The 71,811-nt window shown below is 43.2% G+C and overlaps 3 protein-coding genes across 9 annotated transcripts in view; 2 read left to right on the forward strand and 1 right to left on the reverse strand.

Annotated features, from left to right (window-relative positions):
* The first annotated feature begins 13,565 nt into the window (after positions 1–13,565).
* On the forward strand, positions 13,566–23,783 carry LOC308609286 (uncharacterized protein). Its single transcript, XM_081222985.1, has 7 exons — positions 13,566–13,743; positions 15,311–15,685; positions 16,588–16,651; positions 17,374–17,410; positions 20,447–20,624; positions 22,192–22,566; positions 23,439–23,783. The coding sequence occupies exons 1-7, from the start codon at positions 13,569–13,571 to the stop codon at positions 23,534–23,536; spliced, it is 1,302 nt and encodes a 433-aa protein (XP_081079111.1). The 5' UTR covers positions 13,566–13,568; the 3' UTR covers positions 23,537–23,783.
* Positions 23,784–27,304: 3,521 nt separating this feature from the next.
* Positions 27,305–29,531, forward strand: LOC308609287 (integrator complex subunit 6-like; the record flags this gene model as incomplete). Its single annotated transcript, XM_081222986.1, has 2 exons — positions 27,305–27,503; positions 29,074–29,531. 2 exons carry the CDS (start codon positions 27,305–27,307, stop codon positions 29,454–29,456), a joined length of 582 nt encoding a protein of 193 aa, XP_081079112.1. The 3' UTR covers positions 29,457–29,531.
* A 41,597-nt stretch (positions 29,532–71,128) lies between these two features.
* Positions 71,129–71,811, reverse strand: part of LOC308608751 (integrator complex subunit 6-like) — a 50,297-nt gene continuing 49,614 nt past the window's right edge. For all 7 annotated transcript variants that reach the window (XM_081222049.1, XM_081222051.1, XM_081222053.1 and 4 more), the window contains one exon: positions 71,129–71,811. This exon is cut by the window's right edge and continues 296 nt beyond it. The gene's annotated coding sequence lies outside the window, so the exon portion shown is untranslated.

Genomic DNA, 71,811 nt, shown 5'->3' on the forward strand with positions numbered 1-71,811 from the left:
GCGGCAGAGGCCGGCGTGACGTTGCAGCAGCCCGTGGCGCTCCGTGCGCTTTCCCGGGAAAGCCGTCCCCGGGACCCCGGCAGTGGCGGGGTGCACAGGCCCCCCGGAAGGCGGGGCGGACAGTGACCTGCGCTCGCACACAGGCCCCGCGGCGGCGGCGGCGGCGGCGGCGGCGGCGGCCCCAGCGTCCCACGCCCGTCTCCGAGGTCCGCGCCTTACCCGCGGCTCGCGCCTGTCTCCGGCGCTTCCCCAAGCAGCCCTCTTAATGCTCTCTCCTCGCCCACCAGGAAACAAAAGGGAAAAAAGTCTCTTGCCTCTTCGGCAGCTCCAGACCCTTTCCCCGGACTCCCTCCGGGCTAGCCGTGGTGAACTAACCCCTTCAGGCTCTCTTCCTGCCGCCAGCCCCAGTCCTCTCCCTGCGCTCCGACTGAAAGCCGATACCCGAGCCTCAGCTCCCAGCCCCGCCCGCCCCGGCGGCCGAGCAGAGAAGCCTCTCGGGCTGGTGTGCCTGAGGGCACCGGTCCTCTGTGCCAGAATCTCTCCACTTTGCCCTCCGCACCCCTGTTGCTGTGCTCTCCTCCGCTACTCCGAAGCTTTCCCCCTCCGCCACCTGCAGTCTCCGCCCGCGAAGGTGCTTGTAGTGTGTAGAAACCTTCCCTCCTTCACGGCTCCCTCCCACTGGTGCAGGTCCCGTCCCTATCCTATTGTCTCTGTTTATTCTTTTTTTCTTTTGCCCTACCCAGGTATGTGGGGAGTTTCTTGCCTTTTGGGGGGTCTGAGGTCTTCTGTCAGCGTTCAGTAGGTGTTCTGTAGGAGTTGTTCCACGTGTAGATGAATTTCTGATGTATCTGTGGGGAGGAAGGTGATCTCCGCGTCTTACTCTTCCTCCATCTTCCTCCGGGCTCCTGGGTGTTGAATTTTGTCGAAAGCTTTCTCTGCATCTACTGAGATGATCATATGGTTTTTCTCCTTCAATTTGTTAATATGGTGTATCACGTTGATTGATTTGCGTATATTGAAGAATCCTTGCATTCCTGGAATAAATCCCACTTGATCATGGTGTATGATCCTTTTAATGTGCTGTTGGATTCTGTTTGCTAGTATTTTGTTGAGGATTTTTGCATCTATGTTCATCAGTGATATTGGCCTGTAGTTTTCTTTCTTTGTGACATCCTTGTCTGGGTTTGGTATCAAGCTGATGGTAGCCTCGTAGAATGAGTTTGGGAGTGTTCCTCCCTTGCTATATTTTGGAAGAGTGAGAAGGATAGGTGTTAGCTCTTCTCTAAATGTTTGATAGAATTCGCCTGTGAAGCCATCTGGTCCTGGGCTTTTGTTTGTTGGAAGATTTTTTATCACAGTTTCAATTTCAGTGCTTGTGATTGGTCTGTTCATATTTTCTATTTCTTCCTGATTCAGTCTCGGCAGGTTGTGCATTTCTAAGAATTTGTCCATTTCTTCCAGGTTGTCCATCTTATTGGCATAGAGTTGCTTGTAGTAATCTCTCATGATCTTTTGTATTTCTGCAGTGTCATTTGTTACTTCTCCTTTTTCATTTCTAATTCTATTGATTTGAGTCTTCTCCCTTTTTTTCTTGATGAGTCTGGCTAATGGTTTATCAATTTTGTTTTCTTCTCAAAGAACCAGCTTTTAGTTTTATTGATCTTTGCTATCGTTCCCTTCATTTCTTTTTCATTTATTTCTGATCTGATTTTTACAATTTCTTTCCTTCTGCTAACTTTGGGGTGTTTTTGTTCTTCTTTCTATAATTGCTTTAGGTGTAAGGTTAGGTTGTTTATTCGAGATGTTTCCTGTTTTTTAAGGAGGGATTGTATAAACTTCCCTCTTAGAACTGCTTTTGCTGCATCCCATAGGTTTTGGGTCGTCGTGTCTCCATTGTCATTTGTTTCTAGGTATTTTTTAATTTCCTCTTTGATTTCTTCAGTGATCACTTCGTTATTGAGTAGTGTATTGTTTAGCCTCCATGTGTTTGTATTTTTTACAGATCTTTTCCTGTAATTGGTATCTAGTCTCATTACGTTGTGGTCGGAAAAGATACTTGATACAATTTCAATTTTCTTAAATTTACCAAGGCTTGATTTGTGACCCAAGATATGATCTATCCTGGAGAATGTTCCATGAGCACTTGAGAAAAGTGTGTATTCTGTTGTTTTTGGATGGAATGTCCTATAGATATCAATTAAGTCCATCTTGTTTAATGTTTCATTTAAAGCTTGTGTTTCCTTATTTATTTTCATTTTGGGTGATCTGTCCATTGGTGAAGGTGGGGTGTTAAAGTCCCCTACTATGAATGTGTTACTGTCGATTTCCCCTTTTATGGCTGTTAGTATTTGCCTTATGTATTGAGGTGCTCCTATGTTGGGTGCATAAATATTTACAATTGTTATATCTTCTTCTTGGATCGATCCCTTTATCGTTATGTAGTGTCCTTCTTTGTCTCTTCTAATAGTCTTTATTTTAGTCTATTTTGTCTGATATGAGAATTGCTACTCCAGCTTTCTTTTGATTTCCATTTGCATGGAATATCTTTTTCCATCCCCTTACTTTCAATCTGTATGTGTCTCTAGGTCTGAAGTGGGTCTCTTGTAGACAGCATATATATGGGTCTTGCTTTTGTATCCATTCAGCCACTCTGTGTCTTTTGGTGGGAGCATTTAGTCCATTTACATTTAAGGTAATTATTGATATGTATGTTCCTATTCCCATTTCCTTAATTGCTTTGGGTTCGTTATTGTAGGTATATTCCTTCTGTTGTGTTTCTTGCCTAGAGAAGTTCCTTTAGCATTTGTTGTAAAGCTGGTTTGGTGGTGCTGAACTCTCTCAGCTTTTGCTTGTCTGTAAAGGTTTCAATTTCTCCATCAAATCTGAATGAGATCCTTGCTGGGTAGAGTCATCTTGGTTGCAGGTTTCTCTCCTTCATCACTTTAATTATGTCCTGCCACTCCCTTCTGGCTTGTAGAGTTTCTGCTGAGAGATCAGCTGTTAACCTGATGGGGATTCCCTTGTGTGTTATTTGTTGTTTTTCCCTTGCTGCTTTTAATATGATTTCTTTGTGTTTAATTTTTGACAATTGGATTAATATGTGTCTTGGCATATTTCTCCTTGGATTTATTCTGTATGGGACTCTCTGTGCCTCCTGGACTTGATTAACTATTTCCTTTCCCATATTAGGGAAGTTTTCAACTATAATCTCTTCAAATATTTTCTCAGTCCCTTTCTTTTTCTCTTCTTCTTCTGGAACCCCTATAATTCGAATGTTGGTGTGTTTAATGTTGTCCCAGAGGTCTCTGAGACTGTCCTCTGTTCTTTTCATTCTTTTTTCTTTATTTTGCACTGCATCTGTTATTTCCACTATTTTATCTTCCACCTCACTTATCCGTTCTTCTGCCTCAGTTATTCTGCTATTGATCCCATCTAGAGTATTTTTCATTTCATTTATTGTGTTTTTAATCGATGCTTGATTCATCTTTAGTTCTTCTAGGTCCTTGTTAACTGTTTCTTGCATTTTGTCTATTCTATTTCCAAGATTATGGATCTTGGAAATAGAATCTTGGATCAGCTTTACTATCATTATTCTGAATTCTTTTTCAGGAAGACTCCCTATTTCCTCTTCATTTGTTAGGTCTGGTGGGTTTTTATCTTGCTCCTTCACCTGCTGTGTGTTTTTCTGTCTTCTCATTTTGCTTATCTTACTGTGTTTGGGTTCTCCTTTTAGCAGGCTGCAGGTTCGTAGTTCCCGTTGTTTTTGGTGTCTGTCCCCAGTGGCTAAGGTTGGCTCAGTGGGTTGTGTAGGCTTCCTGGTGGAGGGGACTAGTGCCTGTGTTCTGGTGGATGAGGCTGGATCTTGTCTTTCTGGTGGGCAGGTCCACGTCTGGTGGTGTGTTTTGGGGTGTCTGCAGACTTTTTATGATTTTAGGCCACCTCTCTGCTAATGGGTGGCGTTGGGTTCCTGTCTTGCTAGTTGTTTGGCATAGGGTGTCCAGCACTGTAGCTTGCTGGTCGTTGAGTGAAGCTGGGTGCTGGTGTTGAGATGGAGATCTCTGGAAGATTTTTGCCGTTTGATATTATGTGGAGCTCGGAGGTCTCTTGTGGACCAGTGTCCTGAAGTTGGCTCTCTCACTTCAGAGGCACAGCACTGACTCTGGGCTCCTCAATTTGGGATGATGTGTTGTCTATTCATGTATTCCACAGATGCAGGGTACATCAAGTTGATTGTGGAGCTTTAATCTGCTGCTTCTGAGGCTGCTGGGAGAGATTTCCCTTTCTCTTCTTTGTTCTCACAGCTCCCGGGTCTCAGCTTTGCATTTGGCCCCGCATCTGCGTGTAGGTCGCTGGAGGGCGTCTGTTCTTCGCACAGACAGGACAGGGTTAAAGGAGCAGCTGCTTCGGGGGCTCTGGCTCACTCAGGCGGGGGAGGGCGGGGAGGGAGGGGCACGGAGGCGGGGCGAGCCTGCTGCGGCAGAGGCCGGTGTGATGTTGCACCAGCCCGAGGCGCGCCTTGCGCTCTCCCCTGGAAGCCTCCCTGGATCCCGGGACTCCGGCAGTGACGGGCTGCACAGGCTCCTGGAAGGGGTCGTGGACAGTGACCTGCACTCGTACACAGGCCTCTTGGTGGCGGCAGCAGCAGCCCCAGCATCCCACGCCCGTCTCTGGGGTCCACGCTTTCAACCGCAGCTCGCGCACGTCTCTGGAGCTCCTTTAAGCAGCGCTCTTAATCCCTTCTCCTTGAGCACCAGGAAACAAAGAGGGAAGAAAATGTCTCTTGCCTCTTCGGCAGATCCAGACATTTTCCCGGACTCCCTCCCGGCTAGCTGTGGCGAATTAACCCCTTCAGGCTGTGTTCACACCGCCAGCCCCAGTCCTCTCCCTGCACTCTGACTGATGCCCGAGCCTCAGCGCCGGGCATGCCTACAGCCTCTCGGGCTGATGAGTGCCGGTCGGCACGGATCCTCTGTGTGCAAATCTCTCCGCTTTGCCCTCCGCACCCCTGTTGCTGTGTTCTCCTCCGCGACTCGGAAGCTTTCCCCCTCCGCCCGTGAAGGGGCTTCCTAGTATGTGGAAACCTTTCCTCCTTCACGGCTCCCTTCCACTGGTGCAGGTCCCGTCCCTATTCTTTTGTCTCTGTTATTTCTTTTTTCTTTTGCCCTACCCAGGTACGTGGGGAGTTTCTTGCCTTCTGGGAGGTCTGAGGTCTTCTACCAGCGTTCAGTAGGTGTTCTGTGCTTTGATTTTAAATTGAATACTTCTGTTTCTCCCCTAGGAATAAAGTGGGTTGTAGATTTCCGGTAGACACCTGTCTTAACAAATACTTTTAATTTATCCTCATGAATATCTGTTGCGTTTTTGATGATATAACTTTCCTCTTTTTCTGTACTGTAGTGTGCCAGTTTTGGATTTTTTACCTCTCAGTCATCCTTTTGGCCTGATCTGTGAAAGTGGTTCTGGTTCCTTTAATTTTTTTCTTCTTGCTGAAGTGAACACAGAAGTCAGCCTGTGGAGGGAGCCAGAGGCAACGCTGGGGGAAGCTGGCTCTGGGCTGTGGGCGGCAACCCCTCTAGGCGGCAGCATCCCCAGTGCCTAGTGGTGTGGGGCTGGTGCCAGCAGCAACCGTCACCAGCGGCTTCCCTTGAACCCCCTTAGGCAATAACACATCGGCTTCTGGTGAGACACTTCCTCGTGTACTTCACACCCAGGGACCCTAGAGGGTGTATGTCCAGCAACTGCCTCAGGGCACATTCCAGAAAGTTGCACCTGTGAGGCTCCACCCGTTTACCGGCATTCTGTGAGTTGCTTCCAGACTCCTCCGTTAAGGTCAGGATTGACAGTGGGAGTGTGGACTCTTTTCCCCGGGGGCTTTCTCTCTGCCCCAGAGGGTGTCAGTCCCTGGGTATTTAACGTCCAGTGTGGGACCCCCTCAGCTCTGGGGAGACGCTGCGTTGGCGGCTGCCCTCAGCCCCGGGGAGGCCATTGCTCGTGTGCCTTAGCTCAGTCTTGTCAGGGACAGGCCACTCCTGGCACTCCTGCTCAGGTCCGGGAGGGTTTATCTGGTGTGATTCTCCCCACGCGGGTGAGGGGGCACTCCCGCTGGGGCCCATGGCAGGCCTGGGGGCCGAGCGCTTCTTGGTGTCTATCCCAGCCCTGAGAGGGGAGGTTTCCTTGGTGGGTCACCCCAGGGCTGCGGCTCCCTCTCCCTTGGCTCTCCCTTATTTTTGAGAGCCTCTCCTCAGGTGCCCAGGTCAGCATGGGGGGCACTTGTCCTTCGACCCTCTGTGTCCACTCTGATCGGGTGGCTTTTGCTTGTGATCTGCTCGTGGCCCGTGGGGACTGTTAGTGGGAGCTCTGTTCTCCATTCTGAGAGGACTTAGCATTGGTGCTGTCACAGCCGACGGGGTGTCGTTCCAAGGATGCTCTGAGACTAGGGTGGACCTCTCCCTTGGGGGCTGTGGCTCAGCCATCGCGGGAGAGAACTTTCCCTTGAGCACTTTCTCAGCACTGGGGGTTTGAGTTCTTTCTTGCGGCTCCCTGTGGGATCCGAGGCAACTGAGACTGTTCCTTGGAAGGTTGGCCCCTTCCCAGGACGGGGACTCTGTCTTGAGTGCCGTTTCCTAGACCGAGGTGAGGATGTTTTCTTGGGCACTTTATCTCGCTTATGTAGGGGTGGCTTCTGGTTCTGGGGGCCTCTGTTTCAGCCATGGCTGAGGATTCTTCTTTGGGCTCTTGTGTCCGCCTCATGGGGTGGATTCAGCTTGATGTGGTCTCTCAGCCTTTGGGGGGCCATCTTAGTTGGGTGCTCTAACGCTGTCACTTGGATGCTGTGTCTCAGCCCTGGGGTGGTGAGGTACTTCTAGATTTCTGGGGCTTTGTGTGTTTTTTTCTTTTCTTTTAGTTGCATACTTTTATGCTGATTTTAAAAACAAAACTTCTATTGGGAGAAAATAAAATTGTATAATTACAAACAGAAAACAGTAAAACATTTGTTATCTTTCCTTCTAGCCATTTGTTTGTTACCTCTGCTTCTTTTTTTCCTTTTTTAAAATTGAAGTGTAGTCGATGTACAGTAATATATAAATTACAGGTGTACAATATAGAGATCTGCAGTTTTTAAAGGTTATACTCCATTTATAGTTACAGAATATTGGCTATATTCCCTGTGTTGTATAATACAGTATATCCTTGTAGCTTATTTTATAGGTTATAGTTTGTACTTCTTAGTCCCCTACCCCTATATTGCCCATCCCCCTTCCCTCTTCCTGCTGGTAACCACTGATTTGTTCTCTGTTATCAGTGAATCTCTTTTTTTTGTTACATTCACTTATTTGTTGTATGTTTTAGGTTCCACATATAAGTGATATCATACACTATTTGTCTTTTCTCTGTGTGGCTGAGTTCTCTTAGTGTAATATCCTCCAAGTCCATCCATGTTGCTGCAAATGGCAAAATGTCATCCTTTTTTATGGCTGAGCAGTATTCCATTGTATGTATATATATATATATATATATATATATATATATATATATATATATATATATATATATACCACATCTCCTTTATTCATTCATCAGTTGATGGACACGTGGATTGCTTTTTATATCTTGGCAATTGTAAATAACGGTGCTATGAACATAGGGGTGCATGTATCTTTTGTTTCTGCTTTTTTCGGATATATATCCAGGGGTGGGATTGCTGGGCTTTTAGCAGTTTTTTAATGTACAAATATTTGTGCTTTTTACCCCAGGTCGAGATCATACTACGTATCTTAGAATTTGCAACATTTTTTTCTAACTTATGTCAGAAGCCTTTTCTCTAGATCATAAATGTTATTCTGAAACTTATGTTTTAATGGTTACAAAGTATTTAATCATATAACTATATAATGATTTTTATTTACTTCTGCATTGTTAAGCATCCAATTTATTGGTGATTTTTAAATTTTATAAATCTTTATGTATAATACAATATTTATATGTAAGCATTTATAAAATTCATCTCTATAAATTAGTGGAAGTAGTATCTCATGGGAAGAAATCATGAAAGATGCACCTCCAGAAAAATTGCAGCAATTTAGAAGCTTCTGTGAAGGCATATTTTCTTATCAACTTGACCATAATAACTCCCGGTTATTATTTAATTTTAACATTTGTAGGGAAAGTTGTGTTGTCTTGCCTTCCTTTTAACTTCTTTCCTTATTTTCTGTATTAGATTTATTTCATTCCAAATATCTTAAACAGCAAAAAATTTTTAAAGAAAAGAATACTGCATAGCTTGCAACGAGCTAGGGGAAAAATTTACAATGAATATGAGAGATATGGGGTATATGTTCTCAACATATAAAAAGATGTAACTCAGTATGAAAAGGGCAAACATAATAGCTGGGAAAGTCAAGAGCATTTCAAGAAGAAGCAATTCACTAAAGGAGAAGTAACAATAGCCAACATATGGGGATACGCTTTTTCTTCACTAGCAAGGTTGATGTCTGTTGTTTTGGTCTATTTTTTTCCTTTGAGGGGAATATGCCTCCTTCCTCTCACAGGGTCTTATTAAAACTGTTCTTCTCCTGAAACAGACTAGGGCACTGCACACGTTTTGCAGAGAGAACTCAAGGCTGAGTTGTTCACACAGCAACACCTTAAAGAAACTCTCCATTAGTTCATGCTTTCTATTGCTCCAAAAATTACCTTGCTGCAACTCAAAGCAGATTGCTCAATAGTATTTTCTTGATTTCTTTATCTCAGCCTTAAGAGAGTTCTTGCTAACCTTTCAACTATGTCCTTGAGCTTCTAGGTGGAAATCTGGGTTCAGCAAACAATGTATGAGAGTTCCAGTTGGACCACATACTCACAAACACTTGCTCTACAGGCAGTCTTTCATTTCACTCTGGTGGGTGTGCACTGACTTCTCATTATGTCTAAACTTGCATTCCTCTGCTGATTAACGAAGTTGAACACCTTTTAGATATGGATTGGCCATTTGAGTATGTCTTGTTTTTTTTTTTTTTTTTTGCGGTAGGCGGGCCTCTCACTGTTGTGGCCTCTCCCCTTGCAGAGCACAGGCTCCGGACGCGCAGGCTCAGCAGCCATGGCTCACGGGCCTAGCCGCTCTGCGGCATGTGGGATCTTCCCAGACCGGGGCACGAACCCGTGTCCCCTGCATTGGCAGGCGGACTCTCAACCACTGCGCCACCAGGGAAGCCCTTGAGTATGTCTTATACGAAGTGCCTTTTCAGGTCTTTTGCCCATATTTTATTAGGATGTTTGTAAGTTTTAAATTGATTTACAGTTCTGCATATATTCTGGATTTCACTGATTTTTTGGAGAGAGGGATATATCCAATTATATATACATACATAAATATGCACAAGTATTTATATACATTGTTTAAATTGACTATATAATACATAGATATATATGAATATATGAATAATTAAATGTATAAATGTTTATCCAATTTATATATCTACAAAATTTTGAGTATCTTCTATATACATGTTTTGCTTTTTCATTCTCTTAATCATGTCTTTTTGGTAAACAGAAGTTTCAAATTTAATTATGTCTAATTAGACAATCTATTATTTTTGGTTAGTCCTTTTTTATCCTCAAAAATAAATTTTTGCCTACCTTAAAGCCATGAAGATAATATTCTAAATTTTCCACCAGGTCTCCTATTCATCTCTAATAAATTTTTGTGGAATGGGATGACGTAAGAAGCAAGCTTTATTTTTTCCCATGTACATAACTGGACATATTAGAAACACTATCTTATCCACAGTGGTTGGCAGGGGACCTTGTGTCATAAATTCAGCTTTTTAGCCTATTTCCAGATCTGTGTCTAGATTCTCTGTCCTCTTCCATTCGTGTATTGGCCTATCCTTGCTCCATTACCAGACTGTTTTAATTACAGTACTTTTGTATTAAGTCTTCAAATCCAGTAGTGCGTGTCCTCCAACTTTGTTGTTTTTCTTAAAGATTGTCTTGGCTATTCTAAGCCCTTTAATTTCCATACACTTTTTACTATCAGCTTGTCAATTTTCACCAAAATGCAACATGGTGGGATTTTATTTTCTGTTTCCTTCTTTTTCTTCTTAATCTTTATTGGAGTATATTTGCTTTACAATGTTGTATTAGTTTCTGCTGTAGAACAAAGTGAATCAGCTATACGTATACGTATATCCTCATATCTCCTCCCTCTTGAGGCTCCCTCCCACCCTCCCTATCCCACCCCTCTAGGTGGTCACAAAGCATGGAGCTGATCTCCCAGTGCTATGCAGCAGCTTCCCACTAGCCATCCATTTTACATTTGGTAGTGTATGTATGTCAGTGCTACTCTCTCACTTTGCCCCAGCCTCCCCTTCTCCCCTGTGCCCTCAAGTCCGTTATCAACATCTGCATCTTTACTCCTGCCCTACCACTAGGTTAATCAGTACCATTTTTCTAGATTCCATATATATGCATATGGTATTTGCTTTCCTCTTTCTGACTTACTTCACTCTGTATGACAGACTCCAGGTCCATCCACCTCACTACAAATAACTCAATTTTGTTCCTTTTTATGGCTGAGTAATATTCCATTGTATATGTATGCCCCATCTTCTTTATCCATTCATCTTTCAGTGGACATTTAGCTTGCTTCCACATCCTGGCTGTTGTAAATACTGCTTCAGTGAACATTGTGGTACATGTATCTATTTGAATTATGGTTTTCTCAGGGTATATGCCCAATAGTGGGATTGCTGGGTCATATGGTAGTTCTATTTTTAGTTTTTTAAGGAACCTCCATACTGTTCTCCATAGTGGCTGAATCAATTTACATTCCCACCAACAGTGCAAGAGGGTTCCCTTTTCTCCACACCCTCTCCAGCATTTATTGTTTGTAGATTTTTTGATGATGGCCATTCTGACTGGTGTGAGGTGATATCTCATTGTAGCTTTGATTTGCCTTTCTCTAATGATTAGTGATGTTGAGCATCCTTTCCTGTGTTTGTTGGCAATCTGTATATCTTCTTTGGAGAAATGTCTATTTAGGTCTTCTGCCCAGTTTTGGATTGGGTTTTGGTTTTTTTGATATTGAGCTGCATGAGCTGCTTGTATATTTGGGAGATTAATCCTTTGCCAGTTTGCAAATATTTTCTCCCATTCTGGGGGTTGTCTTTTTGTCTTTTCGTCTTTTTTATGGTTTCCTTTGCTGTGAAAGAGCTTTTAAGTTTCATTAGGTCCCATTTGTTTATTTTTGCTTTTGTTTCCATTTCTCTAGGAGGTGGGTCAAAAAGGATCTTGCTGTGATTTATGTCACAGAGGGTTGTGCCTATGTTTTCCTCTAAGAGTTTGATAGTGTCTGGCCTTACATTTAGGTCTTTAATCCATTTTGAGTTTATTTTTGTGTATGGTGTTAGGGAGTGTTCTAATTTCATTCTTTTACATGTAGCTGTCCAGTTTTCCCAGCACCACTTATTGAAGAGGCCGTCTTTTCTCATGGTGGGATTTTAAATAGGATTAGTAGAGATCATTTTGGAGAGAATTGACAGTAACGACTCAATAATGAATCTTGCAGTCCATGCAAAAAGTATTTCTTTCTGTTTCCTGAGGTCTTTACTTTCTCTCAGTGATGTTTTATACTTTTTGTGTTGTGCTCTAGCACTATTTACTCAGATATTTGATGTTCTTGATACTATTATCAATGGCATTTAAAATTTCATATTCCAATTACTTGTTGCTATTATATGGGAATAGAAACTGGTAATAATAATAACCACAAAGTGGTTTTTATTATAACTAATAAGTTGATTAAGTTCACTTATTAACTCTAATGATTTTATATTCTTTTGCATATTCTATGTAATGCCATCTGTGAATAATGACAGTTTTACTTTTTCCTTTCCAAACTTTACAACTATTATAATTTTCTGGTAATACTTCACTTTTTAGAACCATCAGTAAATTGTTGAGTGGATAGTGAACACCCTATTTTCCAAACGCAGGGAGAAATGTTTGATATTTCATCATTAAGTGTGACATTTGCTATAGATTTTTAGGGGGTGGATACACTTTATCAGACTAAGGAAGTTGCCTTCTATTCTAGATTGTGGATAGTTTTTATCATGAATAGGTGCTGAAATTTAACCCATCTATAGAAGTGATCATAAGGTTTTCCCTTGGTTTGTTGTTGTTGTTAAGTATTGTTAAGCATTACACTGATTTTTGAATTTTAAACCAATCTTACCTCCCTGCAGTCTACCCTCATCAAGACAGGATGTATATCCTTTTTATATATTATTGTATTTTATTATTCTTTGGTTTAGGATTATTGGGTTTAAGTTCAGGAGAGGTATTAGTATAAAGACCTATAGTTTTCTTTCCTTCAAATGTCCTTGTGAGATGTTGTTATTGGTTTATATTGGCCTTCTAAAATGAGGACAAAGAGGCACAGTGGATGAGAATCCACCTGCCAGTGCAGGGGACACGGGTTTGATCCGTGGTCTGGGAAGATCTCACATGCTGTGGAGCAATTAAGCCCTTGCACCACAACTACTGAGCCTGTGCTCTAGAGGCTGCAAGCCACAACTACTGAGCCCGTGTGCTGCAGCTACTGAAGCCCACATGCCTAGGAGCCCATGCTCTGCAACAAGAGAAGCCCTCGCTCGTCACAACTAGAGAAAGCCCGCACGCAGCAGCGAAGACGCAACACAGCCAATAAATAAATAAATAAATAAATAAATAAATAAATAAATAAAAAGGAAAAACTAAAAAGAGTAAACTGATTTGAAAAATAAATAAAATAAAATGAGGACAAAGAAAGGGAATTATTTCCACTTCGAAAAGTAATGCCCATTTTTGTTGAGAGTTGCCCATTCCCCAAGCATCCTGATTACTCATGGTTACACCATGTTTGGCTTTGGACAGCACCTTGTGTATTAGCTTCATCCTTTGAAAATTTTTATTTATTTATATATTTTTAAAATATTTATTTATTTACTTCTTCATTCATTCATTTTTGGCGGCGTTGGGTCTTAGCTGTGGGACGTGGGATCTTTTGTTGTGGAGCATGGGCTCTTCATTGCGGCGCTCGGGCTTCTCCCTAGTTGAGGTGCGTGGGCTTCAGGTCGCCCAGGCTCAGTAGTTGTGGCATGCAGGCTTTCTAGGTGTGGCACATGTGCTCCAGAGCGCATGGGCTCTGTAGGTGCACGTGGGCTGCCAGGTTGTGGTGCGTGGGGCTCAGTAGATGCGGTGCATGGGCTAAGTTGCCCCAAAACATGTGGCATCTTAGTCCCTGACGAGGGATCGAACCTGCACCCCCTGCTTTGGAAGGCGGGTTCTTAACCACGGGACCACCAGGGAAGTCCCAGCTTCCTCCTTTTTTAAACTATAGACTGGATTAATATTCAGGTGCATTTTCTGAAAAGAGTATTTGTTGAGGTATGGTACATATTGGACCATGGTGAAAACTCAAATTAATGATTCAACTTTGTGGTTATATATACATATGCAAACTGTTTGCAGTTTTCTGATTGTTGGAGTCTTGTTGCAAATGGAACATGTGCATTGATGTTTTTTAGGAAATGATGAGTGTTGAAGCAGAGTTTACTGTAGGGCCTGAAAACCAAATGGAACTTTGTGGAGAACCCGAGAATCCTTCTTCATCTAAGGAAAAGCTGAGTATGGACCTGCTGTCCGTGAAACAGGAAGAAGAGGGAGGATCCTCTGTTTGGGCCTCATCCATGTCCATGGAAGGTGGTAAGAATGACTCTTCTCACCTCCTCTTCACGGTCTTACCCAGTAGAGTCTGGAGTCTGCCTCCTACACTTTACTGGAGCTGTTCTCATCAATCTCACTAGTTTTGGCTGAGATTGCCATTAATTTCTCAGCCATATTTGATGCAGTTGTTCACTCTCTCCTTCATGGAAACTTCCTTGTATTCCTATACCCTGTGACCTACTGGTTTTCCTCTCATATTCATAAACCCCTTTCATTCATTTTTTCTGCTTACCTTTGTCGTTTTCCCTGTAAACATTATTGTAAAGATTCCTGAATCCCACCATTTTTTCTCTGTCTACTCCCCTCTGACATGATCTTTCAACAAGATACTACAATAGCTTCTTATCTGATCTGATTCCTATTCTTGCTAGAGTCTGACCCTCACTGTCTAACACTGTAGCCGGAGTGATCATGTCAACACAGAAATGAGATCACGCCACTTGCATCCTGAAGACCCATCATCTTTCCCAGGCACTCAGAACACAATCTGAACTCCCGACTCTGGTCTACCAGCTGTGCACGACCTGGCCCCCCCATCCTCTCCTAATACGTGGCCTGTCTTCTCCTCCATGCTCTCTCTGCCTCTGTCTTTTGCTCTGTGCACCCTGGCCAGTCCCCTTCCCAGGGCTATGCACGTGCCCTGGCCACAGCCTGGGGCTCTTCCTCTGCATGTGCACAGGCCGGCTCTCTCTCCTTCTCCAGGCTCTGCCCAAAGGACGCCTCCTCAGGAAGGCCTTCCCGAACACGTGGTGAACTGGGGCTCCCCCTCCTGCTCTCTGTCCCATCCCTGCTTACTTCTTCCCTAACACGAATTCAAACTGTAATAATTTTGTTGGATCATTGTACACTTACTGCCTGGCCTCCCCATGAGCATGGAAGCTCCATAAGTGTGGGGCTTGTTGGCGTCTGTCCTGTTGGCTGCCGCTCCCCAGCTCCTGGCACGGCCCCCAGCACAGAGCAGGACGAGTCAATGGAGAAGAGGTGTCAGACCTGGAGTAAAAAGAAACTCATGCTTCCGAGAGAGAAAAGATGGATGAGGAGGATCATATACTGACAGGGATTTGGGGTGGGGTGATGGAGGCCATACAGAACCTTCAGATCTAATGGCCACCCCCTGTGTTTCCTCAGAACTTTTGAGGGAGAGAGGCGGGAGTTTGGCGGGGGGGCCATATAATCTGATGTCAAGCTCGGTAGAGCATGGCATTTCATAGGTAAAGGACAGAAATCATGACACCAAGTGAGACGTGCTGCTTTTCAGCTTGTAAAGCACAAGCTGCAGCTAAACCCTCAGCACCAGGGACCTGAGCCTCTTTATTAGTTGTACTGTCTTACTTGGTTTCCATGTGTATTCATGGTGCCATGAAGAGAAGAAAGTGTGTTTGTCTTATTACCATCCTGAGCTCAATTTGAGGGGTCTCAGGCTCCATCTGGTACATCCTCTTGCTTTATGAAACAATTTCCTCAAAACTGAGGAGCACTGAGATGTCCCTGAGGGGTTGCCATAATGCACTTACGTCACAGCTCCAATTGTTAATTTGGTTTCCAGATGTTACTGTCACTCACGATGTTGATGAGGTGAAGACGGAATATGGTCCAATCCAACCCGATGGCTTCTGGTCAAAGTCTGCTGCCCCAGAGCTTGTGAACATGACAGGAGATAGTATCCGGCCGAACCAGGTGGATTCTCTGTCTGATGATTTCACTAGTCTCAGGAAAGATGACCTGATGCACAATCCTGGTAGTAATGCACTCGTAGGAGGAACCAAGATCTGCAATGTCTCTGTAGATGATCAAAAAGTCTCGGCAACATCTGCTTTGGAAACTGGGCCAAATACATCGCAAATAAGTCCTGCTATGGCACAAAGAATCAATGATGATATAAAATACCAGTTAAGGAAGGAAGTTCGAAAATTTGGGCGAAGTAAGTAGTGAAAGAACATCTGTTAATAATATAATGGCGGTCCCTTTCCTGTTAGGATTCAGAATAGATTCAAGGTATCTCTTGAGGTGCATTTTTGGGAAGTATTGGGTTTTCACATAATTTAAAATGATTCCTCCTGCCTTACCTAAAAAAGGACCCAAATACACCTTTCTCTTTTTCCCCTTACTTGCTGTAATAGTTTCCTTTTGCTGCTGTAACCAGTTATCGCAAACCTCGTGGCTCAAAACTGTATTATCTTAGAGTTGTGGAAGTCAGGTCTGAAATTATTTTCATTGGGCTAGCATGAAGGTGCTGGCAGGCCAGGGTTCCTTCTGCAGGCTCTAGGGAGAATCTGTTTCCTTGCCTCTTCCAGCTTCTACAGGCTGCCTGTGTTCCTTCGCTCGTGGGCCCTTCCTCCATCTTCAAGCCAGCAACTTAGCCCCTTCTCTCCTCTCTAACCTCTGCTCCCACCCTTACATCTTTTCTTTCTGACCAGCTCTACTGCCTCCCTTTTATAAAGTTATTTGTGGTTACGTTGGGCAACATGTATAAAGATGGATAATCTCCCCATCTCAAGAGCCATAACTTAATCACATCTGCAAAGTAAAGTCTCTTTTGCCATATAAGGTAACATGTTCACAGGTTCTCAGAATTAGGATATGGACAACTTGTGGGGCCGTTATTCAGCAGACCACATTTAATTAGCATTTAGAGTTTCCCTGGCAGATAGGTGCAGATGTCTTGATTTGAGTGTTTCAAATAAAACTATACCTAACTTTCCACACACAAGGAATGATTACTGATGATGTGTAAAGATTGAATTTTATGTTTCATCCATATTTTAAAAAATACTTTTAAAAAAATATCTGCAGAGTATGAAAGAATTTTCGTTCTGCTTAAAGAAGTGCAAGGACCTCTTGCAGTGAGGAAACAATTTATTGAGTTTACCATCAAGGAAGCTGCAAGGTAGGTGTAAAGAGGAAATCTTCATAGTGTTTTATTTTAAGAAGGCGGGCCCAATGCAAGACAGGCGGAGGGACTGGTGCTGCCTTGCTTTTCTTTTCTTTTTTTTTTAAATAAATAATTTAATTTTGGATATGCTGGGTCTTTCTTGCTGTGCACGGGCTTTCCCTAGTTGCAGCGAGAGGGAGCTACTCTTCATGGCAGTGCGTGGGCTTCTCATTGCGGTGGCTTCTCCTGTTGTGGAGCACAGGCTCTAGGTGCACAGGCTTCAGTAGTTGTGGCACGTGGGCCCAGTAGTTGTGGCTCGCGGGCTTAGTTGCTCCGCAGCATGTGGGATCTTCCCGGACCAGAGCTCGAACCCATGTCCCCTGCATTGGCAGTCAGATTCTTAACCACTGTGCCACGAGGGAAGTCCTGCCTTGCTTTCCTGAGCCCTGGCCCTCAGTCATAATTAAAGGGTGTTTGCAGAGGCGTCCAGATTAATACTACCTGAGGCCAACTCATTCATCCAGGTCTGTGGAGCCTTCTGGACTCCTCACAGTCTGAGGTGGGCTTGGGCTCTCAGGTGCTAATCACGGTATTAGCTAAGCCCTATCTTTACATGAACATACATTTTCTATTTCCCATGTGAATGGCCAGTCCCACTTTGTACGCTGCACGGTGCCTCGTGCATCATAAATGCTTTAAGGACCTTTTGGATAATACAATTTCTTTTTCTTCTTTAGGTTCAAAAGACAACACTTAATTCAGTACCTTGAGAAGGTACTAGAAAAAACAGAATCCCATCACCTTCTCAAGAACGTTAATCACATCAACAGGAGATTATGATGTTAACGCAAAGACCAAGGAGGAAAAAAGAATAAGTGTTCTGTGTTGTAGGATGGAATGGGATATTGTTGACTATCCTACGATGTTTTAGTCAAGGGAACTGCCTTCCAGAGGCTAAGAAGTAGCAGTGAGGCTTTTTGTTTTCAGATTCTCTGGTGGGAAAAGCTGGCTTTTGCCCTATGAGTTTTCTTTGAAAGTATTAGTTGGTTGTTTTGTTGTTACTTTTCCCAATTGAGGAAGGTGATGTTATTAAGCCAGCAGGTTAAAATCAGTCAACCCTGTCGCCCCTACCACATGTGATAAGGGTTCACTCTTGAACTTGGCCGTCCTGGGCATTTCCAGAGTGACTAGGGGCCACGTGCAGGTGGGGCACTACTTGGTGCTCTTACTATGTCCTTTAGAAAGAATAGGTGTTCAGAGGCCAACTGGTAATCTTGTGTGTGCTGAACAAAGTTTTCAACCATTCCTAGCTGTGCCTTTAAAACCATGCAATATTCAGGACAGTTGGGATCAAAGAGTAAGAAAGCTGCTATTTGGGTAGCTTATTTCTCCGTGGGAGGGTCAGGGGGAGTCACCAAACAATGTACGTCCAACTCTCTTCAGTTGTGTCTAGAGGCATTCCAAAGTGCACCTGAGGCTGCCTCAACCCCTGACATTTGTTCTGGCATGTGATGACAGAACGTCTTCAGGTGGACTTGTGCATTCTGTGCTTCAGAAGCACTAAAAGGAAAAATAATGTATGTATTTCCTTTAATGTTTAAACGAAGGTTTATATGGAGCAGTATTGTTATGTTTGTATTAGATTGCAAAAATTTAAGTGTGCAAAGGGATTTTGACGTTGCATATATAAACTAAAACATTTTATTGATTTTTCACAAGGTCCATGATGCTAGAGAAATTTCTACTTTTCTGATTTGTTATTCCTCTCAGAAAAAAGTGTGCACTGTTGTTGTTTTTTTCAATGAATTTATTTTATTTCTTTATTTTTTGGCTGCGTTGGGTCCTCCGTTGCTGTGAGCGGGCTTTCTCTAGTTGCTGCAAACAGGGGCTACTCTTCGTTGCGGTGTGAGGGCTTATCATTGTGGTGGCTTCTCTTGTTGCGGAGCACAGGCTCCAGGCGTGCAGGCTTCAGCACTTGTGGCACACGGGCTTCAGTAGTTGTGGCACATGGGCCTAGTCGCTCCGTGCCATGTGGGATCTTCCCGGGCCAGGGCTCGAACCCGTGTCCCCTGCTTTGGCAGGCAGGTTCCCAAACACGGTGCCACCAGGGAAGCCACCACACTGTTAAATTTAGATGTTAGCAGAAGAATCTAAACTTCAAATTGTCACTCATGGAACTGAGTGATATTGGTGAACATGGCAGAGTAGGGTACTCTGGGTAGGGTACTCCAGAAACACTGGGAATAAAATGATCAGAATCAAGTTTATTGGAACTCTGGAAGATCATCAGAGGTTTACAGCAACCATGCGAATGTTAAGTCTGAAGAAGAGCCATGAAATGTGACAGGAGAATTTGCTGGCATTTTAAGTTATTCTTGCCCCAGCCCTTCCCTAGTAGAGCAGCGGTCTTGAAGATGTCAGCCTGCATTCCAAGAGAGGGTTCGTGGCTCAGGAGGGAGGAGAGTAGACCTTACTCCCAAGGAACTGTGTTTGTTTAAAGCTGTCTAGAAGGCTCCCTGAAGGACTGACGCAAGGGGATTTTTGCTTTTCTGTTGTCTTAACTCTAAGCTCTTTTAGAGTGGAGAAGCAGCTATGTGGAGGATGTTCCTCAGAAACATTGAAAGGCAAGTGAGTAAGCTGCTGAAGCTTATGGCAAACAACAGACATGCCTGAATCCTGGAAAGAAAAACTGAGGAGTGAGATACTTTGGAGAAGAAGGGCTTTGAAATGCTCCCATGTATATTTGGGTGTGCATGCCCAGGGCAGGACTCAGGCAGAAAAGACCGGAGAAGACCATAAGATTTCACCTCTGGCTAACCATTAGGGTCAGGAAAATAAATGACAAGAACAACTAGTTAGAAGATCAGTAAGGAGGGACTTCCCTGGTGGCACAGTGGTTCAGTATCCACTGACAATGCAAGGACATGGGTTTGACCCCTAGTCCGGGAAGATCCCACAGGCTGCGGAGCAACTAAGCCTGTGAGCCACAACTAATGAGCCCGTGTGCCATAACTACTGAAGCCCGTGTGCCTAGAACCCATGCTCCGCAACAAGAGAAGCCATCGCAAGGAGACACCCATACACCACAACGAAAGAGCAGCCACCACTCGCTGCAAATAGAGAAACCCCACTCACAGTAACGAAGACCCAACACAGCCAAAAAAAATAGATAAATAAATAAATAAAAGTAAAAAGTAAAAAGAGTAAACTGATTTAAAAAATAAATAAAATAAAATGAGGACAAAGAAAGGGAATTATTTCCCCTAAGGAAAGGAATGCCCTTTTTTGTTGAGAGTTGCCCTTTCCCCAGGCATTCTGATTACTCATGGTTACCCCATGTTTGGCTTTGGACAGCAGCTTGTATATTAGCTTCATCCTTTTTAAAGTTTTATTATCTAAAAAAATTATTTATTTATTCATGGGCTCTCTACTTGTAGCACGCGGGCTCTCAAGCTGTGACGTGTGGGGCTCAGTAGCTGTGGTGCGTGGGCTTAGTTGCCCCAAAGCCTGTGGCATCTTAGTCCCTGACCAGGGATCGAACCTGCACCCCCTGCTTTGGAAGGCAGGTTCTTAACCAGGGGGCCACCAGGGAAGTCCCAGCTTCCTCCTTTTTTAAACTATAGACTGGATTAAAATTCAGGTGCATTTTCTGAAAAGAGTATTTGTTGAGGTATGGTACATATTGGACTGTGGTGAAAACTCAAATTAATGATTCAACTTTGTGGTTATATATACATATGCACACTGTTTGCAATTTTCTGATTGTTGGAGTTTTGTTGCAAATGGAACATGTGCAATGATGTTTTTCAGGAAATGATGCGTGTTGAAGCGGAGTTTACTGTAGGGCCTGAAAAACAAATGGAACTTTGTGGAGAACCCGAGAATCCTTCTTCATCTAAGGAAAAGCTGAGTAAGGACCTGCTGTCCGTGAAACAGGAAGAAGAGGGAGGATCCTCTGTTTGGGCCTCATCCATGTCCATGGAAGGTGGTAAGAATGACTCTTCTCACCTCCTCTTCACGGTCTTACCCAGTAGAGTCTGGAGTCTGCCTCCTACACTTTACTGGAGCTGTTCTCATCAATCTCACTAGTTTTGGCTGAGATTGCCATTAATTTCTCAGCCATATTTGATGCAGTTGTTCACTCTCTCCTTCATGGAAACTTCCTTGTATTCCTATACCCTGTGACCTACTGGTTTTCCTCTCATATTCGTAACCCCCTTTCATTCATTTTTTCTGCTTACCTTTGTCGTTTTCCCTGTAAACATTATTGTAAAGATTCCTGAATCCCACCATTTTTTCTCTGTCTACTCCCCTCTGACATGATCTTTCAACAAGATACTACAATAGCTTCTTATCTGATCTGATTCCTATTCTTGCTAGAGTCTGACCCTCACTGTCTAACACTGTAGCCGGAGTGATCATGTCAACACAGAAATGAGATCACGCCACTTGCATCCTGAAGACCCATCATCTTTCCCAGGCACTCAGAACACAATCTGAACTCCCGACTCTGGTCTACCAGCTGTGCACGACCTGGCCCCCCCATCCTCTCCTAACACGTGGCCTGTCTTCTCCTCCATGCTCTCTCTGCCTCTGTCTTTTGCTCTGTGCACCCTGGCCAGTCCCCTTCCCAGGGCTATGCACGTGCCCTGGCCACAGCCTGGGGCTCTTCCTCTGCATGTGCACAGGCCGGCTCTCTCTCCTTCTCCAGGCTCTGCCCAAAGGACGCCTCCTCAGGAAGGCTTTCCCGAACACGTGGTGAACTGGGGCTCCCCCTCCTGCTCTCTGTCCCATCCCTGCTTACTTCTTCCCTAACACGAATTCAAACTGTAATAATTTTGTTGGATCATTGTACACTTACTGCCTGGCCTCCCCATGAGCATGGAAGCTCCATAAGTGTGGGGCTTGTTGGCGTCTGTCCTGTTGGCTGCCGCTCCCCAGCTCCTGGCACGGCCCCCAGCACAGAGCAGGACGAGTCAATGGAGAAGAGGTGTCAGACCTGGAGTAAAAAGAAACTCATGCTTCCGAGAGAGAAAAGATGGATGAGGAGGATCATATACTGACAGGGATTTGGGGTGGGGTGATGGAGGCCATACAGAACCTTCAGATCTAATGGCCACCCCCTGTGTTTCCTCAGAACTTTTGAGGGAGAGAGGCGGGAGTTTGGCGGGGGGGCCATATAATCTGATGTCAAGCTCGGTAGAGCATGGCATTTCATAGGTAAAGGACAGAAATCATGACACCAAGTGAGACGTGCTGCTTTTCAGCTTGTAAAGCACAAGCTGCAGCTAAACCCTCAGCACCAGGGACCTGAGCCTCTTTATTAGTTGTACTGTCTTACTTGGTTTCCATGTGTATTCATGGTGCCATGAAGAGAAGAAAGTGTGTTTGTCTTATTACCATCCTGAGCTCAATTTGAGGGGTCTCAGGCTCCATCTGGTACATCCTCTTGCTTTATGAAACAATTTCCTCAAAACTGAGGAGCACTGAGATGTCCCTGAGGGGTTGCCATAATGCACTTACGTCACAGCTCCAATTGTTAATTTGGTTTCCAGATGTTACTGTCACTCACGATGTTGATGAGGTGAAGACGGAATATGGTCCAATCCAACCCGATGGCTTCTGGTCAAAGTCTGCTGCCCCAGAGCTTGTGAACATGACAGGAGATAGTATCCGGCCGAACCAGGTGGATTCTCTGTCTGATGATTTCACTAGTCTCAGGAAAGATGACCTGATGCACAATCCTGGTAGTAATGCACTCGTAGGAGGAACCAAGATCTGCAATGTCTCTGTAGATGATCAAAAAGTCTCGGCAACATCTGCTTTGGAAACTGGGCCAAATACATCGCAAATAAGTCCTGCTATGGCACAAAGAATCAATGATGATATAAAATACCAGTTAAGGAAGGAAGTTCGAAAATTTGGGCGAAGTAAGTAGTGAAAGAACATCTGTTAATAATATAATGGCGGTCCCTTTCCTGTTAGGATTCAGAATAGATTCAAGGTATCTCTTGAGGTGCATTTTTGGGAAGTATTGGGTTTTCACATAATTTAAAATGATTCCTCCTGCCTTACCTAAAAAAAGACCCAAATACACCTTTCTCTTTTTCCCCTTACTTGCTGTAATAGTTTCCTTTTGCTGCTGTAACCAGTTATCGCAAACCTCGTGGCTCAAAACTGTATTATCTTAGAGTTGTGGAAGTCAGGTCTGAAATTATTTTCATTGGGCTAGCATGAAGGTGCTGGCAGGCCAGGGTTCCTTCTGCAGGCTCTAGGGAGAATCTGTTTCCTTGCCTCTTCCAGCTTCTACAGGCTGCCTGTGTTCCTTCGCTCGTGGGCCCTTCCTCCATCTTCAAGCCAGCAACTTAGCCCCTTCTCTCCTCTCTAACCTCTGCTCCCACCCTTACATCTTTTCTTTCTGACCAGCTCTACTGCCTCCCTTTTATAAAGTTATTTGTGGTTACGTTGGGCAACATGTATAAAGATGGATAATCTCCCCATCTCAAGAGCCATAACTTAATCACATCTGCAAAGTAAAGTCTCTTTTGCCATATAAGGTAACATGTTCACAGGTTCTCAAAATTAGGATATGGACAACTTGTGGGGCCGTTATTCAGCAGACCACATTTAATTAGCATTTAGAGTTTCCCTAGCAGATAGGTGCAGATGTCTTGATTTGAGTGTTTCAAATAAAACTATACCTAACTTTCCACACACAAGGAATGATTACTGATGATGTGTAAAGATTGAATTTTATGTTTCATCCATATTTTAAAAAATACTTTTAAAAAAATATCTGCAGAGTATGAAAGAATTTTCGTTCTGCTTAAAGAAGTGCAAGGACCTCTTGCAGTGAGGAAACAATTTATTGAGTTTACCATCAAGGAAGCTGCAAGGTAGGTGTAAAGAGGAAATCTTCATAGTGTTTTATTTTAAGAAGGCGGGCCCAATGCAAGACAGGCGGAGGGACCGGTGCTGCCTTGCTTTTCTTTTCTTTTTTTTTAAATAAATAATTTAATTTTGGATATGCTGGGTCTTTCTTGCTGTGCACGGGCTTTCCCTAGTTGCAGCGAGAGGGAGCTACTCTTCATGGCAGTGCGTGGGCTTCTCATTGCGGTGGCTTCTCCTGTTGTGGAGCACAGGCTCTAGGTGCACAGGCTTCAGTAGTTGTGGCACGCGGGCTCAGTAGTTGTGCCTCGCTGGCTTAATTGCTCAGTGGCATGTGGGATCTTCCCGGACCAGGCTCGAACCCGCTTTCCCTGCAGTGGCAGGCGGATTCTTAACCACTGTGCCACGAGGGAAGTCCTGCCTTGCTTTCCTAAGCCCTGGCCCTCAGTCATAATTAAAGGGTGTTTGCAGAGGCGTCCAGATTAATACTACCTGAGGCCAACTCATTCATCCAGGTCTGTGGAGCCTTCTGGACTCCTCACAGTCTGAGGTGGGCTTGGGCTCTCAGGTGCTAATCACGGTATTAGCTAAGCCCTATCTTTACATGAACATACATTTTCTATTTCCCATGTGAATGGCCAGTCCCACTTTGTACGCTGCACGGTGCCTCGTGCATCATAAATGCTTTAAGGACCTTTTGGATAATACAATTTCTTTTTCTTCTTTAGGTTCAAAAGACAACACTTAATTCAGTACCTTGAGAAGGTACTAGAAAAAACAGAATCCCATCACCTTCTCAAGAACGTTAATCACATCAACAGGAGATTATGATGTTAACGCAAAGACCAAGGAGGAAAAAAGAATAAGTGTTCTGTGTTGTAGGATGGAATGGGATATTGTTGACTATCCTACGATGTTTTAGTCAAGGGAACTGCCTTCCAGAGGCTAAGAAGTAGCAGTGAGGCTTTTTGTTTTCAGATTCTCTGGTGGGAAAAGCTGGCTTTTGCCCTATGAGTTTTCTTTGAAAGTATTAGTTGGTTGTTTTGTTGTTACTTTTCCCAATTGAGGAAGGTGATGTTATTAAGCCAGCAGGTTAAAATCAGTCAACCCTGTCGCCCCTACCACATGTGATAAGGGTTCACTCTTGAACTTGGCCGTCCTGGGCATTTCCAGAGTGACTAGGGGCCACGTGCAGGTGGGGCACTACTTGGTGCTCTTACTATGTCCTTTAGAAAGAATAGGTGTTCAGAGGCCAACTGGTAATCTTGTGTGTGCTGAACAAAGTTTTCAACCATTCCTAGCTGTGCCTTTAAAACCATGCAATATTCAGGACAGTTGGGATCAAAGAGTAAGAAAGCTGCTATTTGGGTAGCTTATTTCTCCGTGGGAGGGTCAGGGGGAGTCACCAAACAATGTACGTCCAACTCTCTTCAGTTGTGTCTAGAGGCATTCCAAAGTGCACCTGAGGCTGCCTCAACCCCTGACATTTGTTCTGGCATGTGATGACAGAACGTCTTCAGGTGGACTTGTGCATTCTGTGCTTCAGAAGCACTAAAAGGAAAAATAATGTATGTATTTCCTTTAATGTTTAAACGAAGGTTTATATGGAGCAGTATTGTTATGTTTGTATTAGATTGCAAAAATTTAAGTGTGCAAAGGGATTTTGACGTTGCATATATAAACTAAAACATTTTATTGATTTTTCACAAGGTCCATGATGCTAGAGAAATTTCTACTTTTCTGATTTGTTATTCCTCTCAGAAAAAAGTGTGCACTGTTGTTGTTTTTTTCAATGAATTTATTTTATTTCTTTGTTTTTTGGCTGCGTTGGGTCCTCCATTGCTGTGAGCGGGCTTTCTCTAGTTGCTGCAAACAGGGGCTACTCTTCGTTGCGGTGTGAGGGCTTATCATTGTGGTGGCTTCTCTTGTTGCGGAGCACAGGCTCCAGGCGTGCAGGCTTCAGCACTTGTGGCACACGGGCTTCAGTAGTTGTGGCACATGGGCCTAGTCGCTCCGTGCCATGTGGGATCTTCCCGGGCCAGGGCTCGAACCCGTGTCCCCTGCTTTGGCAGGCAGGTTCCCAAACACGGTGCCACCAGGGAAGCCACCACACTGTTAAATTTAGATGTTAGCAGAAGAATCTAAACTTCAAATTGTCACTCATGGAACTGAGTGATATTGGTGAACATGGCAGAGTAGGGTACTCTGGGTAGGGTACTCCAGAAACACTGGGAATAAAATGATCAGAATCAAGTTTATTGGAACTCTGGAAGATCATCAGAGGTTTACAGCAACCATGCGAATGTTAAGTCTGAAGAAGAGCCATGAAATGTGACAGGAGAATTTGCTGGCATTTTAAGTTATTCTTGCCCCAGCCCTTCCCTAGTAGAGCAGCGGTCTTGAAGATGTCAGCCTGCATTCCAAGAGAGGGTTCGTGGCTCAGGAGGGAGGAGAGTAGACCTTACTCCCAAGGAACTGTGTTTGTTTAAAGCTGTCTAGAAGGCTCCCTGAAGGACTGACGCAAGGGGATTTTTGCTTTTCTGTTGTCTTAACTCTAAGCTCTTTTAGAGTGGAGAAGCAGCTATGTGGAGGATGTTCCTCAGAAACATTGAAAGGCAAGTGAGTAAGCTGCTGAAGCTTATGGCAAACAACAGACATGCCTGAATCCTGGAAAGAAAAACTGAGGAGTGAGATACTTTGGAGAAGAAGGGCTTTGAAATGCTCCCATGTATATTTGGGTGCGCATGCCCAGGGCAGGACTCAGGCAGAAAAGACCGGAGAAGACCATAAGATTTCACCTCTGGCTAACCATTAGGGTCAGGAAAATAAATGACAAGAACAACTAGTTAGAAGATCAGTAAGGAGGGACTTCCCTGGTGGCACAGTGGTTCAGTATCCACTGACAATGCAAGGACATGGGTTTGACCCCTAGTCCGGGAAGATCCCACAGGCTGCGGAGCAACTAAGCCTGTGAGCCACAACTAATGAGCCCGTGTGCCATAACTACTGAAGCCCGTGTGCCTAGAACCCATGCTCCGCAACAAGAGAAGCCATCGCAAGGAGACACCCATACACCACAACGAAAGAGCAGCCACCACTCGCTGCAAATAGAGAAACCCCACTCACAGTAACGAAGACCCAACACAGCCAAAAAAAATAGATAAATAAATAAATAAAAGTAAAAAGTAAAAAGAGTAAACTGATTCAAAAAATAAATAAAATAAAATGAGGACAAAGAAAGGGAATTATTTCCCCTAAGGAAAGGAATGCCCTTTTTTGTTGAGAGTTGCCCTTTCCCCAGGCATTCTGATTACTCATGGTTACCCCATGTTTGGCTTTGGACAGCAGCTTGTATATTAGCTTCATCCTTTTTAAAGTTTTATTATCTAAAAAAATTATTTATTTATTCATGGGCTCTCTACTTGTAGCACGCGGGCTCTCAAGCTGTGACGTGTGGGGCTCAGTAGCTGTGGTGCGTGGGCTTAGTTGCCCCAAAGCCTGTGGCATCTTAGTCCCTGACCAGGGATCGAACCTGCACCCCCTGCTTTGGAAGGCAGGTTCTTAACCAGGGGGCCACCAGGGAAGTCCCAGCTTCCTCCTTTTTTAAACTATAGACTGGATTAAAATTCAGGTGCATTTTCTGAAAAGAGTATTTGTTGAGGTATGGTACATATTGGACTGTGGTGAAAACTCAAATTAATGATTCAACTTTGTGGTTATATATACATATGCACACTGTTTGCAATTTTCTGATTGTTGGAGTTTTGTTGCAAATGGAACATGTGCAATGATGTTTTTCAGGAAATGATGCGTGTTGAAGCGGAGTTTACTGTAGGGCCTGAAAAACAAATGGAACTTTGTGGAGAACCCGAGAATCCTTCTTCATCTAAGGAAAAGCTGAGTAAGGACCTGCTGTCCGTGAAACAGGAAGAAGAGGGAGGATCCTCTGTTTGGGCCTCATCCATGTCCATGGAAGGTGGTAAGAATGACTCTTCTCACCTCCTCTTCACGGTCTTACCCAGTAGAGTCTGGAGTCTGCCTCCTACACTTTACTGGAGCTGTTCTCATCAATCTCACTAGTTTTGGCTGAGATTGCCATTAATTTCTCAGCCATATTTGATGCAGTTGTTCACTCTCTCCTTCATGGAAACTTCCTTGTATTCCTATACCCTGTGACCTACTGGTTTTCCTCTCATATTCGTAACCCCCTTTCATTCTTTTTTTCTGCTTACCCTTGTCGTTTTCCCTGTAAATATTGTTGTAAAGATTCCTGAACCCCGCCATTTTTTCTGTTTCTACTCCCCTCTGACATGATCTTTCAACAAGATAATACAATAGCTTCTTATTTGATCTGATTCCTATTCTTGCTAGAGTCTGACCCTCACTGTCAAACCCTGTAGCCGGAGTGATCATGTCAACACAGAAATGAGATCACGCCACTTGCATCCTGAAGACCCATCATCACCTTTCCCAGGCACTCAGAACACAATCTGAGCTCCCGACTCTGGTCTACCAGCTGTGCACGACCTGGCCCCACCAACCTCTCCTAACACGTGGCCTGTCGTCTCCTCCTTGCTCTCTCTGCCTCTGTCTTTTGCTCTGTGCTCCCTGGCCAGTCCCATCCCCTGGGCTCTGCACGTGCCCTTCCCGCAGCCTGGAGGTCTTCCTCTGCATGTGCACAGGCCGGCTCTCTCTCCTCCTCCAGGCTCTGCCCAAAGGACGCCTCCTCAGGAAGGCCTTCCCGAACACGTAGTGAACTGGGGCTCCCCCTCCTGCTCTCTGTCCCATCCCTGCTTACTTCTTCCCTAACACGAATTCAAACTGTAATAATTTTGTTGGATCATTGTACACTTACTGCCTGGCCTCCCCATGAGCATGGAAGCTCCATAAGTGTGGGGATTGTTGGCGTCTGTCCTGTTGGCTGCCGCTCCCCAGCTCCTGGCACGGCCCCCAGCACAGAGCAGGACGAGTCAATGGAGAAGAGGTGTCAGACCTGGAGTAAAAAGAAACTCACGCTTCCGAGAGAGAAAAGATGGATGAGGAGGATCATATACTGACAGGGATTTGGGGTGGGGTGATGGAGGCCATACAGAACCTTCAGATCTAATGGCCACCCCCTGTGTTTCCTCAGAACTTTTGAGGGAGAGAGGCGGGAGTTTGGCGGGGGGGCCATATAATCTGATGTCAAGCTCGGTAGAGCATGGCATTTCATAGGTAAAGGACAGAAATCATGACACCAAGTGAGACGTGCTGCTTTTCAGCTTGTAAAGCACAAGCTGCAGCTAAACCCTCAGCACCAGGGACCTGAGCCTCTTTATTAGTTGTACTGTCTTACTTGGTTTCCATGTGTATTCATGGTGCCACGAAGAGAAGAAAGTGCGTTTGTCGTATTACCATCCTGAGCTCAATTTGAAGGGTCTCAGGCTCCATCTGGTACATCCTCTTGCTTTATGAAACAGTTTCCTCAACACTGAGGAGCACCGGGCTGTCCCTGAGGGGTTGCCATAATGCTCCTACGTCACAGCTCCACTTGTTAATTTGGTTTCCAGATGTTACTGTCACTCACGATGTTGATGTGGTGAAGATGGAATATGGTCCAATCCCACCCGATGGCTTCTTGTCAAAGTCTGCTGCCCCAGAGCTTGTGAACGTGGCAGGAGATAGTATCCTGCCCGACCAAGTGGATTCTCTGTCTGATGATTTCACTAGTCTCAGGAAAGATGACCTGATGCACAATCTTGGTAGTAATGCACTCGTAGGAGGAACCAAGATCTGCAATGTCTCTGTAGATGATCAAAAAGTCTCGGCAACATCTGCTTTGGAAACTGGGCCAAATACATCGCAAATAAGTCCTGCTATGGCACAAAGAATCAATGATGATATAAAATACCAGTTAAGGAAGGAAGTTCGAAAATTTGGGCGAAGTAAGTAGTGAAAGAACATCTGTTAATAATATAATGGCGGTCCCTTTCCTGTTAGGATTCAGAATAGATTCAAGGTATCTCTTGAGGTGCATTTTTGGGAAGTATTGGGTTTTCACATAATTTAAAATGATTCCTCCTGCCTTACCTAAAAAAAGACCCAAATACACCTTTCTCTTTTTCCCCTTACTTGCTGTAATAGTTTCCTTTTGCTGCTGTAACCAGTTATCGCAAACCTCGTGGCTCAAAACTGTATTATCTTAGAGTTGTGGAAGTCAGGTCTGAAATTATTTTCATTGGGCTAGCATGAAGGTGCTGGCAGGCCAGGGTTCCTTCTGCAGGCTCTAGGGAGAATCTGTTTCCTTGCCTCTTCCAGCTTCTACAGGCTGCCTGTGTTCCTTCGCTCGTGGGCCCTTCCTCCATCTTCAAGCCAGCAACTTAGCCCCTTCTCTCCTCTCTAACCTCTGCTCCCACCCTTACATCTTTTCTTTCTGACCAGCTCTACTGCCTCCCTTTTATAAAGTTATTTGTGGTTACGTTGGGCAACATGTATAAAGATGGATAATCTCCCCATCTCAAGAGCCATAACTTAATCACATCTGCAAAGTAAAGTCTCTTTTGCCATATAAGGTAACATGTTCACAGGTTCTCAGAATTAGGATATGGACAACTTGTGGGGCCGTTATTCAGCAGACCACATTTAATTAGCATTTAGAGTTTCCCTGGCAGATAGGTGCAGATGTCTTGATTTGAGTGTTTCAAATACAATCTATACCTAACTTTCCACACACAAGGAATGATTACTGATGATGTGTAAAGATTGAATTTTATGTTTCATCCATATTTTTCAAAATAGTAATTTTTTTTCATATCTTCAGAGTATGAAGGAATTTTCAATTTGCTTCAAGGGGTGCAAGGACCTCTTGCAGTGAGGAAACAATTTATTGAGTTTACCATCAAGGAAGCTGCAAGGTGGGTGTAAAGAGGAACTCTTCATTGTGTTTTTTTTAAGCAGGAGGGCCCAGTGCAAGATAGGCAGAGGATTGGTTCTGACTTGCTTTTCTTTTTCTTTTTTAAAATTAATTAATTAATTAATTAATATTCGGCTTCGTTTGATCTTCGTTACTCTGCACGGGGTTTCCCCAGTTTTGGTGAGCGCGGGCTACTCTTCGTTGCAGTGTGTGGGTACTCATTGCGGTGGCTTCTCCTGTTGTGGAGCACGGGCTCTAGGTGCACAGGCTTCAGTAGTTGTGGCACGCGGGCTCAGTAGTTGTGCCTCGCTGGCTTAATTGCTCAGTGGCATGTGGGATCTTCCCGGACCAGGCTCGAACCCGCTTTCCCTGCAGTGGCAGGCGGATTCTTAACCACTGTGCCACGAGGGAAGTCCTGCCTTGCTTTCCTAAGCCCTGGCCCTCAGTCATAATTAAAGGGTGTTTGCAGAGGCGTCCAGATTAATACTACCTGAGGCCAACTCATTCATCCAGGTCTGTGGAGCCTTCTGGACTCCTCACAGTCTGAGGTGGGCTTGGGCTCTCAGGTGCTAATCACGGTATTAGCTAAGCCCTATCTTTACATGAACATACATTTTCTATTTCCCATGTGAATGGCCAGTCCCACTTTGTACGCTGCACGGTGCCTCGTGCATCATAAATGCTTTAAGGACCTTTTGGATAATACAATTTCTTTTTCTTCTTTAGGTTCAAAAGACAACACTTAATTCAGTACCTTGAGAAGGTACTAGAAAAAATAGAATCCCATCACCTTCTCAAGAACGTTAATCACATCAACAGGAGATTATGATGTTAACGCAAAGACCAAGGAGGAAAAAAGAATAAGTGTTCTGTGTTGTAGGATGGAATGGGATATTGTTGACTATCCTACGATGTTTTAGTCAAGGGAACTGCCTTCCAGAGGCTAAGAAGTAGCAGTGAGGCTTTTTGTTTTCAGATTCTCTGGTGGGAAAAGCTGGCTTTTGCCCTATGAGTTTTCTTTGAAAGTATTAGTTGGTTGTTTTGTTGTTACTTTTCCCAATTGAGGAAGGTGATGTTATTAAGCCAGCAGGTTAAAATCAGTCAACCCTGTCGCCCCTACCACATGTGATAAGGGTTCACTCTTGAACTTGGCCGTCCTGGGCATTTCCAGAGTGACTAGGGGCCACGTGCAGGTGGGGCACTACTTGGTGCTCTTACTATGTCCTTTAGAAAGAATAGGTGTTCAGAGGCCAACTGGTAATCTTGTGTGTGCTGAACAAAGTTTTCAACCATTCCTAGCTGTGCCTTTAAAACCATGCAATATTCAGGACAGTTGGGATCAAAGAGTAAGAAAGCTGCTATTTGGGTAGCTTATTTCTCCGTGGGAGGGTCAGGGGGAGTCACCAAACAATGTACGTCCAACTCTCTTCAGTTGTGTCTAGAGGCATTCCAAAGTGCACCTGAGGCTGCCTCAACCCCTGACATTTGTTCTGGCATGTGATGACAGAACGTCTTCAGGTGGACTTGTGCATTCTGTGCTTCAGAAGCACTAAAAGGAAAAATAATGTATGTATTTCCTTTAATGTTTAAACGAAGGTTTATATGGAGCAGTATTGTTATGTTTGTATTAGATTGCAAAAATTTAAGTGTGCAAAGGGATTTTGACGTTGCATATATAAACTAAAACATTTTATTGATTTTTCACAAGGTCCATGATGCTAGAGAAATTTCTACGTTTCTGATTTGTTATTCCTCTCAGAAAAAAGTGTGCACTGTTGTTGTTTTTTTCAATGAATTTATTTTATTTCTTTGTTTTTTGGCTGCGTTGGGTCCTCCGTTGCTGTGAGCGGGCTTTCTCTAGTTGCTGCAAACAGGGGCTACTCTTCGTTGCGGTGTGAGGGCTTATCATTGTGGTGGCTTCTCTTGTTGCGGAGCACAGGCTCCAGGCGTGCAGGCTTCAGCACTTGTGGCACACGGGCTTCAGTAGTTGTGGCACATGGGCCTAGTCGCTCCGTGCCATGTGGGATCTTCCCGGGCCAGGGCTCGAACCCGTGTCCCCTGCTTTGGCAGGCAGGTTCCCAAACACGGTGCCACCAGGGAAGCCACCACACTGTTAAATTTAGATGTTAGCAGAAGAATCTAAACTTCAAATTGTCACTCATGGAACTGAGTGATATTGGTGAACATGGCAGAGTAGGGTACTCTGGGTAGGGTACTCCAGAAACACTGGGAATAAAATGATCAGAATCAAGTTTATTGGAACTCTGGAAGATCATCAGAGGTTTACAGCAACCATGCGAATGTTAAGTCTGAAGAAGAGCCATGAAATGTGACAGGAGAATTTGCTGGCATTTTAAGTTATTCTTGCCCCAGCCCTTCCCTAGTAGAGCAGCGGTCTTGAAGATGTCAGCCTGCATTCCAAGAGAGGGTTCGTGGCTCAGGAGGGAGGAGAGTAGACCTTACTCCCAAGGAACTGTGTTTGTTTAAAGCTGTCTAGAAGGCTCCCTGAAGGACTGACGCAAGGGGATTTTTGCTTTTCTGTTGTCTTAACTCTAAGCTCTTTTAGAGTGGAGAAGCAGCTATGTGGAGGATGTTCCTCAGAAACATTGAAAGGCAAGTGAGTAAGCTGCTGAAGCTTATGGCAAACAACAGACATGCCTGAATCCTGGAAAGAAAAACTGAGGAGTGAGATACTTTGGAGAAGAAGGGCTTTGAAATGCTCCCATGTATATTTGGGTGCGCATGCCCAGGGCAGGACTCAGGCAGAAAAGACCGGAGAAGACCATAAGATTTCACCTCTGGCTAACCATTAGGGTCAGGAAAATAAATGACAAGAACAACTAGTTAGAAGATCAGTAAGGAGGGACTTCCCTGGTGGCACAGTGGTTCAGTATCCACTGACAATGCAAGGACATGGGTTTGACCCCTAGTCCGGGAAGATCCCACAGGCTGCGGAGCAACTAAGCCTGTGAGCCACAACTAATGAGCCCGTGTGCCATAACTACTGAAGCCCGTGTGCCTAGAACCCATGCTCCGCAACAAGAGAAGCCATCGCAAGGAGACACCCATACACCACAACGAAAGAGCAGCCACCACTCGCTGCAAACAGAGAAACCCCACTCACAGTAACGAAGACCCAACACAGCCAAAAAAAATAGATAAATAAATAAATAAAAGTAAAAAGTAAAAAGAGTAAACTGATTTAAAAAATAAATAAAATAAAATGAGGACAAAGAAAGGGAATTATTTCCCCTAAGGAAAGGAATGCCCTTTTTTGTTGAGAGTTGCCCTTTCCCCAGGCATTCTGATTACTCATGGTTACCCCATGTTTGGCTTTGGACAGCAGCTTGTATATTAGCTTCATCCTTTTTAAAGTTTTATTATCTAAAAAAATTATTTATTTATTCATGGGCTCTCTACTTGTAGCACGCGGGCTCTCAAGCTGTGACGTGTGGGGCTCAGTAGCTGTGGTGCGTGGGCTTAGTTGCCCCAAAGCCTGTGGCATCTTAGTCCCTGACCAGGGATCGAACCTGCACCCCCTGCTTTGGAAGGCAGGTTCTTAACCAGGGGGCCACCAGGGAAGTCCCAGCTTCCTCCTTTTTTAAACTATAGACTGGATTAAAATTCAGGTGCATTTTCTGAAAAGAGTATTTGTTGAGGTATGGTACATATTGGACTGTGGTGAAAACTCAAATTAATGATTCAACTTTGTGGTTATATATACATATGCACACTGTTTGCAATTTTCTGATTGTTGGAGTTTTGTTGCAAATGGAACATGTGCAATGATGTTTTTCAGGAAATGATGCGTGTTGAAGCGGAGTTTACTGTAGGGCCTGAAAAACAAATGGAACTTTGTGGAGAACCTGAGAATCCTTCTTCATCTAAGGAAAAGCTGAGTAAGGACCTGCTGTCCGTGAAACAGGAAGAAGAGGGAGGATCCTCTGTTTGGGCCTCATCCATGTCCATGGAAGGTGGTAAGAATGACTCTTCTCACCTCCTCTTCACGGTCTTACCCAGTAGAGTCTGGAGTCTGCCTCCTACACTTTACTGGAGCTGTTCTCATCAATCTCACTAGTTTTGGCTGAGATTGCCATTAATTTCTCAGCCATATTTGATGCAGTTGTTCACTCTCTCCTTCATGGAAACTTCCTTGTATTCCTATACCCTGTGACCTACTGGTTTTCCTCTCATATTCGTAACCCCCTTTCATTCATTTTTTCTGCTTACCTTTGTCGTTTTCCCTGTAAACATTATTGTAAAGATTCCTGAATCCCACCATTTTTTCTCTGTCTACTCCCCTCTGACATGATCTTTCAACAAGATACTACAATAGCTTCTTATCTGATCTGATTCCTATTCTTGCTAGAGTCTGACCCTCACTGTCTAACACTGTAGCCGGAGTGATCATGTCAACACAGAAATGAGATCACGCCACTTGCATCCTGAAGACCCATCATCTTTCCCAGGCACTCAGAACACAATCTGAACTCCCGACTCTGGTCTACCAGCTGTGCACGACCTGGCCCCCCCATCCTCTCCTAACACGTGGCCTGTCTTCTCCTCCATGCTCTCTCTGCCTCTGTCTTTTGCTCTGTGCACCCTGGCCAGTCCCCTTCCCAGGGCTATGCACGTGCCCTGGCCACAGCCTGGGGCTCTTCCTCTGCATGTGCACAGGCGGGCTCTCTCTCCTTCTCCAGGCTCTGCCCAAAGGACGCCTCCTCAGGAGGGCCTTCCCGAACACATAGTGAACTGAAGCTCCCCCTCCTGCTCTCTGTCCCATCCCTGCTTACTTCTTCCCTAACACGAATTCAAACTGTAATAATTTTGTTGGATCATTGTACACTTACTGCCTGGCCTCCCCATAAGCATGGAAGCTCCATAAGTGTGGGGATTGTTGGCGTCTGTCCTGTTGGCTGCCGCTCCCCAGCTCCTGGCACGGCCCCCAGCACAGAGCAGGACGAGTCAATGGAGAAGAGGTGTCAGACCTGGAGTAAAAAGAAACTCACGCTTCCGAGAGAGAAAAGATGGATGAGGAGGATCATATACTGACAGGGATTTGGGGTGGGGTGATGGAGGCCATACAGAACCTTCAGAACTAATGGCCACCCCCTGTGTTTCCTCAGAACTTTTGAGGGAGAGAGGCGGGAGTTTGGCGGGGGGGCCATATAATCTGATGTCAAGCTCGGTAGAGCATGGCATTTCATAGGTAAAGGACAGAAATCATGACACCAAGTGAGACGTGCTGCTTTTCAGCTTGTAAAGCACAAGCTGCAGCTAAACCCTCAGCACCAGGGACCTGAGCCTCTTTATTAGTTGTACTGTCTTACTTGGTTTCCATGTGTATTCATGGTGCCACGAAGAGAAGAAAGTGCGTTTGTCGTATTACCATCCTGAGCTCAATTTGAAGGGTCTCAGGCTCCGTCTGGTACATCCTCTTGCTTTATGAAACAGTTTCCTCAACACTGAGGAGCACCGGGCTGTCCCTGAGGGGTTGCCATAATGCTCCTACGTCACAGCTCCACTTGTTAATTTGGTTTCCAGATGTTACTGTCACTCACGATGTTGATGTGGTGAAGATGGAATATGGTCCAATCCCACCCGATGGCTTCTGGTCAAAGTCTGCTGCCCCAGAGCTTGTGAACGTGGCAGGAGATAGTATCCTGCCGAACCAGGTGGATTCTCTGTCTGATGATTTCACTAGTCTCAGGAAAGATGACCTGATGCACAATCCTGGTAGTAATGCACTCGTAGGAGGAACCAAGATCTGCAATGTCTCTGTAGATGATCAAAAAGTCTCGGCAACATCTGCTTTGGAAACTGGGCCAAATACATCGCAAATAAGTCCTGCTATGGCACAAAGAATCAATGATGATATAAAATACCAGTTAAGGAAGGAAGTTCGAAAATTTGGGCGAAGTAAGTAGTGAAAGAACATCTGTTAATAATATAATGGCGGTCCCTTTCCTGTTAGGATTCAGAATAGATTCAAGGTATCTCTTGAGGTGCATTTTTGGGAAGTATTGGGTTTTCACATAATTTAAAATGATTCCTCCTGCCTTACCTAAAAAAAGACCCAAATACACCTTTCTCTTTTTCCCCTTACTTGCTGTAATAGTTTCCTTTTGCTGCTGTAACCAGTTATCGCAAACCTCGTGGCTCAAAACTGTATTATCTTAGAGTTGTGGAAGTCAGGTCTGAAATTATTTTCATTGGGCTAGCATGAAGGTGCTGGCAGGCCAGGGTTCCTTCTGCAGGCTCTAGGGAGAATCTGTTTCCTTGCCTCTTCCAGCTTCTACAGGCTGCCTGTGTTCCTTCGCTCGTGGGCCCTTCCTCCATCTTCAAGCCAGCAACTTAGCCCCTTCTCTCCTCTCTAACCTCTGCTCCCACCCTTACATCTTTTCTTTCTGACCAGCTCTACTGCCTCCCTTTTATAAAGTTATTTGTGGTTACGTTGGGCAACATGTATAAAGATGGATAATCTCCCCATCTCAAGAGCCATAACTTAATCACATCTGCAAAGTAAAGTCTCTTTTGCCATATAAGGTAACATGTTCACAGGTTCTCAAAATTAGGATATGGACAACTTGTGGGGCCGTTATTCAGCAGACCACATTTAATTAGCATTTAGAGTTTCCCTGGCAGATAGGTGCAGATGTCTTGATTTGAGTGTTTCAAATACAATCTATACCTAACTTTCCACACACAAGGAATGATTACTGATGATGTGTAAAGATTGAATTTTATGTTTCATCCATATTTTTCAAAATAGTAATTTTTTTTCATATCTTCAGAGTATGAAGGAATTTTCAATTTGCTTGAAGGAGTGCAAGGACCTGTTGCAGTGAAGAAACAATTTATTGAGTTTACCATCAAGGAAGCTGCAAGGTGGGTATAAAGAGGAACTCTTCATTGTGTTTTTTTTAAGCAGGAAGGCCCAGTGCAAGATAGGCAGAGGATTGGTTCTGACTTGCTTTTCTTTTTCTTTTTTAAAATTAATTAATTAATTAATTAATATTCGGCTTCGTTTGATCTTCGTTGCTCTGCACGGGGTTTCCCTAGTTTTGGTGAGCGCGGGCTACTCTTCGTTGCAGTGCGTGGGTACTCATTGCGGTGGCTTCTCTTGTTGTGGAGCACGGGCTCTAGGTGCACAGGCTTCAGTAGTTGTGGCACGCGGGCTCAGTAGTTGTGGCTCGCGGGCTTAGTTGCTCTGTGGCATGTGGGATCTTCCCGGACCAGGCTCGAACCCGCTTTCCCTGCAGTGGCAGGCGGATTCTTAACCACTGTGCCACGAGGGAAGTCCTGCCTTGCTTTCCTAAGCCCTGGCCCTCAGTCATAATTAAAGGGTGTTTGCAGAGGCGTCCAGATTAATACTACCTGAGGCCAACTCATTCATCCAGGTCTGTGGAGCCTTCTGGACTCCTCACAGTCTGAGGTGGGCTTGGGCTCTCAGGTGCTAATCACGGTATTAGCTAAGCCCTATCTTTACATGAACATACATTTTCTATTTCCCATGTGAATGGCCAGTCCCACTTTGTACGCTGCACGGTGCCTCGTGCATCATAAATGCTTTAAGGACCTTTTGGATAATACAATTTCTTTTTCTTCTTTAGGTTCAAAAGACAACACTTAATTCAGTACCTTGAGAAGTTACTAGAAAAAATAGAATCCCATCACCTTCTCAAGAACGTTAATCACATCAACAGGAGATTATGATGTTAACGCAAAGACCAAGGAGGAAAAAAGAATAAGTGTTCTGTGTTGTAGGATGGAATGGGATATTGTTGACTATCCTACGATGTTTTAGTCAAGGGAACTGCCTTCCAGAGGCTAAGAAGTAGCAGTGAGGCTTTTTGTTTTCAGATTCTCTGGTGGGAAAAGCTGGCTTTTGCCCTATGAGTTTTCTTTGAAAGTATTAGTTGGTTGTTTTGTTGTTACTTTTCCCAATTGAGGAAGGTGATGTTATTAAGCCAGCAGGTTAAAATCAGTCAACCCTGTCGCCCCTACCACATGTGATAAGGGTTCACTCTTGAACTTGGCCGTCCTGGGCATTTCCAGAGTGACTAGGGGCCACGTGCAGGTGGGGCACTACTTGGTGCTCTTACTATGTCCTTTAGAAAGAATAGGTGTTCAGAGGCCAACTGGTAATCTTGTGTGTGCTGAACAAAGTTTTCAACCATTCCTAGCTGTGCCTTTAAAACCATGCAATATTCAGGACAGTTGGGATCAAAGAGTAAGAAAGCTGCTATTTGGGTAGCTTATTTCTCCGTGGGAGGGTCAGGGGGAGTCACCAAACAATGTACGTCCAACTCTCTTCAGTTGTGTCTAGAGGCATTCCAAAGTGCACCTGAGGCTGCCTCAACCCCTGACATTTGTTCTGACATGTGATGACAGAACGTCTTCAGGTGGACTTGTGCATTCTGTGCTTCAGAAGCACTAAAAGGAAAAATAATGTATGTATTTCCTTTAATGTTTAAACGAAGGTTTATATGGAGCAGTATTGTTATGTTTGTATTAGATTGCAAAAATTTAAGTGTGCAAAGGAATTTTGACGTTGCATATATAAACTAAAACATCTTATTGATTTTTCACAAGGTCCATGATGCTAGAGAAATTTCTACTTTTCTGATTTGTTATTCCTCTCAGAAAAAAGTGTGCACTGTTGTTGTTTTCTTCAATAAATTTATTTTATTTCTTTATTTTTTGGCTGCGTTGGGTCCTCCATTGCTCTGCGCGGGCTTTCTCTAGTTGCCGCGAACAGGGGCTACTCTTTGTTCTGGTGTGAGGGCTTCTCATTGCGGTGGCTTCTCTTGTTGCGGAGCACAGGCTCCAGGCATGCAGGCTTCAGCACTTGTGGCACACGGGCTTCAGTAGTTGTGGCACATGGGCCTAGTCGCTCTGTGGCATGTCCGATCTTCCCAGGCCAGGGCTCGAACCCGTGCCCCCTGCTTTGGCAGGCGGGTTCCCAAACACGGTGCCACCAGGGAAGCCACCACACTGTTAAATTTAGATGTTAGCAGAAGAAACTAAACTTCAAAATGTCACTCATGGAACTGAGTGATATTGGTGAACATGGCAGAGTAGGGTACTCTGGGTAGGGTACTCCAGAAACACTGGGAATAAAATGATCAGAATCAAGTTTATTGGAACTCTGGAAGATCATCAGAGGTTTACAGCAACCATGCGAATGTTAAGTCTGAAGAAGAGCCATGAAATGTGACAGGAGAATTTGCTGGCATTTTAAGTTATTCTTGCCCCAGCCCTTCCCTAGTAGAGCAGCGGTCTTGAAGATGTCAGCCTGCATTCCAAGAGAGGGTTCGTGGCTCAGGAGGGAGGAGAGTAGACCTTACTCCCAAGGAACTGTGTTTGTTTAAAGCTGTCTAGAAGGCTCCCTGAAGGACTGATGCAAGGGGATTTTTGCTTTTCTGTTGTCTTAACTCTAAGCCCTTTTAGAGTGGAGAAGCAGCTATGTGAAGGATGTTCCTCAGAAACATTGAAAGGCAAGTGAGTAAGCTGCTGAAGCTTATGGCAAACAACAGACATGCCTGAATCCTGGAAAGAAAAACTGAGGAGTGAGATACTTTGGAGAAGAAGGGCTTTGAAATGCTCCCATGTATATTTGGGTGTGCATGCCCAGGGCAGGACTCAGGCAGAAAAGACCGGAGAAGACCATAAGATTTCACCTCTGGCTAACCATTAGGGTCAGGAAAATAAATGACAAGAACAACTAGTTAGAAGATCAGTAAGGAGGGACTTCCCTGGTGGCACAGTGGTTCAGTATCCACTGACAATGCAAGGGCATGGGTTTGACCCCTAGTCCGCGAAGATCCCACAGGCTGCGGAACAACTAAGCCTGTGAGCCACAACTAATGAGCCCGTGTGGCATAACTACTGAAGCCCGTGTGCCTAGAACCCATGCTCTGCCACAAGAGAAGCCATCCCAAGGAGATGCCCGTGCACCGCCACGAAGAGTAGCCACCACTTGCCACAAGTAGAGAAAACCCACTCACAGTAACGGAGACCCAACCCAGCCAAAAATAAATAGATAGGACTTCCGGGTAAGATGGCGGAAGAGTAAGACGCGGAGATCACCTTCCTCCCCACGGATACACCAGAAATACAGCTACACGTGGAACAACTCCTACAGAACACCTACTGAACGCTGGCAGAAGACCCCAGACCTCCCAAAAGGCAAGAAACTCCCCACATACCTGGGTAGGGCAAAGCGGAGAGATCCCCACACAGACGATCGGTGCCGAGCGGCACTCACCAGCCCGAGAGGCTTGTCTGCTCGCCCGCCGGGGCGCGCAGCGCTGGAAGCTGGGGCTCGGGCTTCGGTCAGAGCACAGGGAGAGGACTGGGGCTGGCGGCGAGAACTCAGCCTGAAGGGGGTTAATGTGCCACAGCTAGTGGGGAGGGAGTCCGGGAAAACTCTGGAGCTGCCGAAGAGGCAAGAGACTTTTTCTTCCCTCTTGGTTTCCTGGTGCGCGAGGAGAGGGGATTAAGAGCGCTGCTTAAAGGGGCTCCACAGACGGGCGCGAGTCGCGACTGAAAGCGCGGAGCCCAGTGACGGGCGTGGGACGCTGGGGCTGCTGCTGCCGCCGCCAAGAAACCTGTGTGCGAGCGCAGGTCACTGCCCACACTGCCCTTCCAGGAGCCTGTGCAGCCCGCCACTGCCGGGGTCCCGGGATCCAGGGGCGGCTTCCCTGGGAGAACGCACGGCGCGCCTCGGGCTGGTGCAACATCACGCCGACCTCTGCCGCTGCAGGCTTGCCCCGCACTCCGTGCCCCTCCCTCCCGCCTGGCCTGAGTGAGCCAGAGTCCCCGAAGAGGCTGCTCCTTTAACCCTATCCTGTCTGAGCGAAGAACAGACGCCCTCCGGCGACCTACACGCAGAGGCGGGGCCAAATCCAAAGCTGAGACCCAGGAGCTGTGAGAACAAAGAAGAGAAAGGGAAACCTCTCCCAGCAGCCTCAGAAGCAGCGGATTAAAGCTCCACAATCAACTTGATGTACCCTGCATCTGTGGAATACATGAATAGACAACACATCATCCCAAATTGAGGAGCCCAGAGTCAGTGCTGTGCCTCTGAAGTGAGAGAGCCAACTTCAGGACACTGGTCCACAAGAGACCTCCGAGCTCCACATAATATCAAACGGCAAAAATCTTCCAGAGATCTCCATCTCAACACCAGCACCCAGCTTCACTCAACGACCAGCAAGCTACAGTGCTGGACACCCTATGCCAAACAACTAGCAAGACAGGAACCCAACGCCACCCATTAGCAGAGAGGTGGCCTAAAATCATAAAAAGTCTGCAGACACCCCAAAACACACCACCAGACGTGGACCTGCCCACCAGAAAGACAAGATCCAGCCTCATCCACCAGAACACAGGCACTAGTCCCCTCCACCAGGAAGCCTACACAACCCACTGAGCCAACCTTAGCCACTGGGGACAGACACCAAAAACAACGGGAACTACGAACCTGCAGCCTGCTAAAAGGAGAACCCAAACACAGTAAGATAAGCAAAATGAGAAGACAGAAAAACACACAGCAGGTGAAGGAGCAAGATAAAAACCCACCAGACCTAACAAATGAAGAGGAAATAGGGAGTCTTCCTGAAAAAGAATTCAGAATAATGATAGTAAAGATGATCCAAGATTCTATTTCCAAGATCCATAATCTTGGAAATAGAATAGACAAAATGCAAGAAACAGTTAACAAGGACCTAGAAGAACTAAAGATGAATCAAGCATCGATTAAAAACACAATAAATGAAATGAAAAATACTCTAGATGGGATCAATAGCAGAATAACTGAGGCAGAAGAACGGATAAGTGAGGTGGAAGATAAAATAGTGGAAATAACAGATGCAGTGCAAAATAAAGAAAAAAGAATGAAAAGAACAGAGGACAGTCTCAGAGACCTCTGGGACAACATTAAACACACCAACATTCGAATTATAGGGGTTCCAGAAGAAGAAGAGAAAAAGAAAGGGACTGAGAAAATATTTGAAGAGATTATAGTTGAAAACTTCCCTAATATGGGAAAGGAAATAGTTAATCAAGTCCAGGAGGCACAGAGAGTCCCATACAGAATAAATCCAAGGAGAAATATGCCAAGACACATATTAATCCAATTGTCAAAAATTAAACACAAAGAAATCATATTAAAAGCAGCAAGGGAAAAACAACAAATAACACACAAGGGAATCCCCATCAGGTTAACAGCTGATCTCTCAGCAGAAACTCTACAAGCCAGAAGGGAGTGGCAGGACATAATTAAAGTGATGAAGGAGAGAAACCTGCAACCAAGATGACTCTACCCAGCAAGGATCTCATTCAGATTTGATGGAGAAATTGAAACCTTTACAGACAAGCAAAAGCTGAGAGAGTTCAGCACCACCAAACCAGCTTTACAACAAATGCTAAAGGAACTTCTCTAGGCAAGAAACACAACAGAAGGAATATACCTACAATAACGAACCCAAAGCAATTAAGGAAATGGGAATAGGAACATACATATCAATAATTACCTTAAATGTAAATGGACTAAATGCTCCCACCAAAAGACACAGAGTGGCTGAATGGATACAAAAGCAAGACCCATATATATGCTGTCTACAAGAGACCCACTTCAGACCTAGAGACACATACAGATTGAAAGTAAGGGGATGGAAAAAGATATTCCATGCAAATGGAAATCAAAAGAAAGCTGGAGTAGCAATTCTCATATCAGACAAAATAGACTTTAAAATAAAGACTATTAGAAGAGACAAAGAAGGACACTACATAACGATAAAGGGATCGATCCAAGAAGAAGATATAACAATTGTAAATATTTATGCACCCAACATAGGAGCACCTCAATACATAAGGCAAATACTAACAGCCATAAAAGGGGAAATCGACAGTAACACATTCATAGTAGGGGACTTTAACACCCCACTTTCACCAATGGACAGATCACCCAAAATGAAAATAAATAAGGAAACACAAGCTTTAAATGAAACATTAAACAAGATGGACTTAATTGATATCTATAGGACATTCCATCCAAAAACAACAGAATACACATTTTTCTCAAGTGCTCATGGAACATTCTCCAGGATAGATCATATCTTGGGTCACAAATCAAGCCTTGGTAAATTTAAGAAAATTGAAATTGTATCAAGTATCTTTTCCGACCACAACGTAATGAGACTAGATACCAATTACAGGAAAAGATCTGTAAAAAATACAAACACATGGAGGCTAAACAATACACTACTCAATAACGAAGTGATCACTGAAGAAATCAAAGAGGAAATTAAAAAGTACCTAGAAACAAATGACAATGGAGACACGACGACCCAAAACCTATGGGATGCAGCAAAAGCAGTTCTAAGAGGGAAGTTTATACAATCCCTCCTTAAAAAACAGGAAACATCTCGAATAAACAACCTAACCTTACACCTAAAGCAATTATAGAAAGAAGAACAAAAACACCCCAAAGTTAGCAGAAGGAAAGAAATCATAAAAATCATATCAGAAATAAATGAAAAAGAAATGAAGGGAACGATAGCAAAGATCAATAAAACTAAAAGCTGGTTCTTTGAGAAGATAAACAAAATTGATAAACCATTAGCCAGACTCATCAAGAAAAAAAGGGAGAAGACTCAAATCAATAGAATTAGAAATGAAAAAGGAGAAGTAACAACTGACACTGCAGAAATACAGAAGATCATGAGAGATTACTACAAGCAACTCTATGCCAATAAGATGGACAACCTGGAAGAAATGGACACATTCTTAGAAATGCACAACCTGCCGAGACTGAATCAGGAAGAAATAGAAAATATGAACAGACCAATCACAAGCACTGAAATTGAAACTGTGATAAAAAATCTTCCAACAAACAAAAGCCCAGGACCAGATGGCTTCACAGGCAAATTCTATCAAACATTTAGAGAAGAGCTAACACCTATCCTTCTCACTCTTCCAAAATATAGCAAGGGAGGAACACTCCCAAACTCATTCTACGAGGCTACCATCAGCTTGATACCAAAACCAGACAAGGATGTCACAAAGAAAGAAAACTACAGGCCAATATCACTGATGAACATAGATGCAAAAATCCTCAACAAAATACTAGCAAACAGAATCCAACAGCACATTAAAAGGATCATACACCATGATCAAGTGGGATTTATTCCAGGAATGCAAGGATTCTTCAATATACGCAAATCAATCAACATGATACACCATATTAACAAATTGAAGGAGAAAAACCATATGATCATCTCAATAGATGCAGAGAAAGCTTTCGACAAAATTCAACACCCAGGAGCCCGGAGGAAGATGGAGGAAGAGTAAGACGCGGAGATCACCTTCCTCCCCACAGATACATCAGAAATTCATCTACACGTGGAACAACTCCTACAGAACACCTACTGAACGCTGACAGAAGACCTCAGACCCCCCAAAAGGCAAGAAACTCCCCACATACCTGGGTAGGGCAAAAGAAAAAAAGAATAAACAGAGACAATAGGATAGGGACGGGACCTGCACCAGTGGGAGGGAGCCGTGAAGGAGGGAAGGTTTCTACACACTACAAGCACCTTCGCGGGCGGAGACTGCAGGTGGCGGAGGGGGAAAGCTTCGGAGTAGCGGAGGAGAGCACAGCAACAGGGGTGCGGAGGGCAAAGTGGAGAGATTCTGGCACAGAGGACCGGTGCCCTCAGGCACACCAGCCCGAGAGGCTTCTCTGCTCGGCCGCCGGGGCGGGCGGGGCTGGGAGCTGAGGCTCGGGTATCAGCTTTCAGTCGGAGCGCAGGGAGAGGACTGGGGCTGGCGGCAGGAAGAGAGCCTGAAGGGGTTAGTTCACCACGGCTAGCCCGGAGGGAGTCCGGGGAAAGGGTCTGGAGCTGCCGAAGAGGCAAGAGACTTTTTTCCCTTTTGTTTCCTGGTGGGAGAGGAGAGAGCATTAAGAGGGCTGCTTGGGGAAGCGCCAGAGACAGGCGCGAGCCGCTGGTAAGGCGCGGACCTCGGAGACGGGCGTGGGACGCTGGGGCTGCCGCCGCCGCCGCCGCGGGGCCTGTGTGCAAGCGCAGGTCACTGTCCGCCCCGCCTTCCGGGGGGCCTGTGCACCCCGCAACTGCCGGGGTCCCGGGGACGGCTTTCCCGGGAAAGCGCACGGAGCGCCACGGGCTGCTGCAACGTCACGCCGGCCTCTGCCGCCGCAGGCCCGCCCCACACTGCGCGCCCCTCCCTCCCCTCTGCCTGAGTGAGCCAGAGCCCCCGAGTCAGCGGCTCCTTTAAACCCGTCCTGTCTGAGCGAAGAACGGACGCCCTCCGGCGACCTACGCGCGGAGGCGGGGCCAGGTCCAAGGCTGAGACCCGGGAGCTGTGAGAGCAGAGACAGGGAAATCTCTCTGTGCAGCCTCGGAGGCAGCGGATTAAAGCTCCACGGTCCATTTGATGTGCCCTGCGTCTGTGGAGTGCATGAATGGACAGCGAATCATCCCAAATTGAGGAAGTGAACTTTGAGGACAAGATTTAAGACTTTCCCCCCTTTTCCTCTTTTTACAACGAATTATCCCAAATTAAGGAGGTGGACTTAGAGAGCAAGATTTCAGACTTCTCGCCCTTTTCCTCTTTTTACAACGAATTGTCCCAAATTGAGGAGGTGGACTTGGAGAGCAAGATTTTTTATTTTTCCCCCTGCTCTCTTTTTGTGAATGTGTATGTGTAACCTTCTGTGTAAGATTCTCTCTGTATAGCTTTGCTTCCACCATATGTCCCAGGGTTCTATCGGTCCGTTTTCTTTTCAATAATTACTTTTTAATTTTAATAACGCTACTATATTTCATACTTTATTCTATTTTACTTTACCTGCTCTTTCTTTTTTTCCTACCTTCCCTTCCTCCCTCCCTCCCTCCGCTCCTCCTTTCCTCCTTTCTTTTTCTTTCCTCCCTCCCTCCCTCCCACACTTCTTTCCACTTTCTTTTTCTTTCCTTCCTCCCTCCCTCCCTCCTGTCTTTCTTTCTTTCTTTCCTTCCTCCCTCCCTCCCTTCTTCCATTCACTCTTCCTTTTGCTTTCATTCCTCCCTCCCTCCCTCCATTCTTTCCTTCTTTCTTTCCGTCCTTCCTCCCTCCCTCCCTCCTTTCTTTCTTTCTTCCGTCCTTCCTTTCTTCCCTTCTTCCTTTCTGTCCCTCTCTCTTTCTTTCTTCTACTAATTCTTTCTTTCTACTTTTTCTCCCTGCTATTCTGAGCCGGGTGGATGAAAGGCTCTTGGGGCTGCAGCCAGGAGTCAGTGCTGTGCCTCTGAAGTGGGAGAGCCAACTTCAGGACACGGGTCCACAAGAGACCTCCCAGCTCCACACAATATCAAGCAGCGAAAATCTCCCAGAGATCTCCATCTCAACACCAGCACCCAGCTTCAGTCAATGACCAGCAAGCTACAGTGCTGGTCACCCTATGCCAAGCAACTAGCAAGGCAGGAACACAACCCCACCCATTAGCAGAGAGGCTACCTAAAAACATAATAAGGCCATAGGCACCCCAAAACACACCACCAGACGTGGACCTGTCCACCAGAAAGACAAGATCGAGCCTCAACCACCAGAACACAGGCATTAGTCCCCCCCACCAGGAAGCCTACACAACCTACTGAAACAACCTTAGCCACTGGGGACAGACACCAAAAACAACGGGAACTACGAATCTGAAGCCTGCAAAAAGGAGACCCCAAACACAGTAACATAAGCAAAATGAGAAGACAGAAAAACACACAGCAGGTGAAGGAGCAAGATAAAAACCTACCAGACCTAACAAATGAAGAGGTAATAGGCAGTCTACCTGAAAAAGAATTCAGAATAATGATAGTAAAGCTGATCCAAGATTCTATTTCCAAGATCCATAATCTTGGAAATAGAATAGACAAAATGCAAGAAACAGTTAACAAGGACCTAGAAGAACTAAAGATGAATCAAGCATCGATTAAAAACACAATAAATGAAATGAAAAATACTCTAGATGGGATCAATAGCAGAATAACTGAGGCAGAAGAACAGATAAGTGAGGTGGAAGATAAAATATTGGAAATAACTGATGCAGTGCAAAATAAAGAAAAAAGAATGAAAAGAACAGAGGACAGTCTCAGAGACCTCTGGGACAACATTAAACACACCAACATTCGAAGTATAGGGGTTCCAGAAGAAGAAGAGAAAAAGAAAGGGACTGAGAAAATATTTGAAGAGATTATAGTTGAAAACTTCCCTAATATGGGAAAGGAAATAGTTAATCAAGTCCAGGAGGCACAGAGAGTCCCATACAGAATAAATCCAAGGAGAAATATGCCAAGACACATATTAATCCAATTGTCAAAAATTAAACACAAAGAAATCATATTAAAAGCAGCAAGGGAAAAACAACAAATAACACACAAGGGAATCCCCATCAGGTTAACAGCTGATCTCTCAGCAGAAACTCTACAAGCCAGAAGGGAGTGGCAGGACATAATTAAAGTGATGAAGGAGAGAAACCTGCAACCAAGATGACTCTACCCAGCAAGGATCTCATTCAGATTTGATGGAGAAATTGAAACCTTTACAGACAAGCAAAAGCTGAGAGAGTTCAGCACCACCAAACCAGCTTTACAACAAATGCTAAAGGAACTTCTCTAGGCAAGAAACACAACAGAAGGAATATACCTACAATAACGAACCCAAAGCAATTAAGGAAATGGGAATAGGAACATACATATCAATAATTACCTTAAATGTAAATGGACTAAATGCTCCCACCAAAAGACACAGAGTGGCTGAATGGATACAAAAGCAAGACCCATATATATGCTGTCTACAAGAGACCCACTTCAGACCTAGAGACACATACAGATTGAAAGTAAGGGGATGGAAAAAGATATTCCATGCAAATGGAAATCAAAAGAAAGCTGGAGTAGCAATTCTCATATCAGACAAAATAGACTTTAAAATAAAGACTATTAGAAGAGACAAAGAAGGACACTACATAACGATAAAGGGATCGATCCAAGAAGAAGATATAACAATTGTAAATATTTATGCACCCAACATAGGAGCACCTCAATACATAAGGCAAATACTAACAGCCATAAAAGGGGAAATCGACAGTAACACATTCATAGTAGGGGACTTTAACACCCCACTTTCACCAATGGACAGATCACCCAAAATGAAAATAAATAAGGAAACACAAGCTTTAAATGAAACATTAAACAAGATGGACTTAATTGATATCTATAGGACATTCCATCCAAAAACAACAGAATACACATTTTTCTCAAGTGCTCATGGAACATTCTCCAGGATAGATCATATCTTGGGTCACAAATCAAGCCTTGGTAAATTTAAGAAAATTGAAATTGTATCAAGTATCTTTTCCGACCACAACGTAATGAGACTAGATACCAATTACAGGAAAAGATCTGTAAAAAATACAAACACATGGAGGCTAAACAATACACTACTCAATAACGAAGTGATCACTGAAGAAATCAAAGAGGAAATTAAAAAATACCTAGAAACAAATGACAATGGAGACACGACGACCCAAAACCTATGGGAGAGGGCCTCCCTGGTGGCGCAGTGGTTGAGAGTCCGCCTGCCGATGCAGGGGATACGGGTTCGTGCCCCGGTCTGGGAGGATCCCATATGCCGCGGAGCGGCTGGGCCCGTGAGCCATGGCCGCTGGGCCTGCGCATCCGGAGCCTGTGCTCCGCAACGGGAGAGGCCACAACAGTGAGAGGCCCGCATACCGCAAAAAGAAAAAAAAAAAAAAAAAAAAAAAAACCTATGGGAGGCAGCAAAAGTAGTTCTAAGGGGGAAGTTTATAGCAATACAATCCCACCTTAAGAAACAGGAAACATCTCGAGTAAACAACCTGACCCTGCACCTAAAGCAATTAGAGAAAGAAGAACAAAAAACCCCCAAAGTTAGCAGAAGGAAAGAAATCATAAAGATCAGATCAGAAATAAATGAAAAAGAAATGAAGGAAACGATAGCAAAGATCAATAAAACTAAAAGCTGGTTCTTTGAGAAGATAAACAAAATTGATAAACCATTAGCCAGACTCATCAAGAAAAGGAGGGAGAAGACTCAAATCAATAGAATTAGAAATGAAAAAGGAGAAGTAACAACTGACACTGCAGAAATACAAAAGATCATGAGAGATTACTATAAGCAACTCTATGCCAATAAGATGGACAACCTGGAAGAAATGGACAAATTCTTAGAAATGCACAACCTGCCAAGACTGAATCAGGAAGAAATAGAAAATATGAACAGACCAATCACAAGCACTGAAATTGAAACTGTGATAAAAAATCTACCATCAAACAAAGGCCCAGGACCAGATGGCTTCACAGGCGAATTCTATCAAACATTTAGAGAAGAGCTAACACCCATCCTTCTCAAACTCTTCCAAACAATATCAGAGGAAGGAACACTCCCAAACTCATTCTACGAGGCCACCATCAGCTTGATACCCAAACCAGACAAGGATGTCACAAAGAAAGAAAACTACAGGCCAATATCACTGATGAACATAGATGCAAAAATCCTCAACAACATACTAGCAAACAAAATCCAACAGCACATTAAAAGGATCATACACCATGATCAAGTGGGATTTATTCCAGCAATGCAAGGATTCTTCAATATACGCAAATCAATCAATGTGATACACCATATAAACAAGTTGAAGGAGAAAAACCATATGATCATCTCAATAGATGCAGAGAAAGCTTTCGACAAAATTCAACACCCATTTATGATAAAAACCCTGCAGAAAGTAGGCATAGAGGGAACTTTCCTCAACATAATAAAGGCCATATATGACAAACCCACAGCCAACATTGTCCTCAATGGTGAAAAACTGAAACCATTTCCACTAAGATCAGGAACAAGACAAGGCTGCCCACTCTCACCACTCTTATTCAACATAGTTTTGGAAGTTTTAGCCACAGCAATCAGAGAAGAAAAGGAAATAAAAGGAATCCAAATTGGAAAAGAAGAAGTAAAGCTGTCACTGTTTGCAGATGACATGATACTATACATAGAGAATCCTAAAGATGCTACCAGAAAACTACTAGAGCTAATCAATGAATTTGGTAAAGTAGCAGGATACAAAATTAATGTACAGAAATCTCTGGCATTCCTGTACACTAATGATGAAAAATCTGAAAATGAAATCAAGAAAACACTCCCTTTTACCACTGCAACAAAAAGAATAAAATATCTAGGAATAAACCTACCTAAGGAGACAAAAGACCTGTATGCAGAAAATTATAAGACACTGATGAAAGAAATTAAAGATGACACAAAGAGAGAGAGAGATATACCATGCTCCTCGATTGGAAGAATCAATATTGTGAAAATGACTCTACTACCCAAAGCAATCTACAGATTCAATGCAATCCCTATCAAACTACCACTGGCATTTTTCACAGAACTAGAACAAAAAATTTCAAAATTTGTTTGAAAAAACAAAAGACCCTGAATAGCCAAAGCAATCTTGAGAATGAAAAATGGAGCTGGAGGAATCAGGCTCCCTGACTTCAGACTATACTACAAAGCTACAGTAATTAAGAGAGTGTGGTACTGGCGTAAAAACAGAAAGATAGATCAGTGGATCAGGATAGAAAGCCCAGAGATAAACCCACGCACATATGGCCAACTTATCTTTGATAAAGGAGGCAGGAATGTACAGTGGAGAAAGGACAGCCTCTTCAATAAGTGGTGCTGGGAAAACTGGACAGGGACATGTAAAAGTATGAGATTAGATCATTCCCTAACACCATACACAAAAATAAGCTCAAAATGGATTAAAGACTTAAATGTAAGGCCAGAAACTATCAAACTCTTAGAGGAAAACATAGGCAGAACACTCTATGACGTAAATCACAGCAAGATCCTTTTGGACCCACCTCCTAGAGAAATGGAAATAAAAACAAAGATAAACAGATGGGACCTAATGAAACTTCAAAGCTTTTGCACAGCAAAGGAAACCATAAACAAGACCAAAAGACAACCCTCAGAATGGGAGAAAATATTTGCAAATGAAGCAACTGACAAAGGATTGATCTCCAAAATATATAAGCAGCTCATGCAGCTCAATAGCGAAAAAACAAAGAACCCAATCCAAAAATGGGCAGAAGACCTAAATAGACATTTCTCCACAGAAGATATACAGACTGCCAACGAACACATGAAAGAATGCTCAACATCTTTAATCATTAGAGAAATGCAAATCAAAACTACAATGAGGGGCTTCCCTGGTGGCGCAGTGGTTGAGAATCCGCCTGCCAATGCAGGGGACACAGGTTCGGGCCCTGGTCTCGGAAGATCCCACATGCCACAGAGCAACTGGGCCCATGAGCCACAACTACTGAGCCTGCGTGTCTGGAGCCTGTGCTCCACAACAAGAGAGGCCGCGACAGTGAGAGGCCTGCGCACCGCGATGACGAGTGGCCCCCGCTTGCCACAACTAGAGAAAGCCCTCACACAGAAACGAAGACCCAACACAGCCAAAAATAAATAAATAAATTTAAAAAAAAAAAAAAAAAAGATGATCTCTTTAAAAAAAAAAAAAAAAAACTACAATGAGATATCATCTCACACCAGCCAGAATGGCCATCATCAAGAAATCTAGAAACAATAAATGCTGGAGAGGGTGTGGAAAAAAGGGAACACTCTTGCACTGCGGGTGGGAATGTGAATTGGTACAGCCACTATGGAGAACAGTATGGAGTTTCCTTAAAAAATGACAAATAAAACTACCATATGACCCAGCAATCCCACTACTGGGCATATACCCTGAGAAAACCATAATTCAAAAAGAGTCATGTACCAGAATGTTCATAGCAGCCCTATTTACAATAGCCCGGAGATGGAAACAATCTAAGTGTCCATCATCAGATGAATGGATAAAGCAGATGTGGCACATATATTCAATGGAATATTACTCAGGAATAAAAAGAAACGAAATTGAGCTATTTGTCATGAGGTGGATAGACCTAGAGTCTGTCATACAGAGTGAAGTAAGTCAGAAAGAGAAAGACAAATACCGTATGCTAACACATATATATGGAATTTAAGAAGATTAAAAAGTGTCATGAAGAACCTAGGGGTAAAACAGGAATAAAGACACAGACCTACTAGAGAATGGACTTGAGGATATGGGGAGGGGAAAGGGAAAGCTGTGACAAAGAGAAAGAGAGGCATGGACATATATACACTACCAAACGTAAGATAGATAGCTAGTGGGAAGCAGCCGCATAGCACAGGGAGATCAGCTCGGTGCTTTGTGACTGCCTGGAGGGGTGGGATAGGGAGGGTGGGAGTGAGACACAAGAGGGAAGGGATATGGGAGCATATGTATATGTATAACTGATTCATTTTGTTATAAAGCAGAAACTAACACACCATTGTTAAGCAATTATACTCCAATAAAGATGTAAAAAAAATCAAATCAAATCAAATGAAAGCAAGACAGACGTACTAGAGAATGGACTTGAGGACACGGGTAGGGGGAAGGGTAAGCTGGGATGAAGTGAGAGAGTGGCATGGACATATCTACACTACCAAATGTAAAATAGATAGCTAGTGGGAAGCAGCTGCATAGCACAGGGAGGTCAGCTCGGGGCTTTATGGCCACCTAGAGGTGTGGGATAAGGAGGGTCGGAGGGAGAGCAAGAGAGAGGAGATATGGGGATACATGTATACATATAGCTGATTCACTTTGTTATACAGCAGCAGCTAACACAGCTTTGTAAAGCAATTATACTCCAATAAAGATGTTAAAAAAACAACAACAGAATACCCGGTTCTCTTGGATTCTTTTTTGTCAAATTTACTTCCCCAGGGGCACTTCTTAGTGTCCTGAACTTGCTAAGAGACTCGAAGCCCATTTTATTTGATTACATCAGTTCTCTCCCAGAGAACTCTGAATGTTACCATTCTGTGGTTCAGTCCACCAATTTTCATCCACAAGCTTCAAGAAATACTACCAGCCAAGATCACAAAAAAGAAATCTAGCTTACCTGAGTCTTCTACTTTTTAAAAAATTCTTAGAAATTGACCCCCTAATATACTGCAGAAACTTATTTGACAGTCTGTGGCCTGCTGAAGTGTTTTTTCAGCAGATGGTTAAAGACTCTCATAACCACATTTTGTGTGTGTGTGTGTGATACGCAGACCTCTCATTGCTGTGGCCTCTCCCGTTGCGGAGCACAGGCTCCGGACGCGCACGCTCAGTGGCCATGGCTCACGGGCCCAGCCACTCTGCGGCATGTGGGATCTTCCCGGACTGGGGCACGAACCCGTGCCCCCTGCATCGGCAGGCGGACTCTCAACCACTGCACCCTCAGGGAAGCCCACCACATATTTTTAAGTAAACTGGGCAAAGACATGATTCAGTTTGATTCCACCCTCACAAAGTTCACCATTTTGTGTTACTGGTCTCTTTAAGATACCTAGGATGAGTTTTTTTTTTCTTTTTTTAGTGGATTAACAATCATAAGGAGTAGTCTAAAACATCTGCAAACTTCATTTATGACTTTTCAATTCTTACCCAAGGGAATTAAGATAAAATTATGAAGTAGCACACCTCTTAGAGTTCATGTGAAAGCATAAGATCAATAGAAAGCCAAGGTTGGGGGGGAGTGTCTTTCCCTTGAATGTTCTGTCTCAGCAATGGCTGGGGGATGGGGGTTAGGGGATGGATTTCCTTGGGTGCTATAACAAATTATCATAGACTGGGTTGTTTTTCAACAACAGAAATTTATTTTGTACAGTCTGAAAGCTGGAAGTTTGAGATCAGGGTGCCAGCATGGACAGGTTCTGGTGAGAGCTCTCTCCCAGGTATGACTTCTCCTTTTATCCTCCATCGTGGAAAGAGAGCCAGTTAGCTCTTTGGCCTCTTCTTATGATGGCACTAATCCCATTCCCATGAGGGTGGAGCCCTCATGACCTATTACCTCCTAAAGACCCCGCCTCCAAATACCATCACACTGATATTAGGGTTTCAGTATATGAATTCTGAGGGGTGGGCACATTCAGTCCACTGCAGGTGCTCTAGTTCAGCTTTGGAGATAGTGACAGCTCCTTATATCTGCTCTTTCTATATTTAGAGCTCTCTTGACTTCTTACTAGACAATCTCTTGATACTCTATTCCCCATATAGTCAATAATTCTTTATATTAAGGGTTCACTGTTCAAATTACTATCTGGCTTCTGTCTCTTGACTCAACACAGTCTGAAACAGAATTGGTGCCGTGCATGGTCCCTAAGGTAGACCCTTAGGATGAGATTTGGGAACTTATTTGATTGTGCCTTTGGGCTTGAGTACAGTGCTCTGCTTCTTGCTAATGGGAAACGGGATGAAAGTAATCCATGGCATGAAGTGACATCACAATTTGTAAAACTGTCATGATGGATGATTGCCATAAAGTGCCAACTGAAATAGTGGGGAGCCAGCGTATCAAAATGGTTCCAGCAATGCACAAGAGTTCACTTGCATCATATCCTCACAAATATATGGTGTAGTCTGTCTTTAATTGTAGCCATTCTGGTGGGTGTTTAATGGTATCTCATTATGGCTTTAATGAGTTGATGATTAATGAGTTGGAGCATCTATTTATGTTTAGTAGCCATTTGGATATGTCCTTATGAAGTACCTTTTAAGGAATTTTGCCCATATTTGGATTGTCTTTTTCTTACCAATTTGTAGGAGTTCTGAGTTCAACTCCTTTGCTGGATGTATATACTACGAATATCTTCTATGAGTCTCTGATTTACTTTTTAAAAAAACATCTTTATTGGAGTATAATTGCTTTACATTTTCAGTCTCTTAATAGTGTCTTTTGATGAAAAGAAGTTCTTAATTTAATTAAATCTGACTAATCAATCATTTTTTTTGTATCGTGTTCAAAAACCTATGCCCAGGGTCATGTACCACAATGTTCATTGCAGCTCTATTTACAATAGCCAGGACATGGAAGCAACCTAAGTGTCCATCGACAGATGAATGGATAAAGATGATGTGGCACATATATACAGTGGAATATTATTCAGCCATAAAAAGAAATGAAATTGAGTTAGTGAGGTGGATGGATCTAGAATCTGTCACACAGACTGAAGTACATCAGAAAGAGAAAAACAAATACCATATGCTAACACACATATATGGAATCTAAAAAAAAAGGTTCTGAAGAACCTAGCGGCAGGACAGGAATAAAGACGCAGACGTAGGGAATGGACTTGAGGACGCAGGGAAGGGGGAAGGTAAGATGGGACAAAGTGAGAGAGTGGCATGGACATATATACACTACCAAATGTAAAATAGATAGCTAGTGGGAAGTAGCCCCACCCATAGCACAGGGAGATCAGCTCGGTGCTTTGTGACCACCTAGAGGGGTGGGATAGGGAGGGTGAGAGGGAGGGAGATGCAAGAGGGAAGAGATATGGGGACATATGTATTTGTATAACAGATTCACTTTGTTATAAAGCAGAAACTAACACACCATTGTAAAGCAATTTTACTCCAATAAAGTTGTTAAAAAAACAGATCTATGCCTACCCCAAAGTCATGAAGATGATGTCCCAAGTTTTCTTCTAGATCTCTGACCCATCTCAAATAAATTATTGTGTCTGCAATGAAGTAAAGGTCAAGGTTCATGTTTCCTGTATGGTTATCTAGTGAACTTATTTAAAAGGTGATTATTTCCAAATAGATATGCAGTTAAATTTTTCTGTAAATTTGCCTATTTCACATAAGTTTTCAATTTTAATATAAAGTTGTTCACAGTATTTACCACCCCCTTTTAAAATCTTTGCTGGATCCATAGTTATGTCTCCTTTTATATTCGTAATGTTATTTATTTGTGGATTCTCTCTCCATCAGTTTCGCGAAAGGTTTGTCTATGTTTTTGTTGCTTTCAGAGGACAAACTTTTTGTTTTGTTGATTTTCCCTCTTGCAGTCTCTTTTACTATTTAATTTCTGGTTTATTTTTACTAGCTCCTTCTTTCTATTTTCTTTGGGTTTATTCTACTGTTCTAACTTCTAATGCTGGGCACAGATAATTAATTTTCAGGCTTTTTCTTTTCTAACATACAAATGCAAGATTATACAATTCTCTCCCGGGTGCACTTTCACTGCAGCTAAAACATTTTTTCTTATCATTCATTTCCAAGTATTTATTTGAAAGAGTGTTTTAAAATCTCTGAATACATTTTATTGTTGTTGCTAGTGACTTCTAATTTAATTTCATTTTGGTTAGAGAGTATGGTCTTCATGAAATTAAGTATTTTAACATTGTTGAGACTGAAGATCATTTTTATGTGTATGTGCGAGAAGAATTTATATTCTGATTGTTGGATGCAGGCTCCTGTAAATGGCCATAAATCAAGCTTGTTAATTGTATTGCTAATATTTATGCATTTACTAATTATTTTTTCTGTTTCAACTAACAATAATTTAGAGAATTATGTTAAAAATCTTCCACAATAAAGGTGGATTTTTCAATTTCCCTCAGTACTTTTATTTATTCTCTTCTTTTATGTATATATATATATATTTTTTTTAATCTTTATTGGAGTATAATTGCTTTACAATGGTGTGTTAGTTTCTGCTTTATAACAAAGTGAATCAGTTATACATATACATATGTCCCCATATCTCTTCTCTCTTGTGTCTCCCTCCCTCCCACCCTCCCTATCCCACCCCTCTAGGTGGTCACAAAGCACCGAGCTGATCTCCCTGTGCTATGGGTGGGGCTACTTCCCACTAGCTATCTATTTTACAGTTGGTAGTGTATATATGTCCATGCCACTCTCTCACTTCGTCCCAGCTTACCCTCCCCCCTCCCTGCATCCTCAAGTCCATTCTCTACATCTGCGTCTTTATTACTTTCCTGCCCCTAGGTTCTTCAGAACCTTTTTTTTTTTTAGATTCCATATATATTTGTTAGCCTACGGCATTTGTTTTTCTCTTTATTAGGTGCATTCAAGTGTACAATACAATTGTTAAACGTTTCTGGTGAAATAAACGTTGGTTATTTTATAGTGAGCTTTTATACTTCAATTATGCATTTTTAAAGTGTTTTTTATCTGCTCTTAGTATGACTACCTCAGCTTTCCTTTGATTAATTTTTGCCTTTTATGAAATATTAATTTCTTTACATTCAGTCATTCTGTGTCCTCAATTTTTAAATGTTTCCTTTTTAAAGAGTATAAAACTAGAATTTTTTAAAAATCCATTCTGGCAATCTTAACTGGCAAATGTGCTCTATTTACATTCATTATCATTACACATAATATTTGGACTTCTATTTAACAAGTTACTTTGTGCTTTATCTTTGTACTTCATGCTTACGTTCGCCTTCATTTTTAATTTTTTAATTTAAATTTTGACAATGAATGAAGCATGAATGAATGCTGTTGTGGATTTTTTTTCTTTTCTGATAACTAAGCCTATTTGTAGTTTGCATTTTTTATTTGCTTACATTGGGTCCACTTTGGCTTGATTTTTGTATTTGGTGTGAGAAACATGTTCAACTTTATTCTTTTGCTTGTAGACATCCAGTTCTCCCAGCAACATTTGTTGAAAAGACTATTCTTTCCCCCATTGAAAGGCTTAGCACTCTTGTCAAAATGTAATTGACCCTAAATTAAGGTTCTATTTCTGGACCCTTAGCTTTATTCCTTTGACCTATATGTCAGTCCTTATGCCAGTGCCACACTTTTTTTTTTTACACAGTCTTGATTATTTTAGCTTTGTAATAAGTTTTGAAATCTGGAGATGTTTGTCTCCCTACCTTGTTCTTTTTCAGTGTTCTTTTGTTTTTTTGGCTATTTGGGTTTCATTCATTTTCTTATGAATTTCAGAGTTACTTTGTCAATTTCTGAAAAAAAAAGAAACCTAGCTAGGATTTTGATAGGGATTTTATTACATCTGTAGATCAATTAGGAGAGTATTGCCAACTTAACAGTAACAAGTTTTCCAATCCATGAACTTGGGAAGTCTTTCTAGTTATTTATACCTTGTTTAAATTCTTCCTGTACTGTGTAGTTTTCAGAGTACACATTTTGTATTTCTTTTAATAAATTTGTTCACAACTGTTTTATGTTTTTAAATGTCATTGTAAATGAGATTGTTTTAACTAAATTTTCTGATTGGTTATTGCTAGTGTAGAAAAATAATTGATTTTTGTATATTTCACTTGTATCCTGCAACTTTACTGAGCTTATTTATAAATTAGTTTGGATATATTTTTAGTGGATTCCTTAGGATGTTCTATGTACAAAATCATGTTATATGCAAATCATGATAGTAACAATTCTTCCTTTCCAAACTGGATGCATTTTATTATGATTTCTTGGCTAATTTTCCCTGCTAGAACTTCTAGCACAATATTGAAAAGAAGTGTTGAGAACAGACGTCCTTGCCTTGTTTCCAATGAGAGGGGAAGCATGCAGTCTTTCATATCATAGCTTACATATTTCATAGCAATGTTAGGTCTGGGGTTTTTGTAGATGCCTGTTATCACATTGAGGAAGTACCCATCTACTCCAAGTTTATTGGGTATTCTTATCATGAAAATGTTTTGATTTTGTCAAATGCTTTTTCTCTATCTATTGACAGAGTCATACGCTTTTTGCCTGTCCTTTCTCTTGTTAATATGATGTATTACATCAATTACTTTTCAGATATTAATCCAACCTTTCATCCCTGACATAAATTCTGCTTGTTCTTGGTGTATAATCCTTTTTATGTGTAGCTGGATTTGGTTTTTCAATATTGTGTTGAAGATTTTTTCATCTATATTCATGGTGTTATTTTTCTTGTGATGTCTTTGTCTAGATATGGTATCAGGGTAATACTAGCCTCATAGAATGAGGTAGTGTTCCTTCCTCCTTTCTTTTTTTGAAGACATTGCTAAGGATTCCTATTATTTCTTTCTTAAATGTTTGATAGAATTTACATGTAAAACCATCTCATCTGGGCTTGTACTTGTGGAAAGATTTTTAGCTTCTAATTTAATCCCTTTCCTTAAGTATAGTTCTACTTATATTTTTTTATTTCTTCTTGAACCAGTTCAGTAATTTGTGTCTTCCAGGAATTTTAAAATTTCATCTAAATTGTCTAATTTTTTGACATAAAGTTGTTCATAATATAATCCCCCTAATTTCTGTAAGGTCAATATTGATGTTCCCACTTTCCTTCCTGATTTTGATAATTTGAGCATTTCTTTCTTTTTTCCTTGGCCAGTCAAGCTGAAAGTCTCTTGATTTTTTTTTAATCTTCCCAGTGAACAAACTTTTGATTTCATTGATTTTCCTCACTATTTTTCTGTTTTATAATTCATTGATTTTCCACTCTAATCTGCATCATTTCCTTCCTTTTGCTTGCTTTTATTAAATATATAAATTTAAAACTTCAAGGGTAACTAAAATTATTTGCTTCAATTAAAGCGGGATTCGAGACCTCAGACATATAGAAATGTTTATGACACTGCACGTAGTAGTCATTTAGACCAGTTAACTAGGAGGAGGGCTGATCTGCTAAAAACAGACAAGATTTTGCATGAAGGCGCTCATTGCATGAGTAGGTTATTTTTTAGTACTTCAATATTTTGAATACCCATTTCCACTGTATCCCTACATCCACCCAGGTCCAAGTTTATTTTTCTCAAGCTTAAGGAGAGGCATGTTTTAATCAGCACACACTCTACCTACTTCATGCTTTATTTCTTGTAATCCTTAAAACAGCCCATGAGGTAGATACTCTTTTATGCCCATTTTATGGAAATAGAAACTTCTAGTAAGGCTCTAAGTAGTTTCCCCAGGTTTAGCCAGTTGAAAAATGGCAGAATCTAGGTCCATAAGATTCAGATACTGCACACTCAAATACTATATTACAGTGCCTACAGCTGTGAGTTCAGCAGAGAATTCCTTGTTTACATGGAAATAATGAAACTGATAGTATCCAGGATAATTGGTGTCAGTTTGTAAAGCCTCTTTACTCCATTTTGTTGATTTTAAGTGGGATCATCTGTCCATTAAATTGACCAGCTTTCAGAGCTGGACACAACCCTGAAATTATATTCCAAGTTTTGCGTGTAAGGTGACGTTTCTGGGAAGAAAGTCCATAGATTTAATCAAAATATCCAAAGAGGTCAATGCCCACTACCCAGGGTTCTCTGAGGAGAGAGTGCCATGGAGCCTAGGCTCTTCCAAATAAGGAAGAAGAATGGCCTTTTAGTTGGGATGGTGCTATAAGGGAGGTCAGCCCATTCTCAAACTTGGCTTGAGGCATAAGGGAGTTGTTCTAGACCTAGTGGTTTGAGTTGCTAGGCAGTAGTGATGGTGGACTGAGAAATGATTTAGATGAAGAGAGATGATTCTAGCTCTTATAACATGATATAGATCCTAGATATGAGATTCCAAATTCTATTTGTTGCCATGATATATGTTGCTAACACAGTCTATGGTCATGTCCTCCCTAGAGGATTGTACATTTGAGCTGTATAGTATTAATTTCTTTTCCAGTGATTTTCCACTTTCCCATCAGAGTGTTCTACTCACACAAATAGTTAACTATGAGGAATAGCTGAAGACATTGGCCTCCCCACCTCAAGAGATTGATCCAGGTCAACCTAAAAGGGTTTATACTTTTAGCTATCTGTTGAAAAAGATAAGAAGGTAGGGCAACTATTTCTATTTGTGTCCAAATTTTGATATTGTTAGCATAATTATTTTCTTCTTCAAAGGATGAATATAAATCTTAAGCTTTACTTCTACTTATTTAAAAGGTAAAATATGACATAGAGATTCTTGTGAAAACAGAAAGTGGGAGCCTCCTGATCCAAGATGTGTTGGTTGAACAGAAATAATAGTTGTTATTTATTGGACTAGGACCTGGTGGGTTTTTTTATTCTTTTTTAAAATTGAGATATAGCTAATTTACAATGTTGTGCTAGTTTCAAGTGTACAGCAAAGTGATTCAGTTATACATATATATATTCTTTTTCAGATTCTTTTCCATTATAAGTTATTACACAATATTGAGTATAGTTCCCTGTGTTACACAGTGGGTCCTTGTTGTTTACCTATTTTATATATAGTAGTGTGTTAGGAGCTGGTGTTTAAATTATAACATTTAATGCTCACAACTGTTCTGTAGATGAGTATTACTATCTGTCCTTTAATAAGAAGAAATCAAGGCTGACAGTGGTCAAATGCCTTGCCCTGAGTGACACAGCTGGTAAGAGATAGAGCCAGGATCTATATTCTTTCCCACCCCACAGTAACTCACTTAATATCCAGATTACACTCTACTTCCTGATCCCATTATTCAAGCCACATGTGCTCTATCTAGACAATAACTGAGTGTTCCTCTTGAAAAATGAAGTACTAGGGAATTCCCTGGCAGTACAGTGGCTAGGATTCCACGCTTCCACTGCCAGGGGCCTGGGCTTGATCCTGGTCAGGGAACTAAGATCCTGCAAGCTGCACGATGTGGCAAAAAAAAAAAAAAAAAGAGAGAGAGAGAAAAGAAAAATGAAGTACTAGGTGCAAAGAGGACTATATCTGCACTCATGGAGGAGATCATTGATGTAAAGGCACAGAACATAAAACAATCTCTTCTGTAACAAAACTAGATTGAAAGTTATTCTACTTTACCCCAAAACTCTTCAGTTAATTGGAGTTTTTCTTAATCTTCTGTGCCTTAGTTTCCTCATTTTTAACAATGCAGATAATAATCACACCTAACTCATAGGGTTTGGTGAAGGATTGAGTTAATACACGTAAAGCATTTAAAACAGTACCTGGTAGAGAGTAAATGCTCAGTGAAAATGTTTTTGCCCATTCTGGGCTCCTCTTTTCTGGGAAATGCAAATGGTTTGGGAAAATATTTTTGTCAAAACGGTATTCAGATAATGCAGAGGCATATTCCTGGGTTAGCCTTTGATGAAACTCTCAGCTAACCTATTATACCCTTCGATTTCATGTTTCATTTGCCACCAACACTGAAAAGCCCTCCCTACACCTGCCCAGCCCCAAAAGTGACATATTTGCATCTCCATAGATTACAGATGGGGAGATTTACGTTTTCAATATTCTACCTTTCACCATCGACATGTACCATTTAATAAAGTGTTAATCAGTATGTTAATAGATTTAAAGCACAAAATGACTAAATCCACTTTGTTCGGCGGGATACTATCTCCTGCCATGTTCACAAGTTCTGGGGCAGCAGACTTTAACAAGAAGCCATCGGGTGGGATTGGACCATATTCCGTCTTCACCTCATCAACATCGTGAGTGACAGTAACATCTGGAAACCAAATTAACAAGTGGAGCTGTGACGTAGGAGCATTATGGCAACCCCACAGGGACAGCCCAGTGCTCCTCAGTGTTGAGGAAATTGTTTCATAAAGCTGATATAAAGCATCCACGGACAAGTATCCCTCCCCAAGGGTGAGATCGAGCCCCCAAGAAATGTCATCCCTCAGGACTGACAGAGAGAGCACTTATGGAAAGTTCCCTTCTAGGGCTGAGATAAGAGCACCTCAGAAATAGCCCCACCCCACAGAGATTGAGACAGAGACCACGAGGAACCAACCGTCCACCCCTGGGGTTGGGATAGCGCATTCATGTAAGAGCCCTCTCCCAGGAAGAGTAACCACCCTCAGGCTGAGATGGAGGACCAACAAAAGTCCTCACCACGCTTAGAGGGAGGATACAAGGAACCACCCCCTCAAGGGCGGAAGTCTAGATCTTGCTGGAGAGGCCCAGCTCTGACTCAATGTGTGGCAGAGAATTTTTGTGGTGCCACCCTCTGAAATTAGAGATGAAGCACCCAAGGCAAAATCCCTTGTCCCAGGGCTGAGATAGGTCACCCAAGGAAAAGTCCCTCCCGGAACATGGCTGAGCTAGGAGTGCCCTGGAGACAGCACCTCACTACAGGGCTGAAATAAAGTACTCAACTAACCCACACAGGAGATACTTTTCCACCCAAGGAAAATGATCCCCTCTCCCAGTGTTGAAATTCTCACCTGGCTGGAGGAGCCTGGCAGAAACTCACAGAATGTCAACAAAGTTGTAGTAGAGCCACACCAGTGGAACTTTCTGGAAATCTGCCCTCTGGAAGTTGCTGGAAATCTTCCTGAGGTTACTGGCAATGCTGTACATGGGGAGGTGTCTCACCAGAAACACTCTGATATATTACTGCCCCAGGGAGGTCTAAAGGAAACTGCTGGCTATGGAGTGGTGCTGGCCACACTGCCCTGCATCAGCCGGGCCCTGGAGAAGCCACGTGAGGTGCAGAGGCTGGCGCTGGAGAAGCCTGGTGTCCAGCGGAAGCCAGCTGTGCCAGCAACCCAGGACCAGGAAGCAAAACTCTAGCTTTTCACTGTCTCTGGCTCCCTCTCGTGGTAAACTTCAGTAACAACTGCCACAAGAAAAAAATGGAAGGGACCCAGAACATTTTCATGGAAGCAGGACAAAAAGGTGAATTTGGAGTTTACCGGCAATAGAACCATCGCATTTTATTGACAGATTAAAAGAGGAAAGTAATACAATTATCCCAATGAAGGCGGACAACACATGGGATGAAATGCAACAACTATTCATAAAGAAAAATTTGAAAGTATGTTAAGAAGGTTACACACCAGAAATCTATAGCATACGTTATTCCTATATGAAAAAGTGGAAGTATTCCATGTAAGATCAAAAACAAGACAAGGATGCCAGCCATCACCCCTTCTATTCAACACTGTAGCAGCTCCTGTAGGAGACCTCTCAGTGCTCTCATGCCCACTGATGAAAGTCAACGGAAACTACACCATCCTAATTCGTTCAGGACTCCTAATGGCCATGAATCTCAGGAGTGAAACGCTGGGTCACCCCATCAGGAAAAGGACAATCACCAGGGAAAGGGCTTGTGAGGGTAAAAAAATGTGGGATGTGTAGTAGAAGTAACCACATAACCACATGCATAAACAAGGACTGTAATGATTATGAGTATTACTTCTTTGTTTTTGTATGAATTGATTCACATATATATTAACCAAATAATTTTGACTTTGACAGCCTCTCATCTCCTTATCTTCTAACACAAGATGTATTATTAGTTAATTTTATTTTTCAGTATTTAAGATACAGGATATTAAACTGGGGTGTGAATCAGGTAGAAGAATGAACAAGACTTATGATAGGACTTTGTGCCTTCTTTCAGAGAAAGGTTAGTGTTTTCTTGGTTGTGGGAGAGATGCATCAGGTTAGACAGAATCATGATTTTGTTATTGCCTCTATTTAGAGATTAAGTATGGTCTTTTCCTTCTCTTGTGTTTCCTGCCTAGAGAAGTCCCTTTAGCATTTGTTGTAAAGCTGGTTTGGTGGTGCTGAATTCTTTTAGCTTTTGCTTGTCTGTAAAGGTTTTAATTTATCCGTCGAATCTGAACGAGATCCTTGCTGGGTAGAGTAATCTTGGTTGCAGGTTTTTCCCTTTCATCACTTTAAATATGTCCTGCCACTCCCTTCTGGCTTGCAGAGTTTCTGCTGAAAGATCAGCTATTAACCTTATGGGGATTCCCTTGTATATTATTTGCTGTATTCCCTTGCTGCTTTTAATATGTTTTCTTTGTGTTTAATTTTTGATAGTTTGATTAACATGTGTCTTGGTGTGTTTCTCCTTGAATTTGTCCTGTATGGGACTCTCTACATTTCCTGGACTTGATTGACTATTTCCTTTCCCATATTAGGGAAGTTTTCAACTATAATCTCTTCAAATATTTTCTCAGTCTTTTTTTTTCTCTTCTTCTTCTGGGACCCCTATAATTCAAATGTTGGTGCATTTAGGGGCTTCCCTGGTGGTGTGGCAGTTAAGAATCCGCCTGTCAATGCAGAGGACATGGGTTCAAGCCCTGGTCCGGGAAGATCCCACATGCCACAGAGCAACTAAGCCTGTGCACCACAACTACTGAGCCTGCTCTCTAGAGCCCGCAAGCCACAACTACTGAGCCCACGTGCCACAACTACTGAAGCCCATGCGCCTAGAGTCTGTGCTCCACAGCAAGAGAAGCCACCACAATGAGAAGCCCGCGCACCGCAATGAAGAGTAGACCCCAGTTGCTGCAACCAGAGAAAGCCCACGCACGGCAACGAAGACCCAACTCAGACAAAAATAAACAAATAAATAATAAATTTATTTTTTTTAAAGTTGGTGCATTTAATGTCCCAGAGGTCTCTGAGACTGTCCTCAATTCTTTTCATTCTTTTTTCTTTATTCTGCTCTCCGGTAGTTATTTCCACTATTTCATCTTCCAGGTCACTTATCCGTTCTTCTGCCTCAGTTATTCTGCTATTGATCCCTTCTACAGAATGTTTTATTTCATTTATTGTGTTGTTCATCATTGTTTGTTTGCTCTTTAGTTCTTCAAGGTCCTTGTTAAACGTTTCTTCTATTTTCTCCATTCTATTTCCAAGATTTTGGATCAACTTTACTATCATTACTGTGAATTCTTTTTCAGGTTGACTGTCTATTTCCTCTTCATTTGTTAGGTCTACCTTGCTCCTTCTCCTGCTGTGTGTTTTTCTGTCTTCTCATTTTGCTTATGTTACTGTGTTTGGGGTCTCCTTTTTGCAGGCTGCAGGTTCATAGTTCCCGTTGTTTTTGGTGTCTGCCCCCAGTGGCTAAGGTTGGTTCAGTGGGTTGTGTAGACTTCCTGGTGGAGGGGACTAGTGCCTGTGTTCTGGTGGATGAGGCTGGATCTTATGTTTCTGGTGGGCAGGTCATCTCGTGGTGTGTTTTGGGGTGTCTGTGGCCTTATTATGATTTTAGGCAGCCTCTCTGCTAATGGATGGGGCTGTGTTCCTGTCTTGGTAGTTGTCTGGCATAGGGTGTCCAGCACTGTAGCTTGCTGGTTGTTGAGTGAAGCTGGGTGTTGGTGTTGAGATGGAGATCTCTGGGAGATTTTTGCCATTTGATATTATGTGGAGCTGGGAGGTCTCTTGTGGACCAGTGTCCTGAAGTTGGCTCTCCCACCTCAGAGGCACAGCACTGACTCCTGGCTGCAGCACCAAGAGCCTTTCATCCACACGGCTCCTCAATTTGGGATGATACGTTGTCTATTCAGGTATTCCACCGATGCAGGTACATCAAGTTGATTGTGGAGCTTTAATCCGCTGCTCCTGAGGCTGCTGGGAGAGATTTCCCTTTCTCTTCTTTGTTCGCACAGCTCCTGTGTTTCAGCTTTGGATTTGGCCCCACCTCTGCGTGTAGGTCGCCTGAGGGTGTCTGTTCTTCTCTCAGACAGGACGGGGTTAAAGGAGCCGCTGCTTTGGGGGCTCTGGCTCACTCAGGCTGGGGGGAGGGTGGGGTACGGATGTGGGGCGAGCCTGCAGCGGTAGAGGCCGGCGTGACATTGCACCAGCCTGAGGCGCGCCGTGCATTCTCCGGGGGAAGCTGTCCCTGGATCCCGGGACCCTGGCAGTGGCGGGCTGCACAGGCTCCCGGGAGGGGAGGTGTGGATAGTGACCTGTGCTCGCACACAGGCTTCTTGGTGGCGGCAGCAGCAGCCGTAGCGTCCCACACCCGTCTCTGGGCTCCGCGCTGATAGCCGCGGCTCGCGCCCGTCTCTGGAGCTCCTTTAAGCGGTGCTCTGAATCCCCTCTCGTCGTGCACCTCTGTAGCTTTATTTATTCTTTTGATTAATTTTTATTGGAGTATAGTTGATTTACAATGTTGTGTTAGTTTCTGCTGTACAGCAAAGTGAATCAGTTATACATATGCATATATCCACTCTTGTTTAGATTCTATTCCCATATACGTCATTACAGAGTATTGAGTAGAGCTCCCTGTGCTATACAGTAGGTCCTTATTACTTACCTATTTTATATATAGTCGTGTGTGTATGTCAATCCCAATCTCCCAATTTATCCCTCCCCCCCCCTTTTCCCCTGGTAACCATAAGTTTGTTTTCTACATCTGTGACTCTATTTCTGTTCTGTAAATAGGTTCATTTGTACCTTATTTTAGATTCCACATATAAACAGTATCATATGATATTTGTCTTTGTCTGACTTACTTCACTCAGTGTGACAATATCTAAGTACATCCATGTTGCTGCAAATGGCATTATTTCATTCATTTTATGGCTGAGTAATATCCCATTGTATACATGTACCACATCTTCTTTATCCATTCCTCTGTCAATGGACATTTAGGTTGCACTGTAGCTTTACAGCAAGCCTCGAACTCAGGTAGCATCAGTCCTCCAACTTTGTTCTTTCCCTTCAATATTGTTTGCTTCACCATATAAACGTTAGAATCAGTTTATCTATATCCACAAGAGGACTTGCTGGGATATGGATGGGGATTGCAGTGAATCTATAGATCAAGTTGGGAAGAACTGACATCCTGACAACCAAAAGTTGGAGTTTTTAATTCTCAGACTTGTCCACACTGAGCACCTAGCAATTTGTCAGTTATACTTCAGGTTTTCCTACCCCGGCACTGGTTCTCACAGTGGTTTTCAGTCATGAATCTCTGCTCCAGTAAGCCATGACTCCCTGTTATTTGCCTGTCTGTCTCACCAATATTGGAGGTTTGCCCGATGTCCTCCCACTCTTACAGATCCAGTCTGTTCAGTCTTCTACTTGTTGGGACAGAGTGGTGGCTTCCAAGCTCTTTACATGAGGAACCAGAAACCAGAAGTCAGTGATTTAAAAAAAACAAACAAAAAAAACCCCACTATTACATCTTATAATTTTGTATGTCAGGAATTTGAGCATGGCTGAGATTGGCAATCATTCTGCTCCATATGGCATCAAGTGGTGTCAGATGGCAGCTGGGCTGCTCTGGAGCATTTTGTTGCTGTAAATTGTACATAAATTCACCATTTTATTTTTCTGGCCATGCCACGTGGCTTGTGGGATCATAGTTCCCTGACCAGGGATTGAACCCAGGACCCTGGCAGTGGAAGCGCGGAATCCTAACCACTGGACTGCCAGGGAATTCCATAAAATTTACCATTTTAAAATGTACAGCTCAATGGCATAAAGTACCTTCACACAACGTTGTGCAGCCATCACAGAACTATCTGGTTCTAAAAGTGTTCTACTATCCTAAAAGGAAACGCCATCAGCAGTCATTCCCATTTCCCCCTTCCCCAGCCCCTCACAACCAGTTATCTACTTTCAATCTCTATGGATTTGCCAGTTCTTGATACTTCATATAAATGGAATCATACAATATGTGCGCTGTTTCCTCTGGCTTCTTTCACAGCATACTGCTTTCAAAGTTCATCCATGCTGTACCATGTATCAGTACTCCATTCCAATTTCTCTGCATCCTCTGCACCTGTTCTTTCTCTTTTTGATTATTACCATCCTAGTAGGTGTGAAATGGTATCTCATTGTGCTTTTGATTGGCATTTCCCCGATGATGAATGATGCTGAGCTTCTTTTCATGTGCTTGTTGGCCATGTGTATATGTTCTTTGGAGATATGTCTTTTCAAGTTCTTTGCCTATTTCTTCCTTAGATTATCTTTATGTTGTTGAGTTGAAATAATTCTATTTATATAATGGACACTAGACCCTTATCAGATATGTGCTTTGCAAATATTTCCCCCTATCCTATGGGCTGCCCTGTCACACTCTCTTGATTGAGTCCTTTGACGCACAAGAGCTTTGAATTTTAATGAAGTCAAATTATATTTTTCTTTTGTTGCTTGTGTGTTTGGTGTCTTATTTAAGAAACCATTGCCAAATCCAAGGTCATAAACTACTACTCCAAAGTTTCCTTCTTAGAATTTTATGGTTTTAACTCTTATAGGTAGGTACTGATTCATTTTAATTAATTTTGGTATATGGTATGAGGTGAGGGTCCGACTTCTGTTACTGATTTCTGGTTTGACTCCGTTATGGCAAAGAAGATTTGTTGTATGATTTCAATGTTATAAAATTTATTGAGACTTGTTTTGAGGCTTAATATATGGTCAACCCTGGAGAATATTCCATGAGTACCTGAGAAGAATATGTACTTTGCTGTTGTGGTGTGGGGTGTTGTATAGGTGTCTATTAGACCTAATTGGTTTATAGTGCTGTTCAAGTCCTCTATTTCCTTACTGATCTCCTTTTTTATTAAATATAATTTTATTTATTGATTTATTTTTGGCTGCGCGTGGGCTTTCTCTACTTGTGGTGAGTGGGGCCTACTCTTCGTTGCGGTGAGTGGGCGTCTCTTGTGGTGGCTTCTCTTGTTGCGGAGCATGGGCTCTAGGCGCACGGGCTTCAGTAGTTGTGGCACGTGGGCTCCATAATTGTGGCTCGTGGGCTCTAGAGCACAGGTTCAGTAGCTGTGGCACATGGGCTTAGTTGCTCCTCAGCATGTGGGATCATCCCGGACCAGGGCTTGGACCCATGTCCTTGCATTGGCAGGCGGATTCTTAACCACTGCACCACCAGGGAAGTCCCTCCTTACTGATCTTCTAACTAGTTGTTCTTGTCATTTATTTTCCCGACCCTAAAGGTTAGCCAGAGGTGAAATCTTATGGTCTTCTCTGGTCTTTTCTGACTGAGTCCTGCCCTGGGCATGCACATGGCTTTCTACATACACACATATACATGGGAGCATTTCAAAGCCCTTCTTCTCCAAAGTATCTCACTCCTCAGTTTTTCTTTCCAGGATTCAGGCATGTCTGTTGTTTGCCGTAAGCATCAGCAGCTTACTCACTTGCCTTTCAATGTTTCTGAGGAATATCCTTCACATAGCTGTTTCTCCACTCTAAAAGAGCTTAGAGTTAAGACAACAGAAAAGCAAAAAATCCCCTTGCGTCAGTCATTCAGGAAGCCTTCTAGACAGCTTTAAACAAACACAATTCCTTGGGAGTAAGGTCTACTCTCCTCCCTCCTGAGCCAGGAACCCTCACTTGGGATGCAGGCTGACATCTTCAAGACCACTGCTCTACTAGGGAAGGGCTGGGGCAAGAATAACTTAAAATGCCAGCAAATTCTCCTGTCACATTTCATGGCTCTTCTTCAGACTTAACATTCGCATGGTTGCTGTAAACTGCTGATGATCTTCCAGAGTTCCAATAAACTTGATTCCGATCATTGTTTTCCCAGTGTTTCCAGTGTTTCTGGAGTACCCTACTCAGAGTGCCCTACACCACCATGTTCACCAATATCACTCAGTTCCGTGAGTGACGTTTTGAAGTTTACATCCTTCTGCTAACATCTTAATTTAACAGTGTGGCGGCTTCCCTGGTGGCGCAGTGGTTGGGAAGCCACCTGCCAAGGCAGGGGACATGGATTCGAGCCCTGGCCCAGAAAGATCCCACATGCCACAGAGTAACTAAGCCCATGTGCCACAACTACTAAGCCTGCACTCTAGAGCCCCTAAGCCACAACTACTGAAGCCCGCATGCCTAAAGCCCGTGCTCCACAACAAGAGAAGGCACTGCAATGAAAGCCCGTGCACCGCAACAAAGAGTAGCCCCTGTTCGTGGCAACTACAGAAAGCCCGCGTGCAGCAACGGAGGACCCAATGCAGCCAAAAAATAAAGAAGTAAAGAAATAAAATAAATCTATTAAAAACAACAACAGTGTGCACTTTTTTTCTGAAAGGAATAACAAATCAGAAGAAACAGAAAGCTAGAAAATTCTCTAGCATCAGGAACCTTGTGAAAAATCAATAAAATGATTTATTTTATATATGCAAGTCAAAATCTCTTTGTACACTTAAATTTTGCAAATTAATACAAAGATAACAATACTGCTCCATATAAACCTTTGTATAAACATTAAAGGAAATATATCCATTATTTTTCCTTTTAGTGATTCTGAAGCACAGAATGCACAAGTCCACCTGAAGACGTTCTGTCGTCACATGCCAGAACAAATGTCAGGGGTTGAGGCAGCCTCAGGTGCACTTTGTAATGTCTCTAAACAAAATAGAACAGAGTTGGAGGTAGATTGTTTGGTGACTCCCCCTGACCCTCCCACGGAGAAATAAGTTACCCAAATAGCAGCTTACTTACTCTTTGATCCAAACTGTCCTGAATATTGCATGGTTTTAAAGGCACAACTAGGAATGGTTGAAAACTTTGTTCAGCACACACAAGATTACCAGTTGGCCTCTGAACACCTATTCTTTCTAAAGGACATAGTAAGAGCACCAAGTAGTGCCCCACCTGCACGTGGCCCCTAGTCACTCTGGAAATGCCCAGGACGGCCAAGTTCAAGAGTGAACCCTTATCACATGTGGTAGGGGCGACAGGGTTGACTGATTTTAACCTGCTGGCTTAATAACATCACCTTCCTCAATTGGGAAAAGTAACAACAAAACAACCAACTAATACTTT

Source organism: Mesoplodon bidens (assembly GCF_964165515.1).
Source record: "Mesoplodon bidens genome assembly, chromosome: X".
NCBI classification, from domain to species: Eukaryota; Metazoa; Chordata; class Mammalia; order Artiodactyla; family Ziphiidae; genus Mesoplodon; species Mesoplodon bidens.

What these genes read in the sequence shown, in the direction of transcription:
- LOC308609286 (XM_081222985.1), top strand. Translation starts at nt 13,569, where the DNA reads ATGATGAGTGTTGAAGCAGAGTTTACTGTAGGGCCTGAAAACCAAATG. An exon ending in ATCCATGTCCATGGAAGGTG is followed by an intron (nt 13,744 to 15,310) that starts GTAAGAATGACT and finishes TTTGGTTTCCAG; the next exon opens with ATGTTACTGTCACTCACGAT. An exon ending in AGTTCGAAAATTTGGGCGAA is followed by an intron (nt 22,567 to 23,438) that starts GTAAGTAGTGAA and finishes AAATATCTGCAG; the next exon opens with AGTATGAAAGAATTTTCGTT.